Source organism: Euleptes europaea, chromosome 4 (assembly GCF_029931775.1).
Source record: "Euleptes europaea isolate rEulEur1 chromosome 4, rEulEur1.hap1, whole genome shotgun sequence".
In the NCBI taxonomy this organism is placed as follows: domain Eukaryota; kingdom Metazoa; phylum Chordata; class Lepidosauria; order Squamata; family Sphaerodactylidae; genus Euleptes; species Euleptes europaea.
The window spans coordinates 89067616-89138667 of NC_079315.1; the positions used below are offsets into that span (position 1 = coordinate 89067616).

At 42.8% G+C, this 71052-nt stretch overlaps 4 protein-coding genes across 4 annotated transcripts in view; 2 read left to right on the forward strand and 2 right to left on the reverse strand.

The window, feature by feature from the left end:
* Positions 1-6749: 6749 nt before the first annotated feature.
* HEXB (hexosaminidase subunit beta) lies at positions 6750-32084 on the forward strand. The gene is made up of 14 exons (XM_056848032.1): positions 6750-6997; positions 10583-10731; positions 13944-14009; positions 15259-15305; positions 17129-17239; positions 20452-20553; positions 21778-21907; positions 22913-23093; positions 24434-24520; positions 25772-25844; positions 26978-27152; positions 27729-27819; positions 30067-30171; positions 31886-32084. Exons 1-14 carry the CDS (start codon positions 6750-6752, stop codon positions 31947-31949), a joined length of 1629 nt encoding a protein of 542 aa, XP_056704010.1. The 3' UTR covers positions 31950-32084.
* A 2158-nt stretch (positions 32085-34242) lies between these two features.
* Positions 34243-53146, reverse strand: GFM2 (GTP dependent ribosome recycling factor mitochondrial 2). The gene is made up of 21 exons (XM_056849021.1): positions 52962-53146; positions 51907-51982; positions 51513-51600; positions 50733-50778; positions 50375-50472; positions 49372-49497; positions 48610-48698; positions 46697-46785; positions 46153-46213; positions 45823-46008; positions 43691-43771; positions 42846-42994; positions 42273-42413; positions 42103-42202; positions 41434-41623; positions 40436-40512; positions 38625-38763; positions 38317-38502; positions 36434-36549; positions 35873-36055; positions 34243-34372 (listed from the first exon to the last, which is right to left on the reverse strand). The coding sequence occupies exons 1-21, from the start codon at positions 53144-53146 to the stop codon at positions 34244-34246; spliced, it is 2535 nt and encodes an 844-aa protein (XP_056704999.1). The 3' UTR covers position 34243.
* NSA2 (NSA2 ribosome biogenesis factor) lies at positions 53145-59510 on the forward strand. Its single transcript, XM_056849022.1, has 6 exons — positions 53145-53207; positions 55463-55650; positions 55884-56034; positions 57009-57188; positions 57350-57542; positions 59336-59510. The coding sequence occupies exons 1-6, from the start codon at positions 53145-53147 to the stop codon at positions 59401-59403; spliced, it is 843 nt and encodes a 280-aa protein (XP_056705000.1). The 3' UTR covers positions 59404-59510.
* Positions 59511-63877: 4367 nt separating this feature from the next.
* The window catches only part of FAM169A (family with sequence similarity 169 member A), a 14579-nt gene continuing 7404 nt past the window's right edge, over positions 63878-71052 (reverse strand). The window contains exons 6-12 of the mRNA XM_056848416.1: positions 70780-70908; positions 70547-70662; positions 69356-69410; positions 67747-67879; positions 67078-67234; positions 65992-66207; positions 63878-64408 (exon numbers count right to left, since the gene is read on the reverse strand). Of these exons, the coding sequence (XP_056704394.1) occupies positions 63917-64408; positions 65992-66207; positions 67078-67234; positions 67747-67879; positions 69356-69410; positions 70547-70662; positions 70780-70908 (1298 nt within the window). The 3' untranslated portion in view covers positions 63878-63916. The remainder of the gene's footprint in view (positions 64409-65991; positions 66208-67077; positions 67235-67746; positions 67880-69355; positions 69411-70546; positions 70663-70779; positions 70909-71052) is intronic.

Consider the following 71052-nt stretch of genomic DNA (forward strand, 5'->3'; position numbering starts at 1 on the left):
GTTTGATAGAGGGTTGGTAAAAGTCAGCGTCATTGCTTTCAATTAGAGCACATATTTAAGTTGTGCATTTCACACACGGACATTATGGAGCCATGTTTCTGTGCTTGCTTCAGGCACCCTTTCCCCCATTCCAGCATGAGAAGTACATGTTTGTGTTTCCTTCATAGTCACCCTCCACAGGTTCTCTTGAAGCTGATGGAAGAAAGATGGGTGGGCCACAACAAGGCAGCAGTTTGGCACCAGCCACTGTGAGTTTTGCACTTACATCTACTTTCCTGTTCTGTTCCTTCACCACATACGAGAATGAAAGCAAAGACTCAGACCCACCCTGTGCCAATATCAACATCAGGAGTAACAGGGTCATTTTTTCTTTGAGATCTGATCCCCACTAACATCTGCCACGTTTTGACCCTGGCTCTACCTAGGCGCCCAAATGTTGTAAACCACAGCACAGAAGTAGTTCCCTTGACCTGGTGATATGGGGAAGCTGCACCTGCTAAACTGTGTCCTCCACATAGCTGCTAAAAGCACCGGAGACCTGCAAGAAAAAAAGGTCCTCACGAACTATCATTCATACTAGTGTTCAAGTCTTTGTGACTGCATCTCTAGCCATCAATCATATTACTAGTTCTGAGGGTCTCCCATAAAAACCAAAAGTAAAACTAAATTTCTTCTCTCCTTTTAAACATATTTCAGGCTCCCTCTCCAGAGGTACAGAAATGGCACAAATATAAGATAGCTAGGATATAAGCATACCATAAGAAGTCAAATACTTAGACCTATTCCAAAACATCGAATCATATATGAGCCAGTCCTATCAAGACCTAACATCTATCCAATTAAGAAGCAGTACAGTTCTGAGCCAGCATACCCCACCATCATACTATGATGCCTCTGTTTTCATATGTGGATCAGCAATTAAGCCAGAGTTGCTGGTCTTCCAGTAAAAGTTCCTTTTCTTACAGCTGCACTGAGAACTTGTGCCCTTTGAGGTCTTTAACATTATTTTAATGGTTGGTAAGTGAATCAAATAAAATCAGATGAGCTATTGTTTTGTTTCTCTGAAGGTTGCCACTGTATCCATTGTATTGCAAAGAACTAAATTGTAAAAGCTACTTTTTTCTTTGGTGTGACAGCATGGTTAAGGCACCCACTAACAATCTTTTGCCTGAGAGCCCACAAAACCCTAGAAGCAAAGCTTATCTGTACAGCCAGATCCAGCAGAGGCATCCATCAATTTTTGTTAGGGTGACAATACTTAGAGAGCAACAAACAATGTGCTGTGTGATTGACACAATCATTCTGACATGGTCAAGCCATGTGATATAGCAATTCCCTTATAACTGTTTTGTGTTTTGAATAAATATGCCAACTAGATTGTGAGAGGCGATATATATCATGTCCGAGTAAATGCCAGTTCTCTCCCTTGGTGGTTTCATTTTCATAAAAAGGTGCATAATAGTAGAGCAAAGGATGGTTGTCTTTGGCCCACAATTATTTTGAATAATCTGGCCTTACATTGAACCACAAGTCTCATCTGTTACATTGAGGAGAAAAAACTTGACAACCTGACTGCATTATAACCTCGCCCCTATCAAAACACACATACACACACACAGCAAAAAACAATTGTACATCTATTGCATTCAAAATGTTCTAGTTCTTATGCAGATCTTACCAACATTTGGCATTCACATTCTGTGACTGTCTACCGTTATATGTTCAAATTTGTTTATACAAGTACAATAGCTACAAATTATTATATTCATTTCATTCCCCTTTCATCAAAAGGCAGTATACAATAAACAATAAAAATACATTTACATTAGAACTTCAGTTAAAAGTTGATCAAAAGAATAGATAGGACCATACACTGATCTCTATTCCAACTCAAATGTCCTCTGAAAAAGGAACCTCTTTGCCGTCTTTATGAAAGCTTTGAGGGAGAGAGCTGATTTAACTCCCAGGGTAGTGAAAGCATACAGGCTGCCTAAACTCCCGGACTGGACCTGGCAACCCAATATGCAGACACACGACTACTGTTCCAACCGCGCGCCCGCTCCAAACGCTACTGGACGGCTGCTGCGCGCTCCGTTGAAACTGACACAGCTGCTCCTGCGAGCTCCGTGCAGCCAGCAGCCAGGAAACAGAAGCAAGGGCAACCTCCAGCGAACCTGAGAGATTTCATGTTCCTGTGCAAACTCTGTTCCAGCCACAGCCATGTTGTGGAAAGCAGATAGTCAAGTAGTCAGTGCCAACACCCCCCTTTCCCATTGCAACATCAGCAGCTTAATGGGCAATCAGCAGCGATCCTGATATCAGCGATGAGTCGTTCTTCCAGTTATGCAGCAGCAATCCCCAGACATTTGCAGAGAACGCACCCATTGTTCCAGAACGTTAATCACTTCAGCAGAGATCTCCCGGTTCCTCCCGGGTTGCAAAAGCCATTTGAATCAGAATAGATTTCCAAATTCTCACCATCCCCACCCCGGTAGCCACAGATTAATCCTTTGTCACCTTTTGTCACCTGGGAACCTTGGAGGGGTAAACCCCCTCTCTCTGCCCCCAGAAAAGCAGTATATCTGGGGTGCCCCCATACCATAACTTCACCTTAGGTCTTTCCTGGCACCTTTGCCGTTACTCTGTTGGTTGGGTTTTGCGCAGCCTGACCACGCTCCCTCCCGCCTTGCTGGCCAAGTCTACGGGAACCCCTTGCCCCCGCCTTTGCTATTAATTTCTTCTGTCTTAGTCTACATGAACTTGGACAACACCTCTTCAAGGAAGGTAAATATCACCCCATCAACGATCCCTGCCACGTTGGCATCTGTACTTGTACTCCTCTCCTTGAATTTCTTAGATTTTTCTGTATGTGTGTATGCAACACTGATTTGATTGAAAACGACATAAACTCTTTTAATTTGGAATCCATTGCTTCTGTTTTTATTTAAAGGTCACAGTTACCGGCTCTGGTATACAAAGGTTGCTCTATAAATATTGTAGTTTGCCATCTTGCTTGCTAATTCCCCAAGTTAAAGAGCAATTTGGCTAACAGTACGGAGTTCCACAGTCCCAGAACACCCACTAAAAAAGCTGTAGGTCTCAGCTTTTATCACTTCCCTTCCTGCCAGTTCTTGCAAGACAGCTCCATTCAGAGATCTGAACAACAGGGAAGGATAGTTTGGGTGGAGGCAGTCCTTCGGATATGGGTAAGGGTCCAGGCTATTTAGGGCATTAAAAGTTAATATCAGCACCTTAAATTGGCCCTGAAAACAAATTGACAGCCAAGGAAGTTGGAAAAATACCAACTTTAGTATTATCACTTTGACATATCTCTTATATACTATTACTTTGACAAAATAACTCTTATTGCAGTATTTTGAACAAACTGAAGTTTCAAAACTGTCTTCAAGGGCATCTCCAAAATATAGCCTGTTTCAAAACACCTCTTCTAAAGATCTATTTATAATTTACTGCTCAACTACCCCCAGCCAATGTTATTAGCCACAATGGACAAGCCTTACTTTTCCAAGGTTCTTGTCCACATTCTCAGGTATAGTCAACTGAAACCGATCCATATCAACCCGACAAGAAACCTTGAGAACACATATTGTTACCTTCATTGACGTGCAGTCCAAATTAGATCAGTTGCTAGCAATTTCATCCATGAGTTGCTTACCAAACTGGTCACAAGAAGCTCTTAAGAGCTCCACTATTTGCTCCTGGGGGCCAAGAGGCAACAAGCTTTTGCAACCCTAAACAGCATAACGATTGCAGGTGCAACAATGGCAGAGACATATTTTCTTTTTGCTGCCCTCATTGTCTCAGAGTAGGCTCCCAAATTAGTGCTAACCTGTTTTCAGTCAGATTTGGCCCATATTCCCTCCACCTTTGCTCTAATCTTCATCCCTACGGCTTCAACTCTGTCAGTTCTGGCAAGAACCAAGAGATAAACTGAGAATCAGAGAGGGAGAAATTTGTTAATGGCCTGCAGGACTTCAGTATTCTCTAGCTCTTCAACATGTCTGCCAGCCAGAAAATCCCCCAAAATCTCCAGGAAATGTTCTAGGTCCATCCTTCCAAGGATAGGCCATTCTAATATGCTAAAAACATTAACAATGGCTTAAAAATACCCCCAATCCAAAAAGCTCTTTTGGATATGGCCAAGGATTTGAATGACACTTTGTTTCTGAATTTAAAATATTTTCTTTCCCACATTCACCCAAGTATAATCTCAAGGTGGCTATCAATCAAATTAAAACATCAGTAATTATTATAAATCATGTACCTGTACGAGCCAATTAGAACACAAATCTTATAGACCAACTAATGAGAATCTCAGCCAAATAAACAACACACCCATCTTCTAATTTGGATATGCATAGGATATGCATATAGGATATGCAAGGATATGTATAGTACCAAAAGCGTATTATAAAGCTGTTGTGTCCCATACAACTGGAATTAATCACTGAAGGAGTGGGACCTCAGATGCAACACAGGAAAAAACCCAACAAACACTAAGAATTTCTCCCTACAAACATACTTCCTTAAAAGAACTCAACATGACACACAGAAGGGCAAGGATACTATTAACATATTTTTCTAACAGCTTCTAAAGCTGTTGGGCCGGTCACAATTTGACACCCAGACAACAATATGTGAGGCATCCTGCCGCACCCTGAGCAAAGGTCCCCACCATTTCTTAACCACAGTCTTGGGATGCAACCCTGGTCTTTTTTTTTTTTTTTTAAGGAAAAAATGGAAGCATCCAACTGGAAGCATCCAACTAGTCACTGGGGGTGGGGGGGGGGGAGGTAGTTATGAATTTCCTGCATTGTGCAGGGGGTTGGACTAGATGACCCTGGTGGTCCCTTCCAACTCTATGATTCTATGGAAATACAAAAAAAAAGTAGCTAAGTGTCTTCTCCAGCATCAAACAAAATACACAACTCCCCAAAAAGGCTGAGAGCAAAGCAAAATGTGGTAGGCAGTGTATCAAGGTATTATTAATTAAGTACTATAAATTGTACTAATACATTTTAATACATTGTATTTAACATGTATTTTAATTGAGTTGAAATTTAGACTTCCATTATTGTTGTTGTTGCTGTTATTATTATCTTCTTTCCCCGAAGAACAAAGCTGACACCAGCACCCTTTTATCTCTGCAGTTCTGCCCAGCAGTCCACACACGACGTATCCAAGCCCAGGCCATAAGGTTATGAATTTCGTCTCCCCGCTGTCCTTTATTTTATTCGAATCACAGAGTTGGAAGGGACCACCAGGGTCATCTAGTCCAACCCCCTGCCCAATGCAGGAAACTCACAACTACCTCCCCCTCCACACCCCCAGTGACCCCCTACTCCATGCCCAGAAGATGCCCTCCCTCTCACCATCTGCTTAAGGTCATAGAATCAGCATTGCTGACAGGTGGCCATCTAGCTCTCCCCGCTGTTCTTTATTTTATTAGAATCATAGAGTTGGAAGGGACCACCAGGGTCATCTAGTCCAACCCCCCTGCCCAATGCAGGAAACTCACAGCTACCTCCCCCTCCACACCCCCAGTGACCCCCTCCTCCATGCCCAGAAGATGCCCTCCCTCTCACCATCTGCTTAAGGTCCTAGAATCAGCATTGCTGACAGGTGGCCATCTAGCTCTCCCCGCTGTTCTTTAATTTATTCGAAAAACAGAGTTGGAAGGGACCACCAGGGTCATCTAGTCCAACCCCCTGCCCAATGCAGGAAACTCACAACTACCTCCCCCTCCACACCCCCAGTGACCCCCTCCTCCATGCCCAGAAGATGCCCTCCCTCTCACCATCTGCTTAAGGTCCTAGAATCAGCATTGCTGACAGGTGGCCATCTAGCTCTCCCCGCTGTTCTTTAATTTATTCGAAAAACAGAGTTGGAAGGGACCACCAGGGTCATCTAGTCCAACCCCCTGCCCAATGCAGGAAACTCACAACTACCTCCCCCTCCACACCCCCAGTGACCCCCTCCTCCACGCCCAGAAGATGCCCTCCCTCTCACCATCTGCTTAAGGTCCTAGAATCAGCATCGCTGACAGGTGGCCATCTAGCCTCTGCTTTCCGCACCTCCACGGAAGGAGCGCTTTCCACCTCCCGAGGAAGCCTTAAATTAATTTGCTGCGACGTTTCGATCCAGCCTTTCAGCTTTCCCGCTCCCCCCCCCCCCTTGACTTGTTTCCTTTTTTAACATCCAGCCTGATGAAAAGTCCCGGGGAACTGGGCAAGGGGGCCGCACTTTTTTCCAGCCAGGGCGAAAACGCACGGTCGCTTTCGCCTCCTTTCTTCCCTGTTCCAGCCAGGGTTCAGCCAGGATCGAACGCACGAACGTTCTTCCCTGTTCCAGCCAGGATCAAACGCACGAACGTTCTTGGATCGAACGCACGAACGTTCTTCCCTGTTCCAGCCAGGATTCAGCCAGGATCGAACGCACGAACGTTCTTCCCTGGTCCAGCCAGGATTCAGCCAGGATCGAACGCACGAACATGCGTTCGATCCTGGCTGAATCCTGGCTGGAACAGGGAAGACCGTCCGTGCGTTCGATCCTGGCTGAATCCTGGCTAGAACAGGGAAGAAAGGAGGCGAAAGCGACCGTGCGTTTTCGCCCTGGCTGGAAAACCTTCCCCGCCTGGACCGGGAGAAGAAGGCGGCGCCACCCGCGGACCGCCCTCCTCCCCGGCAGGGCTCCGGCAGCCTGCAGAGGCGCAAGAGGGGCGCAGAGGCATGGAGCTGCCGGGGGTCTCGGTGCGGCTGCTGTGGCTCTCGGCGGCGCTGGCCGCCGCCGTCACCGCCGCCTCCTCCTCGCGCCAGCCGCGGAGCGCGTCCCCCTTCGGCCCGGTGTGGCCCTTGCCCCGCTCGATGCGCCTCTCCCCGGACCGGCTGCAGCTCGCCCCGCAGCGCTTCCAGATCGCCCTCGGCCCGGGCTCCTCGGCGGGGCCCCAGTGCTCCTTGCTGCAGGATGCCTTTCGCAGGTGAGCCCCCTTCTCGTTCTCATCCTGGGGAAGTAGAAAAGGGCAAGAGTCCAGTAGCACCTTAAAGACTAACAAGAATATTTTCTGGCAGGGTAGGAGCTTTCGTGAGCTCACAGCTCACTTCTTCAGATACTGCTAGAATGTGAATCCATCTGTCTTTAAATAGAGGAGAGTGAATTCAGACAAGCATTAGTATGTATTGTCTGAATTCACTCTCCTCTACTTAAAGACAGATGGATTCACATTCTAGCAGTATCTGAAGAAGTGAGCTGAAAGCTCATACCCTACCAGAAATATTTTTGTTAGTCTTTAAGGTGCTCCTGGACTCTTGCCCTTTTCTACTACTGCAGACAGGCTAACACGGCTACCCACTGTGAATTATCATCCTGGGGAAGGGGGCCTTCCACCTTCCTCCTTGGGGCAGGGCGGCGAGCAGGGGCGGGCTGGCCATTGGGTCAGCTTGCCCGATGGCAAGTGGAGCCCCTTAAACATTGGACAACATCTTTAAAATGATAGCCTTATAGGTGTGGGTGGGCCCCCTTTGTCTCCTGGCAACCAATATTTTTAGACCCAGTCCGCCACTGGTGGCGAGGACCGGGTGTGCGCTCTCCCCATGGCGCTGGGGTTCGGTGCAAAGGTTTATCAGAAGACGCCGCTTACTGTTGACACAACTTTTGTGTATGTGCGTCTTCCAGTACTGACAATAGAGATGCTATCTTGGTATAGAGATGCTATCTTGCTTTGTTTTGCGGGGGTGAGAAAAAAGGTTTATGTAACTTGGCATTTTTGTTTCCAAAATGTATTGAGAGTGCACAGAGAAGGAAGGTCTTCCCCTGTTTTTGATCCCCCAAGACCTGCTTGGGTACATAGGTAGCTGTGTGCTTGTGTGTGGCAGTGAAATAAAACCAGAGGCCACAGGCACCTTAAAGGCTAACAAAATGTATTCCTGCACGAGCATTTGTGAGTAAAAGCTCATTTCATCAGATGCACAGAAGTGTACATCTATTAGGTCAAATAGAGAAGTATCAACACTCCCATGCATCTGATAAAGTGAGCTCTAACCAGGCTAGCCTGATCTCGTCAGACCTCAGAAGCTAAGCAGGGTCAGCCCTGGTTAGTATTTGGATGGGAGACCATCAAGGAATACCAGGGTTGCTGTGCAGAGGAAGGCACTGGCAAACCACCTCTGTTAGTCTCTTGCCATGAAAACCCCAAAAGGGGTCGCCATAAGTCGGCTGCGCCTTGAAGGCACTTTACACACACTTTACACACACACAACTCATGAAAGCTTGTGCTGGGATAAGTGTTGTGAGTCTTTAGGCAGATCATGAGAAGGAGGGCATCTTGGCCATCTTCTGGGCATAGAGTAGGGGGGACACTGGGGTGTGGGGGGAGGTAGTTGTGAATTTCCTGCAGTGTGCAGGGGATTGGACTAGATGACCCTGTTGGTCCTTTCCAACTCTATGATTCTAGGTGTCACTGGATTCCTGTTTTATTTTGCTGATGGACCTGTCATCTATGACTGCCTTTAATGCTCATACCCTACCAGAAAATATTTTTGTTAGTCTTTAAGGTGCTACTGGACTCTTGCCCTTTTTGTTTAATGCTTTTGTAAAAGTTATCAGTGCTAGTGGCCATTGCTGTATGTGATATGGTGGACTGATAGGAAAACCTGCTTACTGAATCTCTGCATGTGGTTAGTGGTACCAGAACACTGACAAAAGAAAACGTTAGCAACCCCAGATGCAGGAAAAAAATCTACAGCAATCCTCACTAGGGTGCAGTTCACCGAATCATCAGATACCAGAGGAGACTGAGCTCATATAGATGGCTGCTTGATGGGATAAAAGTTCTTTATTAAGTATATAGACAAGAGAATTTTGGCTGAAATACCTTTTGTCATTCTGCAGCACAATGCTTTGATAATTTGCACCTGCCAGTAATTCCCTTTTCCATGTGTATAAAGTGTTGTCAAGTTGCAGCTGCCTTATGGTGACCCTGTAGGGTTTTCAAGGCAAGAGACTAACAGAAGTGGTTTGCCATTGTCTTCCTCCGTATAGCAACCCTCATATTCCTTGATGGTCTCCCATCCAAGGCCAACCCTGCTAAACATCCGAGATCTGATGAGATTAAGCTAGCCTGGGCCATCCAGGTTGGGGCGGGGGCGGGGCTTTCCAAATAACTATGAAAAGTATAGAAGACTTGCTTTCCCCCGGCTACCCTGTGCCTTTGTGATATAAGCACTAGTAGATGGTATGTATCATATTTGTGTGTTACCTAGTTTCCCCAGCCTGTTTGACTGGTAGAAGAATATTCCAGTTTCATGTTTCACTACTGGTAATCTAACCATTTAGCAGGTAAATGTGGAATTCTGTAAATACAGTGCATAGGAATTAAGATTGGTAAAATACTCTGTAATTTCTACAGTCCAAATCTATGAAAATGCATTTTCAGAGGGAAATGTACACTTTTTGATGTTGAAGGTTTTTAACAATGTTTAAAGGACGTGCCAAGCATCGTGAAGTAACTTGTTTTTGCTGCTTGCTCTCTACCTGGTTGCGCAAATAAGTTTGATTCGTCCCGTGATAAGCCCTGAATTTGCTTCAGCCTCTTTGCTTACAAGGTTAAGTAATAAGATGCACGTTGAAATGATCTAAAAGACCACTTCCTCAGGTAAAATCTGAGGTTCTTGACCCTAGGTAGATGATCATGTAAATAATAATAGGGTCATGTGGTCGGTGAAGTTCATTGTTCCAAGGTTGTCTGGTTGGCAGAGTTTAGTGGTCACAATCCAGAGCAGAATTGTGCATGCTGAAGCCTATTGATTAAACATGGCCCACTTTGTGCTGGATTGTGACCAGTCAGACAAGATGGAAGCAAATGCATCCTAAAAATTTGATTACAGAAGATGGATCTTGAGGCAGCAAACAGTGGCTTTCTAACTGACTTCAGGACACTTAGTAATCTCTGGGTGTTGCAGAAAATTCTGCATTGTGTTCTTACAGTGCACAAACAGTTCACATGGAGTGCTAGACATTGTGTGAACGCATAGAGGAAAACACCAACCCTACCTTACGTTTTTGCACTGCCAGAGAAATGCTAGGCATGCTGTCTTTCAGGGAAACATCTTATCAGTTAGTAACATTATCTTTGGAGAATCCCTGATATGATTCAAGAGCTCCCCAGAACATGATTTGAAAAACCACTGGTGTAAACCATCCCATTGAAGAACTACTCACTCAAAATACATGAAAAAGCTTTACTTCTTATTATCTGTCAATTACTAGACAATAAATATGGAAGTCCATCCATTCCTTCTCCATGTCCGTTCACCGTGCATCACAGAAAGAAGCCAGTGACGCCAATTTTAAAACGATAACAATTCCATCTACAAAATTCAGTGGAGAAACTTTCCTAGAAGTAAATGATTAATGCTGTTTCTCAAGATGTGTACAAACCTAGTTAAACATATGCAGAGTCACTCTACTGGCCCGAGCCATTCCTAGGAAACCTTTCCTGTTTGTGGTGACGGTGGAGCGAGAGCATTTTATAAAACCTTTTTTGAGTCTCTTGATTAACTTCTAGGTATTATGAATACCTGTTTGGGTATTCCAAATGGCAGAAACATGATGAAAAATCTTTGGTCGGTACTGAATTAGCTGCACTTCAGGTTATTATTACTTCAGAGGAATCTGACTGTGACAAATATCCGGACATCTCATCAGACGAGGCTTGTGAGTATATAACAGCGTAAACATGTGTGCTCTATTGGAACCTTCCTTCCCCAGGTGACTGTTTGTTACAACATCCTGTGGAGCACCTCTTTCATTTCAAAGTTCTGCTTGCTTGCAAATATTTAAAAGGCTCTGGTTTTGCAAACACACAAATAGTTGATAACAGTTTTTATTAGGCGTGTTGTCGAAGACAATGGCTTGCCTCAGTGATCAAAGAGACCTTGAGTATGACTCATCTAGATTCGTAGCTATGTTAATAGTTAGCAAGAAAGGTTGAAGTGCTAAAAACTTGGTAGTAGATATTTGCATCCGGGGAGTCAGGCTTAATTGCACAGTGCTTGATATGGCATACTCTGTGCAATAATCATGTGTACCCAGCCCTATTGATTATTCTGTTTGGATACATGGAAATATATATGAAGAAGAAGAAGAGTTGGTTTTTATATGCCGATTTTCTCTACCCTTTAAGGAGAATCAAACCAGCTTACAATCTCCTTCCCTTCCTCTCCCCACAACAGACACCCTGTGAGGTAGGTGAGGCTGAGAGAGCTTGGAGAGAACTGTGACTAGCCTAAGGTCACCCAGCTGGCTTCATGTGTAGGAGTGGGGGAAATCACCCCAGTTCACTAGATCAGAGTCTGCCTCTCATGTGGAGGAGTGGGGACTCAAACCTGCTTCTTCAGATTAGAGTGCACTGCTCTTAACCATTACACCACATTGGCTGAACATGTGTAATATGTTGTTTTTGTTTATAACTTGATTTTACACTAATTTTAATGGACATTGTGTGCTTTTACTCTTTGGGTCAAATTATGAGGTTGTTTTTTTTAAAAAAATGGTATGTTATATTGATGGGCAGTGGATACCTTTGACAGCATGCTGTAGAATAAGGCCATTCTCGATAACCGGATTTCCAAGAAATGATACAGGTTCTGTCAAATTAAACATAGTGCCTTTTTATTTTTTCCTTGTGCTCCATGTACAGGTATGTAACATTTGGGGAGGGATGGGATTGGAAAAGGAAGCTGAAGACAAATGCACTGACATGTTGTGCCTAATTGGATAAAACATGAGATTATCCAGAAAAAAAAATGGTAATTAATTCCATTGAAAACCTTAACATTGCAATCCTAAGAACTCTTTCCTGGGAGTAAGCCCCATAGGATAGACATGAGTAGGATTCTGAGTAGACCTGTTTATGATTGCTCTGTATATGCAGCTACATTTCTCTGACTTGAGGTCATTGAGAAGTCTGGACTGTTTTTTTTTTTGTAAGCAGGAGTTAGAGGTAACAGCCACTTTTGGCTTCACTGTCAGCCGCAGGTACACACACTTTTGTTCGGCACATCAACTAGTACTTGTGATTGCCAGCTACTTTTCCCCTGCCCTAAATCCTCTAGGAAGCCAAAAGGGGTGGAGTTTCTCAAGCCATGCTGGGGTTTGAAGCAGGCCGAGCCACTGGGGAATCCTATGTTGTTTCCCTTGCTTCATAGCACGGTTTGAGACAAACCTCCTTCTCTGAATCCTCAGAATCTTGCACTGCTTCTGCCTGCTCCACATTTTGTACGTCTTTTTTTCTTTTGAAGCCCTCTGTGAGTCTGCTGCAAATACCCGGCCGAGAGAAGATTTCTCATCTTTCTCCGGTCTCTGGACTGAGCGGCAGCTGACGTGAATCTCTGGCCCTGTGCCTGCCTGCTCCAGAGCTAACTATGACATGAGAGATCTCAGGGAGGGAAACAGTTGCTGAGGGCCCAGGGTAGTGACGTCTGGTGTCAGGTGTCAGGATTTGTGGAGGCCTGCTGCTTGTGCATTTCTGCGAAACAGCATTAAGGTGCTTCTTCCTTTAAAAAAAAGAGCCAAGGACAAGAATAATGTTTATTGGTTGCAGTCTTGTTAATGGGCAATTCCCTATCTAGGTCTTTTGTGTGCTGATTGCTTTGAATGTTAGCCTTCTTCTAAGACGAAGAAGGAATACAATTTGACTTCCTATTCAGATCGCTTTCTGAAGGATTATTGTGTTTAAGGAAATGTAGGCTTTAATCGGTAATGTCAAACAGGTGTGATAGGCTTTGAAGCAGGAAAAAGACAAGTACATTCTGAAATAACATCTAATTCTGACACAACATGCTTCCACATGTGTTGGGGGCAGGGCGATGTTATTAATTCCAAGTAATTATACAGAACAGGTCCTATACAGCTTGTTACTCAGGAAGCCAAATGCAGTTACCCAGCCCAATGTTTCAGCTTCCTTGAGGCTTTATTATCTTAACTGTTCTTGCTGCCTGTATTGGACTCCAAAAACAAAATGCAGTCAAGCAGATAGCAGGCCACAGTTATGTGGCTGGTGGGCTGTGCTTGGCTTGGCTAGTTGCAAGTAATCTTTCTTCCTAATAAACCTGTACGCCTTGCTTACAGAGAGGCTTTGGTTTCTAGTTATTTTCTTAAGCATCAATCAGTTCTATCACCACAGCTACAATCAGAGTTCTACCACCACGGGTACAATCTTGCATGTAGACTGTACTGATTTCCATTAGCTGTTTGCATTTTGTGACTAGGAGCATGGCTATATCACCGTATGACCCTGACCAGATGGATGGTTCTCAGCACCCATCCTGAAGGTTGGTAGGAGTTTAACACCGACCCTTTTACCAGGTTTCAAAACACATCCTGTTATCTCAGGGGGGACAGCAACCATGTGGGAGATGGGGAGGGGACCAGAAGTGGGTGTCAGTTGGGAGACAGCATTTAAGGGTTAGGGATAGTAAAACCAGGGAGGATTCTCTAGAACAGGGTTCCCCAACACAGTGAACACATGAAGCTGCCTTATACTGAATCAGACCCTTGGTCCATCAAAGTCAGTATTGTCTACTCAGACCAGCAGAGGCTCTCCAGGGTCTCAGGCAGGGGTCTTTCACATCACCTACTTGTCTAGTCCCTTTAACTGGAGATGCTGGGACCTCCTGCATGCCAAGCAGATGCTCTACCACTGAGCTACAGCCCCTCCCACATGCACCTTTCCTGGTGCCCACCAAGTGTTTTTAGAAAATGGGCAGGGCCAGTTTGGGCTTTTGCCCAGCAGGGCTTCTGATCAGCCATGTCTACGTGCAGAACTGTAATCCTGATTCTTTACATTGTTTTTCTTAAACTTATTACTGTATGTTTTTGTAGTTATTGAAAGGCACTTCTACATTAATTGTAATTTTCTTTCAAAGATGAGCTTCACATCAGCGGGCCTGTGGCTGTACTGAAGGCAGGCAAGGTTTGGGGAGCATTAAGAGGTGAGTGCAGAAGAATGCCACTGCATAAGGCCCACAATCCATCTAATTCTGTATCCTGTTTCAAGATGCTTCTAACAGTGCATTCCTAAAAAGAGTTACTCCAGTCTAAGCCCAGTCATTTCAGTGGGCTTAGACTGGAGTAACTCTCCTTAGGAATGCACTGTAAGAAACCATAAGCAGGGCAGGATGACAAAAGTTTTACCTGTTCATAGCAGCTAGTAGTCACCCTACCTATTGAATCATCATTGAAAGATTTGTATCCTATTAATTTGTCTCATCCCCCTTTAAAACTATCTAAGACAGTGGCCACCACCAAGCCTTGTAACAATGGATCCCATAGATTAGTTATGCAATGCCATACTTTCTTTTCTCTGTCCTGAATTCACTGCTAATTACAGTCAGAGTACATGTGATGAGAGATCCATATGTATTCATATGCGTGTTCGTCCCTTCCTGTCTAAATTGAGAAGTGGGGGAGCTTTAAAAAAAAAAATGGATGGAACTAAGCCCTGCCTTTTTTTATTATCCCCTCAGATTGTTGTGCTCTGATGGTTTCAGCACTTCCCACTTGACTCACTTCTAGTGTTGGATCTGTGCTGGAGAAAAATGCTGAAAGTACCAGAGAATGACAAGCTAAGAAGAGGACAGGGTTTTAGCTTGTATTCTGCATTTTCATTATAAATGTCACATATAGTTTGTCAACTTGCCTATGAGTCATCTTTTTTCTAAACTAAGTGTTTTCTTATTTACGAATGCTCTTGGTGCATGATTTTTCGATGCATATAGCTATTTGGCACCCTTGGCAACTTGTGCTCATGGCTGGGGACAGATTGACATGAGTTGTTTGCAATGGGACATGTTCATCCTGGGTACACTCACATTCTGCCTGTGTTGGAAATGAACCCAAATGTTCATTGTGTGAATCAGTCCTAGGTGGTTTGTTTATTAGCAAAAGTATTTAATAGAGGCCATCATGGAAGCAGTGAGAAACCCCTTGTTTTGGGGTATCATCTGAAGCAAGGAGAGGTGTTTCCCCATGAGCCATATGATTACATTCTGTCCCAGCATCAGAATACACATCCATCTGCACAGTTCACGTGCTTCTCTCCTTTAGATGAGGTTCAGATATGGAAAGTAAAAGTCAGCTGTACTTCTCTCACAATGTTCTTGGAATTCCAAAGTGGCTCTTACATGGTTTTGATATTACTTGGCCAATTGTGGGTCACAGTTCATTCTGTTTGACTTTCAGGTTTGGAAACGTTCAGCCAGTTAGTATATGAAGATGACTATGGAAGTGTGAGTATTCTTCTGGATTTCCACCACCATGTTGGATTTTCCTTCTGATTTCGATTTAATGCGCTTTGTGGTGCATCAAAGTTTAGAGACTGCACCCTGTATAACAGAAGGGGGCCACCAGGAACTGCTTAAACCAGCACTTCAGAATCTGCAGTGGCTGATTTGACTAAGGATGGTGCATGGTCACACAGCTTGGCTAGCAGCGTGGCGTTCTGTTTGTCAACTTTCATTTTTAAAAAAGAAATAAGTTTGTGATCAGCTGAGATAAGCTTGAGAAAACAAAGGCACCATAGGTAATGGAAGTCTGGATGGAGTTAAAGCTTCCATTTCAGCTGTGGTTAAATGGCCCTACTAAAGATCATTGCCAGGATGGTGGATTGGACATGAGTCTAACAATCCTCTTTACTAAAGTGAGAGAATTCCTTAGTGTAACAGGCTTGCCAAAGTCTGCACACTGGAATGTTTCATATGCAGTCTATGGATTGCTACAATTCTTGGTGAAGATGTCAGTTTTCATACTCTTCTGCCTTTCTAAAAGCAATTTGCTAGCTTTTTAAAATTCTAAAATAATTGAGGAAGGATTGTAACGACATCTTAGAGGCCATCAATGCCCCCTAACTTTCTTATTAATTTAAATATTTATACCCTGCTTTTCTCTCTAATGTGGACCCAAAACCATTTACAACATCATTGTTCCCTCCTCCATTTTGTCATACAACAACCCTGTAAGGTAGATGTGAAGGTTTTAAATGCCATTTAACACTAAGAGGGAGTATGCTATGTAGTTTGAGAAATGTGGTTTCTATCCCCACTCTCCTCCTGACAGACAGGCCCTTAGTGGCTTCTGAAAGCAGTAATTCCAGGTGAGGCTTAAAATAAACAGAAAAAAAAACTTTAAAAAATTTTCTTGGATAGAACAAAGTTATTCAGTAAATAGGCTTGAAACTATATACATGTATACTACACAGCATTGACGGGGCTCACAAAGGTATGATGTTTCAGAACAAGGTAGAAGCACAGAGAGAAGCTATCAGCCAAGCTTTTCGAACCTGCCAGATTCTAGGTCACAACTCTAACCACTACACCATGCTAGCTCCCTTTAAGGTTGCTAAAGACCATCTGTGTACCAAGTCTGTATACTCCTGCCTTATACTGAATCAGGCTGTTGTTCTATCAAGGTCAGTATTGTCTGCTCTGACATGCAGTGGGTCTCCAGGGTCTCGAGAAGAGGTCTTTAATGTCACCTGTTATCTGATCCTCTTAACTGGAGATGCTGGGGATTGAACCTGGGACCTTCTCCATGCAAAGCAGATGCTCTGCCAGTGAGCCATAGTCTCTCCCCTAAGTACAAGACCTTTGCATTTGGAACTAAGGTTATGTTTGTCTAAACACCTTTTTTTAAAAAAACTAAGGTGTTATTAATTGCAGGACTGTGAAATAGGATGAAGCATGTTCAAATATACTTTTTACAGTTATTTTATAACTAGAATGTATCATGGACTTCTTTGATATTTGGATACATAAGGGCATATATTCAACTATCCACAGACTTTACAGTGATGGACATTCTTGCTTTCTCCTCCTGCTGCTGCCCACTGAGCCCTCTGAAGTTTTGTTCCTGGGGGTCAGCAGACTCTCAGAAGCAGCTTAGGGGACAAAGTGGGAATCTGCATTGGGAATGGAGAACTGGTGGAAATCGCCAATAAATTGATATGCCATTCCATTGGTAGGATATATGCCAGTATGCACTGTTGTTCCTGTGCTTGCTACAGTACCTTACAAAAAAAAAACTTATTACACCTTCTTTCTCTTTGTTTTCATAGTTCTTTGTCAATGCATCTGACATTACTGACTTCCCAAGATTTGCTCATCGAGGAATCTTAATTGATACATCAAGGCATTTTCTACCCTTGAAAAGTATCCTGACCAATTTGGTAAGTTGGCAGTTGAATCAGACTTCTTTTCCCTCTGTAAATTTAACTAAAACTGCCTACTTCCCTTCTGAAAAAGGTCACTTGAGATATTTAATAGATTATTGAGAGCCACATGAAGCTGCCTTATACTGAATTAGACCCTTGGTCCATCAAAGTCAGCATTGTCTACTCAGACTGGCAGTGGCTCTCCGGGGTCTCAGGCAGAGGTCTTTCACATCACCTACTTGCCTAGTCCCTTTAACTGGAGATTCTGGGAATTGAACCTGGGACCTTCTGCATGCCAAGCAGAGGCTCTACCACTGAGCCACAGATGAATTCCCTGCAATATGTCAGGCTCTGATTACCCTCTAGACTAGAATCGTGTGTGTTCATAGCTCCCATTGCTGGCTATGGCTGATGTCACTCGTAAGCAGAGGCTATGGCTGCAGTGGCTAAATTGTATATAACAGATTTTAGCCTAGTTGGTATATTCTATTTCAAACACAGAGCATTAAAAAGTTTGACTGGGGGAGCAGTAATATTATGCAAAGCCAAGTACACTTAAGAATTCCCTCCCTCCAGCAATAAAGGAAGCAAATGTTCTAGCTTTAAATAGTACTACAGGCGCCTTCTTAAATGTTCCAATTTGTAGTAGCAACATAAACGTTCCAACTTGCAATAATAATTAGTCATTTTCTTGAGGGGCTGACAAATTTGTTCTTGTTGGTTTAATAGAAGTCAAGCTCTCTGATGATTGGATTCAGGAATTCTTATCTGCTATTATGACTTAGAACGAAGATTCGAGAACTGTTATTCTGCATGTTGGTAACTACTAGTTAGGATACTATGGGAGCAATCCTAAGCAGGTCTGCTTGGAAGTAAGTCCCATTTTACTCAATAGGGCTTACTCCCAGGAAAGTGTTCTTAAGATTGCAGCCTATGTGCTTTAGACTCAGGCACTACACCTGGTTTGACCGGTGTCACAAATATTGCACAATAAATCAGTTATGAGACATAGGTTTTTGCTGACTTGCTTTTCCACATTCCACATTCTTGTAGGAAGATCTAACAGCACACTGTGTATATGAAGGAACAAGAAATGCTTGATATAGAGGCATTGAAGGCCAGATGGGATGAGATGCTGGAATTCAGTGATCAACTCTCCTATCTCTTTAAATATTTATCAACAGCTTTGGTGGGAGAGTATCAGGACCCCAGTGCTGGAGTTAATCCTTCCATTCCACCTTTGCCTAACATGAGTTGGTCTCCAGGATGATCTTTTTGTTTTTACATTTGCCCTGTCAGGAAAAAAATCTCCTTCAGAGGCTCATTCAGATTAGGATAAAGACACAAAAAGATGGCTTGCGAGGATCCTGGCCCAAGCCTCCCTCTTCATCCCGGTTTACAATAATGTTCTTCTAGTCACATATAGATTGGCCCTCTTTCCCCAAGTTCTCCAGGAACAAGCTCAGTTTCTTTGTCTCCCACCCACCCCCTCTATATGAAAGAAAGGATAGTCTTGTTTTGAGTAGGTTGTAGGTTTTTGTTCTTTTCCACATTTGTGGGATATGTGGTCTATCAATGGAGACAGAGTATATACAGCTCTCAATGAAAAGATTAATGGTAAGGGCTAGGCAAAAAGATAAAGTGAAATAGAAAGGGCTTTCAAAATTGAATTAGTAAAGAATATTGTCCCTTGCAGTATTATCGTGGGTACCACCTAATTGAGCCCTGACCTGGATGGCCTAGGCTTGTCTGATCTCGTCAGATCTCAGAAGCTAAGCAGGGTCAACCCTGGTTAGTATTTGGATGGGAGACCACCAAGGAATACCAGGGTTGCTGTGCAGAGGAAGGCACAGGCAAACCATCTCTGTTAGTCTCCTGCCTTGAAAACCCTACAGGGTCGCCCAAAGTTAGCTGCTGCTTGACAGCACTTTACACACACACATCAACTTATTGACCTTCATGATTACCATAAGAGCTGTTTTTGCAGGAAAGCTTGTGCTGTAGTTGTGCTCTCTGAGACAAATAATAACCATTTTCTTGCAAACTGATTTCCCTTTTTGATTACTGAGAAGTAGCAGTACTCCTACACACACGTAATGGAATTTCTTGAATGGGAGACATCTGTCTGGGGGCACACCCCTATCCTAGATAAACTACAGCATTTAGAAAGGTCACTGAATAATAACTTCGGCATCTGAATGATAACTTTGGCGTCTATTACAATCGCATTCACTGGTTGCTTTTTAAAATGGAATCTTGGATAGTTAGGGAGAGAAGCATCTTGGGCACATTTACTGGAAGCAAATATCATGGGAATCAGTGTTGCCTGTTTATTTTATTTATTATTTCTATTCTGCTTTTCTCCACAGTGGGAACCCAAAGCATCTAAAAATACAGGGGGGAAATGCAACAGAAACTAACAGGAAAAGACAGGGGAGGCTTCTGAGTGCCAAGCAGATCTTCCACCCAGCTCCAGGCTCAGAGCTGAAGGACAAGAGCCCTTCTGCTTATGCCTCTGGGCACACTCAGGCCTTAAGTACCTGGGAGAAGCAGAGGACAGATAGGCCATTTATGCTTGGTAATTAGCAGTGCATTCCAGGCTGAAGTGCCCTGCATGTTTTTTTTTTAGTTTTTCACACTGAACAGTCATTCAGGAAGTGACTGCGAAGCCGGCGCATATCTGCTTCACATATTTTAAGAGCCCCTTTAACACAACCTTTTGTATTTGCTCCGCCCCTGCCTTAAAGAATCCCCTCAAGGAAGCATGCAAAATCGCAGCAGCGTGTTAGCTATGCAAACAGCGGTTGCTAATGGAAGGAACGAAGGAGCACGCAAGTGGGGGGGATGGAATTTCTCCTTTTGTGTCAGGATTTTAAAGGAATTTTAAAGGTCTCGTTTAAAAAAAGAGCTTTGAGCAAGCATCAAAATTGACCCTGCATAAATGGCCATAGACTCAGCCAGATCTTATTCAGCTTCTCCTAGCCAGCTCTTCCTGGCTTCCTCCACTGCATCCATGGAAGTTTCCTTAAGGCCTCCCAGATTCAGGAAATATGTAGGGGTTGGATAAGCAATGCTAAGGTCATTGCCTTACGGCTCTCAAATAACTTCAAAATGTTACTGTTGAAGCCAGGCTTTGTTAAGTGATAGGCAAAAGTCCCTCCTTAATAATACCTTTCTTATGAATGGAGACTGGCAACCCAAACACAATCTTGCTTTCTGTGTTGCAGGATGCCATGGCTTTTAACAAATTCAATGTGTTGCACTGGCATATTGTAGACGACCAGTCCTTTCCTTACCAGAGTGTCACTTTTCCTGAATTGAGTGCTCAGGTGAGTAAATATCATATGGAAGCTCCTGGAAATTCCCTGCCTTAAAAAAAAGAAAAGAACTCTAATATTATACATTTGTTGCTACTTAGAAGACATAATGAGTCGTGGTTGTTAATGTGAAGAGTTTATTGGCTGCTGCTCCTGGATACCTAGAACTACTACAATATCGATGACCTTTTCCAGAATTGCCAGTCATGTGTTGTAGTAGATCAGAACTATTCCAGGGGCACTGCTGTAACAGACCAGATGATCTCTAAGATCCGTACCGATTAATTGGTGAAGAAATCTGGAGATCATATTCATATGTTAAATGGTTAAAGGTTGCAACTCTACAAAAACAAAGAAAATCATTTCCCAGACATTTCAGATTTTACTGCTTCCTTTATGCCCTCCCCCAGTTTCTTTAGTTATTTCTTCAAGTTAAATGACTTCGATTTAAATACTCCAGATAGCATTACTGATTTTCAGTTTTTTTGTGCTTTTCACTATCAGCATTGTATTATGGACTGATGTTGGCTTTAACTTCGGGCCAAGCCTGTTTCAAACAGTTTCTTACTTGCCTTCTGGGCTTGAAACCCTAACTCAGAGGTTCCCAAACTGTGCTCCATGGAACACTTGTTGCTCTGCGAAACATCCGCTAGTGCTCCATGAAGAGATTGGAAAGAAAAATACTACTGTCATTAGGTTTAATATGTAGGTGCTAGGTGAAAATTAGTACTCTGTGACTAATTTCTCTCCTAAAAAATGCTCCATGACTCAAAAGGTTTGGGAACCTCTGCCTTAACTCATTGGGTGGTGTCCACAGGACTTTTAGTTCAGACGGTACCTTCAAAACTGCAGGCTTCCCCCATCCTTGCCTTACTTTCAGCCTGTACTCCTACTAAGTTACCAAGGTAAATGTATGTGACAGTCCATAAGAGTAATAAATAGGGCGTTAAAGTGTTGCTGTTGGAAATTTTAACTATCCAGTGCAATGTGAAGCTCACCCCAAGCCTTGGGCAGTCTCGCTAAGTCAAAGTTGCTTCACCTTTGTGAAGAATAAATAATTTATCCCGTTGTGAGGATCAAAAAGAATTACGAAGTGCTTTGTACGCTGGATTATATTGATCTCTGATGGATGTAAAGTGACTGTGCTCTCAGGTTTCATCTACAATGCATTGATTTCCCCCCCCCCCCTTGGTATCATAATATAAAACAGTTAATACATGCGGACACTTTTCACAGGGGTCCTATTCTTACAATCACATTTACACTCCTACTGATGTCCGTCTGGTGATAGAGTATGCTCGATTACGTGGCATTAGAGTCCTCCCAGAATTTGATACTCCAGGGCACTCACAGTCTTGGGGGAAAGGTAAGATGCATATTATTCTGAAAAAAAATATTGATAGTGCAAAGACAAGAGGAAGTAGTCCGGCAAGACAGTTTTACCAACCAGTATGAAGCAAATTACTAATGGGATGCAAAGGCAGTATTAGTGCAAAGTATAATTTAAATCGCCCTGACCTGGATGGGCCAGGCTAGCCTGATCTCATCAGATCTCATAAGCTAAGAAGGGTCACCCCCGGTTAGTACTTGGATGGGAGACCACCAAGGAATTCCAGGGTAGAGAGGCAGGCAATGGCAAACCAGCTCTGTTAGTATCTTGCCTTGAAAACCCTACTGAGTTGCCATAAGTCTGCTGCGACTTGACGACACTTTATACACACACAGAATTTAAATCCAAAGCAGTACACACTACATGTAACTGAACTTCTTCCAGGTTATGTTTGGTTTGAATTTAAGTACCATATCTGCCAAAGAGCTGGCTTCAACCTGAAATGGATGAGCTTTTAAAATTATTATTGCAATTGTCTGCCTTTGAATTTGGTTGCTAATCGCCTTTTTTGTAGACAAGATACATGCTACAGTAAAATAGATTTGTTCCTCTCATAGCACACTTTGTGCTATGGAGGTTCTGAAAAGTTTTTGGTGTGAAATACAGTATGCTGTATTTCCACTAATGCCAGTGATCAAGGTTAGGAAGCTCAAGGTAATGGAAACAAACTTTCAGTAGCCTTGAATTCGGAACAGAGGTGTTGATCTCTGGCATCAAGCAAATTTAAACCTCTGAGTCACATTTTTCCATGTATGAAACCTGGAAAATGATTATCACCCTGCTGTGTGCATCTTTAAAAGAGTTTGAAAACATTGTTCACATTTGTGATTGTATGGAAAAATATTTAAGGTTTGGAGTTTTTAAAACTTAAGATAGGGAGTATTACTTTGTATGCTTTAAAACTAAGGGAGTATGATTTTGTATGCTTTAAAATTAATGTGCGTCCATTGAGGATATCTTATGTATATTTATTTGTTTAAGGACAGAAAGATATCCTCACACAATGCTACGATGGAGGCCATCCGAGTGGCTCTTATGGACCTGTAAACCCCATTTCGAATACAACTTACGATTTCATGGCTAAATTTTTCAAGGAAATTGGCACAGTGTTTCCTGACGAGTACATCCACTTAGGAGGAGACGAGGTGGACTTCACTTGTTGGTAGTGTGTGACATTTAAAAGTCCAAATTATTACTATGTCTCAAATTTATACCCTGATAGAAATAGTAACAGACTAGGATACACAGAGCCCCTGGAATGTGCACACCCAGACTGTAGCTCTATCCATGCATCAAAGATCATTCCCAATGTTCCTGAGTTTGTGATCTGCACTTAGACAATTTGGAAGCTGTTTTGGGAAGAGGAGCCTGGGCTCAGGTTGGCGAGAACATTTCCACTTCCAGACTTAACGGTAGTCTTTCTCATTTGCTTAGATTTGGAATGAGATCTCTAGGAAAAACTTTGAACGTAAGAGCACAAGAATTAGTGAAATACTAGGACTCAAGGATACTTCACTTTGTCCGAATTGTGCCCAGGAGTGCAGTGTCCTGTCTTAATTATTCTTAAAATCATAGCCCTTATCTCTGGAACATGGTTATTACAATATTGTGAATGTCTAATAATTATACTAGCTTTATTACAACTTACCAGCCATAGCCTCCAGCCTAGCTGTTGCTGGGCACCCAGGACTGGACGTCAGGTTACACTGCATTTGCCACTTCTGGCATTTATATCAGGGAAGGGAAGCCAGAAGCCTATCACAGACCAGCGTGGTGGCACCTTCCCACCATGCTAACAGCTTCCTTCCTTGTTCATACTTGTCATTACAAGAATTGCCACGCTGGATCAAATGGCTAGCCCCTCTAGCGTAGTAACCTAATAGACAGTGGTCAGAAAGGTGTGTATTTGGCAATTTGGGAGCAGGATATGAGTACAATAGCCTTTTTATATCACCTGGTAGTCAGAGATGCAACCTCAGTACTCAGAGACCACATGGTAGCCCGCAGAACTAGTGACCTGCAGAGTATTGAAGTCCACCTGGTGCTTGGCAATCTCCACCACCTCCTTGGGGAGGGGGGGAATGTCCCATGCAGGCAGCAAAAACAGGAGCTTTATCAAACTCCTGTATTACTGTATGTGGATGGTGGTGTTTGGGCTGGTAAACCTCTGATGAGGCTGTCCTCTGTCCTGTGGAAAAGCCAGGGATGCTGACTATAATCTGAATATGCTGCAAAACTGAATACTATAGGCGGATAACATACTGTATGAAATACTACTTTTTGTTGGACTTGCCTAATTTGTTTCAGAGGGTGACCATCATTCATTCATTCATTCTCGCTCGCTCTCAAAATATAGTTTTGGCATGGAGGGGGAGAAAAAGCCTTCTGATTTCTGCCTGCTTTTGCAGATTGTGGGATTCTGGAACTGGTAGCGACACAGAGTTTTACAGTGTGTTGGCATGACTTTTTGCAAGAGATGCAGATATTCTTCTTTGTTTATAGGAAGTCCAACCCTGATGTGAGTGAATTTGTGAGGAAGCAAGGGTTTTGGTATAGCTATGCGAAACTGGAATCCTATTACATTGATAAGTGAGTTTTTTCTTTCTCCTTCAAGATTTCCTATTGCATTCTTTCTCACAGTGTTGCTGCTTACTCAGTTACCATTTCAACAGAGCTGGCAATAAATCTTGAAGGCTAAGAGGAATGAACATCTCTTGTGATTTTAAACGTTAAGCATGATGCTTGCATCTACTCAATACTGTGCTGAACCCTCAGTCTCAAGCGCCCACATAACCCAAAGGCTGTGGCACAGCACAGCTTCGTATGACCTGCGTTTTTGTTTTGGTCCAGGATTAGAAGTATTGGGATCAATTTGTAACAGGATTAAAAAAAAGACTTTGAAAAAGAAGTGCTAACGCAACACATGCAATAACAGTGCGTACACAACGCAGCGTATATATTATGAGCCCTAACACAGGCTGCTCTATGCAAGCATAGTCAACACTGGGTCCAGATAGGGGTTAATAAGAAAATAAAAAATAAAATATAGCAGACTAAGTACTGTAAATAAATAAAGCAGACTAAGTACCGTATTTTTTGCTCCATAAGATGCACTTTTTTGCTCTTCAAAAGTGAAGGGAAATGTCTGTGCGTCTTATGGAGTGAATGTGCATCTTATGGACCCTAGCCCAGTCCATCCGGGACTCCCAGAGCCGGGCAGAGGGACCCCAGCCCCTCCCGCCAGCCGGCTGGGCGCGGCGGAATGACGCGAGCCGGCGTTCCCCGCCCTGACGGCCAGCTGGAGGGGGGCCCTCTTATGGTCAGGTGCGTCTTATGGAGCGAAAAATACGGTACTGGGCGTATGGCGTGGCCTTGGCGGCTGGCAACCCTAGCCCCAATCCGACGGGAAGTCTGAACTGTCCTCCCCGTCGGTAGCAGCCAGCTTGCACAGGGTTTGGGTTGCTGCTGTCAGTGCTGCTGCTCTCCTCCCCGGCCTCTGCTCTTTCCCGCCTTTATTTTCCCATCTGCCCCTGTGGCCCCTCCTCCCAAGCCCTTAAAGGTCCTCCCTGGCTCGCTGCACCCTCTCCCTCCTTCCCCCGTCTGTGGCGGCCATGGGGCGCGCCCCCGCCCGTGCTCACCCACCCGTCAGCTGGGCGGCCTCACCACAACTGATACAGTATGGTGCACAAGACCTCTGTCTCTCAAGTGCTACACAAGATATGCACAGAAAATAAGTACTTTCCTAACCTCTTTTGATGTTCCATACATTATGTTTTTGGAAATTCAGCACCATCCTCAGCCTATAAAAATAATTAACAATAAATTGTGCTTTTCTTCTAGAATGTTGGACATTGTATCCTCCATTAACAAGAAATCCATAGTCTGGCAGGAAGTATTTGATCATGGAGCAGAGGTATGGTCAGATTATCTTATTTGTTTTGCAGTAATCTGAAAGTGTTTTTCATGTGTTAGAGTACCACATCCCAACTATTTGAGATGTGAACTAATCTAGGGCAGGTTTTTATCCAAATGGTAAACAAGCAAACTTACAGTACAAGGAAGAAGTAACTGATCTGTGGATCACAAAATGGAAGACCATAATCTGTGGATCACATAATGGAAGACCACGTAGGCAGCTTTTGTCAGTTGTCGAATTTCTGACTTGTGCATTTCTGAAATTACAGCCGGATCTCTAAGGCACCTGCTTGAGCCAAAACAATATTTAAATGGTTGTCATTGTCTAGGATGTAGTCTGACAGAACAATCGGAAGCTTGTAAAACAGATTTTATCTGTTCCTTTTTATAAAATTGTTATGGTATTTCCCAAATAAAGAATATGGGTTTGCATTCAAAAATTATTTCTAAAAATCGCATGCTTGAACCCAGACAAAACTTTTATGATTATGTTAGCAAAATGGAAGTTGGCTTCAGGTAGCCGGTTCAACTCAGCCTTCCAAGGTCGGTAAAATGGGTACCCAGCTCGCTGGGGGTAAAAGAAAGATGACTGGGGGAGGCACTGGCAAACCACCCTGTAAACAAAGTCTGCCTAGTAAATGTGGTGATGTGACATTACTCCATGGGTTAGTAATGACGTGGCGCTTGCACAGGGGACTACCTTTACTTTTTTAGCAAAATAGGCTATAAATACTCAAAGGACAAGCCTTCCTAACATGGGTGCAATGCTCACATACAGGGATCTTCACTGGCTAAATGCAGCTGTTATTTATCTTAATCTGACTCTGTGTGGAATGGGGGGGGAGGAAGAATCAGTGCGTAATTCCTCTGTCTTTGTCTAGCTCTTCCTCTCTGCTTGAACTTAGAACTTGAGTAATTTGCAGTGTACAGAGTGAAAAGGCTGGAGGGTGGGGAGAGTCTAAAAGAATTTCTACTCCACACACTGTTCTGGTGTGTCATGTGCATGCATACTATGGAGGACAATGGGAGGAAAACAGTGCTCTGCTGAGCTCTGCAAACAGCTGTACTGTTGTGCCTAGAAGGCTTATCTATGTCATCTAAAAATCGTGTCTTTCAATTATTTTGTGTTAGCTACCGCCAGATTCAGTTGTTGAAGTCTGGATGGCAAACTTCTATGAAGAGGAATTAAAAAAAGTAACAAAAGAAGGGCTCCCTGCAATCCTGGCAGCACCTTGGTACCTAGACTACATTAGCTATGGCGAAGACTGGATGAAATACTACAAAGTCGAACCACTCAACTTCTTTGGTTTGTTGAAGTCTCCTTGGGCATGCTCTAATCAAAATTAAACCTGGTTAAATCCTGGTGTGTGTTTTTGTGACATAATAGTTATATGACCTGCTGCTGTACTTTCCAGTTTAAGAAAATAAGCAATCCATTATTTATCCACCGTTAACCTTTCACCCAAGTTGACACTCTGGTTTATTGGTAGAGAGATTGTATCCTAGTTTGTCTTAATTTGGCAAATCACGTTGCATTATTATATCAGTCACAGGAAAGACATTTTCCCTATCTTAATTTCTGTTCTTGCTGGAGGAGAACAGACTATGCCATTCGGTTCATATTAAGAAAATATATTGAGCTACAATATGTAACAATGTAATATGTAATATGTAACTCACCCTCTGTGATCAGTTTGATTTTTTCAGTGCTCTTCAGTATAAGTACAATCATGATCAGATATTAGTTGCAACTCGTACAAATAGGTGTTTTCGAATACCCCTGAGAAACGTCTGGCTACACAATACTTACTTCATTAATGGTGATAATCAGTCATATTAGTCTTGAGAGCTTTCAATATCATTTCTATTCCTTTAAACACAGGGTGTGAGTCACAGAAAAAACTGGTGCTTGGAGGAGAAGCCTGTCTCTGGGGAGAATTTGTAGATGCAACTAATCTCATTCCAAGACTCTGGTATAGTTTTTGCTTATTGGACTTTTTTATCACAAGTTTTCATTTTAATCTAATTTATTTATTAGACTTATAACCTGCCCTCTCCAGCAAGCCGGCTCAGGGCGGATATCATTTAAAAAATACAACAATATAAATATACAGTAAAATCCATAATAAAACCATCAATAAAATTCTAAAAACCTAACATGGTGGCACACAAATCTAAAAGCTGTAGGGGACCATACAAGTGGCAACCCTTTGCTATTTGTTCTTCCCACTAAGGGGAAAAGGGGGGGGGAGGCCAGTAGATGGTATAAATAATATGAGCAAATATAGGCGGCTGTCCTCAATTGTAAGCCTGATGGAAAAGCTCTGTCTTGCAAGCCCTGCGAAAATCTTTCAGATCCCGCAGGGCCCTGATGTTACCAGGCAGAGCATGCCACCAGGCCGGAGCCAGGGCCGAAAAAGCCCTGGCTCTTTTCGAGGACAGCCGCACACTCTTAGGGCCCGGGACCACCAGTAAATTTTCGTCGGATGATCTTGTGATGATTGTGACAGCGTCTTAAGACTGTCTTATCCAACAGTTTGAGATTGCTAGTTTCTCCTTTACACACACACACACACGGAATACTGTCTGAGCATGCCCTTTTGATAATAGCATGCAAAGGACTAAATCAGATTCTTACATCAGTGTCGTAGTAATCAATGGACCTATGACCCAATGACATAACTCAGACCAGTGCAAGATACAAATAAAAGATCCCCTTACACCAAACTGGCTACAGAGTCAGAAGAAGAAGAGTTGGTTTTTATACCCTGCTTTTCTCTACCTGTAAGGAGTCTCAAAGCGGCTTACAATCACCTTCCCTTCCTCTCCCCACAACAGACACCTTGTGAGGTAGGAGGGGCTAAGAGAGTTTGGAGAGGACTGTGACTAGCCCAAGGTCACCCAGCAGGCTTCACGTGGAGGAGTGGGGAAATCGAACTCAGTTCTCCAGATTAGAGTCTGCCGCTCTTAACCATGCTGGCTCAGGAGCACTAGTAGTCTTAAACAAGGGGTCTATCTTTCAAGGATGGAGAGGAAACAAGAAAACAAGCCAGTCTGTCACCTTGGGAACCCTTGTAAGCCTTTGGGGTTGCATTCAGACTAAATTTTCCAGTGGTAGAATGGAACTCTCCTGCCTCCCCCATCCCATCCCCCAATCTCCACGAAAAGCTGCTCTTGGGGAACAGGGCATCTGGAGGAATGACACAAGGAAGGTTTTGCCACATGAAGGGGGAATAAGTGGCAGTTGCTGACTTAGTCTGGATCCATTCCTCTATCTTGAGAGCCAGCGTGGTGTAGTGGTTTGGAGCGGTGGACTCTGATCTGGAGAACCGGGTTTGATTCCCCACTCCTCCACATGAGCGGCGGAGGCTAATCTGGTGAACTGGATTTGTTTCCCCGCTCCTACACATGAAGCCAGCTGGGTGACCTAGGGCTAGTCATACTCCCTCAGCCCCACCTATGTCACAGGGTGTCTGTTGCGGGGAGGGGAAGGGAAGGTGATTGTAAGCCGGTTTGAGTCTCCCTTAAGTGGTAGAGAAAGCTGGCATATAAAAACCAACTCTTCTTGACCCTGCTCCTCTAATTGACACCATTTTCCCCTCAGCTTCCAGGGAGACCTGTTCAAGGAGTTTGAGGCACAACTTCTGTACTTCATGGGAGGACTTCCTTGTGGCTATTTCCCAGGGCACTTTTAAACTACTTCTTGTAACCCAAATATTTTCATTTATATTTTCCACGCAAGCATGTTTCTTGGTTGCTATAACAAATGGGACATGTCTATAATTAAATCATATCACTGCATTCTGGGGGACCATATTTCAAAGCTTCTGGCCATACACATCTCATTGACTTTTGTGCTGTAAAATTATGCTGAGGGTTTTTAAGACTGTTGGCTTGCTTCTATCCACATATGTGTAAAGATTCTAACCAAGATCTCTTTCTTGGAGACAAGATGCCCAGAACTTTCCAGGTGAAGGACTAATTGTTACTGGGTAGAACAGCCATGGTTGTTAACCAAGCCCTGTTCACAGACCATAATTTGAACAATGCACAACTGTTGTAAGAGCTCACCTCAAAAAGGCACATAGTTGCTCCTGGTTTCACCCAGAAAATGTTTGATAAGGAATCAGATTCAGTTTTAAAAGACTGAGTGTAAACTTTGTATTCTTCATATTTTATATTTTTAAAGTTCTTTCTTGCCCACCATCTTATAACTCCAGGCCTCGTGCAAGTGCTGTTGGTGAGAGACTCTGGAGTAGCAAGAATGTGACTGATGCTGACGATGCTTACAGCAGACTAGTTGAACATCGTTGTCGCATGCTTAGGTAAGAAATTGGGTAACTAAATATATTGTCATTCAATACAGCAGTATATATATCTTCTACCAGGCCTTAACAGGTACTGGGTCTCTTTTGAGGAAATAATCTGTGCTTTCCAGTATTTTTTTAGGGTGCACCTTGAGGTGATGAGCCCCTTACTAAGCAGAAGTATCACTAGGACCGGTTATTAGAAGCCACCCTTAGCTTGAAGGTTGGATGGAGAGTAACATCCAAGATGCTATGCTTGCCCCCCCTCCCCCATCAGTTGACAATTCCAGCTTCTCAGTATTGTGCTTGGTCCAAGCAAATAGTACAGTATTTGGTAAAGCTTCTTTAGAGATGTAGCAAAACAACAGAACTCTGCATCTGACTTGAATCGGTGGGGTATACTTTAATTGTAAATTGCTTAGGACGTATTTGTAGGGTGGGGGAATTATTTAATTCCCATCAGCATTTTCTGTTCATGAAACCTAAGAGGCCCTTTCCAGATGGCAACTTGTATGGGGCAAAGTAAAAACAAATCTACATGTAAGAACTGCTCTGTCCTCCAATACTGTCCTCCAAAAATACTACTGAGCCTTAGACTTCCGCTGAGAATTATACACACGTTCTCCAGTAGTATGGCACAGAGCTGTTCAATGAGGCAGGCAGACAAGCAGGTCAGCTGCCCTCCAGCAGAGCTCACTTCCAACAGCTTGACCTGAGGACGATATCAACTATCCAAAGCCCAACAGCCTGAAGCATCAAGCTGGCTGACTGGAGAGGCGGAAGTGAGGGGCACACGTGTCAAGGGATTGGTGGCTGAGGGGGGAGGAGCTTGCCCACTAGGTGATACCAGTTAACTGAGTATTCTGGATAATCAAGTGCCAGATAACAAAGCTTTCACTCTGTCTGCTTCTAATTCCTACCCCCTCACCCCCATGTCTGTTTAAGCCAGGGGTGAAAAACCTTTTTCCTGCCAAGGGCCATTTGCTCATTTATAACATCATTCAGGGGCCATAACCAGGTGTAGATCTCCCGGCGCGGGAGGGGGAGAGGCTAGAGTTGCTAGGTCTCCAGCCACCACCTGGAGGTTGGCAACCACAGGGGAGGCCATGCAGAGAAGGCCTGGAGGACACTCCCGCTCCCCCCCTCCCAGGCGGGAGGGCAGCCAGCGGTGGGCCCTGAGCAAACGAGGCGCCAGGGGGGCACAGCCGATCCTTAGAGAAGGAAGGAAGGAGGAAAACAGGAAATGGGGGTGGGGGAGGACGGAAGGAGACAGACAAAGAAAGAGACGAGGGAGAGAGGGGGAGAAAGGAGTGTGACAGAAAAAGAGGAAGAGAGAAAAGCCTTCCCCCACACACACACCCGCCGGCCCCACGCAACCGGGCCCCAGGCTCCCCACCTCCCCCAACACACACACACGGCTGCACACGCAGCCCTGCGCGACCGGGCCCCAGCCTCCACGCTCTCCCACCCCGAGTCCACAAAAGGCTCCTGCGGGCATGCTCCGTCGCCGAGAGCCACCGGCCTCTCCCCCCCCTCGCCACTTGACAGAAAGGGAAAGGTTTTAAACCTTTCCACGCATCACTAAGAAACCAAAAACATAATTCAACAGACTACTTTCACCATAACTTGGCAACTGTGGGTAAAAAGCAAAGCCTTTGATACTTGTGTCAATACCACAGTTAGGCAAGTCAATAATCCTGTTCTCTCAAAATCCATCTTTTCTCTTATACAGGCGTGGGATAGCAGCTCAGCCTTTGTATGTTGGATTCTGTCGCCATGAAGTGAGAAATCCCTAACAACCTATAGGATGTGAGATTACTAGCAGTGCCTTTTGGATCAGGAAACTTGCACATCCTGTCAAACATTTGTACTGGAGCCAACTTCAAAATGCTGGAATTTTACATAGAATTAAATTTTGCACATGTTTGACAGGGAAACTCTTCTCATTAGATAATTTTAAAATAAATGCCAATGTGTTTATTTAAACCAGTAGTGTTTTTTTTAATGAAATGTAACTACTGCTATCCTGGTATAGTTATACAGAATAATATATTCTTTCTTTAATAAACAAAACACTTCCATAAAAACACATTGCTGTTCTGCAACACAGAAGTTGTACCTTTCAATAATATAAAGCATTTACATTCTTTCAATTGTCATCTCATTTCCCCTCCACCCTACACTATCTCTTCTTACCCAGCTAGCCCCAATCACATCTATCCTACCCCCTTTTTCTGTTCTCTCCCCCATCAGCTTCTTCTCTCCTCCTTCTGCTTCTTTCACTCCCATCTTTGACTTTTTTCAGTCCCCACCCATGCCTTGACTGACAGGATCCAGGGCTTAGAAGGCTCAGCAATATTATAGTTGCCCGCAACCTCACAAATGGCCACATTCTCAGAATGTAGTCTCAAGATCTCAATGGACATTAATCTCTTAAAGCTACAGATACTACTTCTAATTTGGAGATTTTTTTAAAAAGCAGGAGGGGGATTTTAAGATTTCAGATTTTTCAGCAAATATGGGGCCTCCCTTGAGTTTGTACAAAAATTATCCTGTGTGGATTTTTTGATCCACACTCTACAGCCAGGTATATATATATATATAAGACAACTGGGAGGCACCTCACTTTCCCCTGTATCCCCCTACCCCTGGCAACTCCCATATCGTCTCCCCTTTCCCTGCCTCATTCTCTCCTCCTCAGCCATTCAGTTACCTACCTTGTATCTACCTCCCATCTTCAGCTATATTTATTATTTATTTACTTTATTTATACCCCACCTTTCTCCACAGTGGGGACCAAAGCAGCTCACATTATTCTACTCTCCTTTTTTATCTGCACAACAGTCCTGTGAGGTAGGTTAAGCCGAAAATATATGACTGGTATCAAGTCATCCAGAGGTTGCTGCCAAGCCTAGGATTGTCAACCCCCAGGTGGGACCTGGAGATTTTTCAGAATTGCAACTGAACTCCAGATGACACAGATCTGTCCCCCTGTAGAAAATGGCTGCTTTGGAGGGTGGGCTCTGTGTCATTATATCCATCTAAGGCCTCTATCTCCCCAAACCTGCCCTCCTCAGACTCCACCACAAAATCCCCAGGAGCCTCCCAACCTGGAGCTGGCAACCCTTGCCTCAAAGGCCAAAATAGTCCTGGAAAGGGCCCTCCCCCTCCCCCTGCTTTTTACTGACTGACAGATCGAAACCTGGAATTTCTGTGGTTGCCTACCAAAGCCACTGAGCAAATCTGTTGCTTAAAGCTACAGGTGCTTCTTTTATCATTTTGGAGCTTTTTTTACCCCCCACTGTATTATTTTTTTAAAAGACATCACATTTTTCTGAAAACCTGGGGCATTTTTCAGGTTTGTAGAAAGATCTGTCTTGCCCATCCACAGCTCAAATCACCCGATTTAAGTATCCTCAGAATTGTCCAAGTTTGCTATGAGTATGTAGATAATGGCTGAAAAAGCACTATGGCCATGTGGAAGACTTGGGTGTATGGGTGTGCGTAGTCTGTTTGAGACAGGAGGAAGTATTCTGGCCTAGTCTGTCCCACAGGTTAAGAATTTGAAGTTGTCTGATCAGTGGGTACGGTTTCCTATAGAAAAGGTGAGATCTCATTTAAACTCTGTTGCAACCCATACAGAACAATTTACACATGCTCAGTTAGCATGGCAGTACAAGTCTGTAAGAGTTACTGATTTCTGGCGTGCAACCCAACCAGGCTAACCAGCCCGGTTTAAACAAGCCCCTGCAAGGTTGTTCAGAGCAGCTCTTTGCCTCGTAGCCTCATGCCTAAATTGGGCCTCAGTAAAGTACAAACATATGTTTGTATTTTTCAGGTACCTGTGTGGAGCAATAAATGACAGAAGCTGTCTGCAGTCTGTTGGCTATGTTTCTGGTTTTACTATTCCAATGAAAGCATATGAAGATACCTCTTGTATAAGTGCTTGCCCATTCCAGTTTGTTTTGTCTTCACACTTTAAGACCAATGAATACATGCCAGCACAGTTAGGGCCATATACCTTTCACTGTGGCAAATCACCAGATCTCAGCTACTTCACAGCCTGGAGCAAGTCTATTCATATTTCAAGTTATGCCAATCCCATCCTCTTGTTAAGCAGAGCAGTTTGCTCCTGTAGGCTCATTGCTTGATAGCTTGCCAATTCCAGAGTAAATGTCCCAGAGCCAGATGTTAATGTGCGCAAAACTGTCGCATATCCCTAGGACAAACCAAAGCATAGATTAGTGACAAAGCTGTAAAACATACTTAAGCAGTTTGCTGTAGGTGACTAGGTTGGGAAGAAACTCATTAGCAACACTATAGTACAGCTTCCATACAGGTATACCTTTTTAAAACATGTAACATTAAACTCAATTGTAGATATGAAAAAAGGTAGACTACTAGAATCTCTGAAGTAATGTTTAAAGGGAGGGATCACAGCACAGTGGCAGAGCTTTACACACAAGGTTAAAAAGGTAAAGGTCCCCTGTGCAAGCACCGGGTCATTACTGACCCATGGGGTGATGTCACATCCAGACGTTTACTAGGCAGACTTTGGTTGCAAATTCAGCAGGGGATCAAATACTTTTTTCCCTCACTGTAGGTTTAATGGTTAAGTTTTTTCATGTGATTCCTTACTACGGTTAACGATCCTAACAACAGAGCTGTGGAGCACTCCTTGGCAGGAAGGGGAAACATTCTATGCCTCCCCCAACACATGACAGCACAAAACCTCAGTCTTATAATGGAGAGGGAATGCAGGACATTTTAGCTGGATAAAATGGTACTTTCTGCCTTTTGGCAGCTGAGCTACTCTGCGAACTATACATCCAGAGAAGGAATCCTGCCCCCAGCCCTTTCCGGTTTCAGATCTCGGACAAGTCCTGTTTATGGAGAAGAGAGGCTTGCATCTTTAAGATACGAGTGGAGGGGCTGTGGTTCAATGGTGAGCACCTGCTTTGCATGCTATCACAGCTTCAATCCCTGGCAGAGGGTGTTGAGAAAGACCTTCTGCTTAAGCCAGTGGAGAGTCACTTTCACAGGAGAACACATGAAGCTGCCTTATACTGAATCAGACCCTTGGTCCATCAAAGTCAGTATTGTCTACTCAGGCAGTGGCTTGCCAGGGTCTCAAGCAGACGTCTTTCACATCACCTCCTTGCCTAGTCCCTTTAACTGGAGATGCCAGGGATCAAACCTGGGACCTTCTGCATGCCAAGCAGATGCTCTACCACTGAGCCACAGCCCCTCCCCTAGATACAGAGCTAAATGTTCCAGGGAACTAGCTCCATATCAGGCATCTTCTGCTATCGATCGGTGCCTTCCATAAAGCCCTCCCCGTCTCAAGATTAGGGAAGAGAAGAAAGCAGCAATGTGGTCAAGCCTGCCAGCATAACAGTCCCTGTGCAAACTGTCTTTCTGCTCATGAAACAAAGTGGAGAACTCCTATGAAGCTTCTCAACCCTGTCATAGAAGCAGAGTTGCTTCCCAGAAGCTCAAGAAGGATTTCCTGCCAAGTGCTGTAATGAAAAAGAACACTCTGTACCTCCCCAAAAGACATACACCCTTGCAAAAGCTACTTAAGCAATTTAATGACTGTAAATGTCTGTTTCATTCGGACAAGGTGCAAAAATATGCCCTGAAGCAGGTGCAATTAAAAGGCACTTAGAGCTGTACTTTTAGCTTTAGTTTTGGCCAGCTTGCATTCGCGCACACACACCATCATTTCTGCTAGCGGAACGGATGCAATCACGACTTTGTTATCTTGACGACTCTGAATGTCTTGAATGCTGCCTCTTCGTTGTGCCAGGTCCCCTAGCACTGCACCAAGATGGCTCTCGCCCACTGTTATTTCCAGGTTCATGAGAGGTTCCAGCATTTGCTTATTAGCTTTTTTCAGAGCCTTAAAAAAAAAGGGGGGAAAAGGACAGGCAACGTTCACTTCTTCAGCACAAGCATCAACATAACTAAATCATAACTATGCATAACTATGAGCTCATAATGCTTTTGCTTGCTATGCAAAACAGGACAGTCATACTCTATAAGTACATTAAGTAACCCAATGGACTATCAACCACACTAAAGGGAAATTAATTAAGAAAAAAGAATATTGAATTTTTTAAAATCATAACATGAGCAATGATCCAGAAAATGCCAAAAGATGTCCTTAACCCGGTACCAATAAGGCAGAGGGCTCCCCACAAATAAACAAAACTAAAGAAGGATTTAGAAAGCATAGGTAAAAATGCCCTAGACAAATCTACAGCACTCCCCTTTATACCTTTTGCATGCACCGAGAAACACAAGCAGAAACCATTGTCAAGGAGGTGTCTGCATTTGCAGCCATGGAAAGCACTGTCACAGTCACATCTTGAACTGGAAAGCCCAGAAGTGGCCCTAAACATATAAAATTAAACACTGCATTAGCATCTCGTACTGAGCCATGAAGACAGCGTATTTTCTTTTTACCTTCTGTATTAAAGTGACTGCTATTTAACATTATTTACAACTGATGGCATGCTATTCTAACCTAGCTGATGTTGCAGATAATTTATTCTGGGATGCAAGAGAGTTTCAAATGCGTTCAAAAGGGGTGTACTGTCTTGCAGGGTGTGCCCGTATTTGGAGACAATCACATAGTACTCCAGTGACTACAGAATGATTTATGAGGAAACAGCAGAATCCCTTGGGGAAAGTAGTTAGTCTGGTCCAGTTCCTTACACAAATCAGTTTTGATTGTTTTTCAGCAATGAAATACACATTTGAATCATGATTTAACATCAGTCATCATTTTTTGATAAAAAAAATTTAAGGGGAGTGCACAAATTCACAAACGACCGGGCTAATAATAATGGCTACTAATCATGATGGGTATCTACTCCACTCCAGTACCAGAGGTTGTACGCCTCTTTAAATCAGTTGCTGGGGAGCACAGGTAGGATGATGCTGTTGCAGACTTCCTGTTTATGGACTTCCTAGAGGTCAGCTACTATGTCAACAGAATGCTGGACTTGATGGGCCTTTGGTCTGATCCAGCATGGTTCTTCTTATGTTCTTATTGAACTTATTGTATAGCACCAACAAGCAAATGAGATAAATCAGCCCATGCATTACAGTAATTAAGGGAATTTTCAGATTCTGGCTCTACCCAAGTGTCAGCTGAACTTGAAGTTGGCAAATAATGTTCATATACTTCACAGTACACTAAACTTGGTGGAATTAATACATCCTAGTCTGTATCATTGAGGCCCATCAGAACCCACCCAACCAGCATCGGGAAACCTTCTGCCCCTTAGAATTTGAACAGGAGATAACCACTGGCTTGATGTATTGGACAAGCAGATAGGGAGCAGCTTTGTCTTTATTTAAAAAAGTGTATGGTGCATTTAGGAATGTTCTCTTTTTTTAATTTACAAGAAAACATTTCCACATAATGATGGGAGGAGAGGTGGCTAAAAAAACATATATGCCAAAAAAAACATATCCACAGTCCTGCCCACTAAGTCACTTACATCACTGCTCTATGAAAACATTAAATATATCTTCAATTAGATTTGTCATCGGATTACAGGCATTCATTACACCAAAACAAATCTTCACAACTTGCTTCATATCATATTAAAATACCACTTATTCATTACAGCATTTGATACATTTTATTTTCTCTTCGTTATGCTCCACCTTGCCCTGACCTGGATGGCCCAGGCTAGCCTGATTTCATCAGATCTCAGAAGCTAAGCAGGGTCAACCCTGGTTAGTATTTGGATGGGAGACCACCAAGGAAGTCCAGGGTTGCTGTGCAGAGGAAGGCACTGGCAAACCACCTCTGTTAGTCTCTTGCCATGAAAACTCCAAAAAGGGGTCGCCATAAGTCGGCTGTGACTTGACGGCACTTTACACACACACACACACACACATGCCCCATCTTTCTCCCCAATGGGGATGCAAAATGGCATACATCGTTTTCTCTCCTCACAGTAATCCTGTGAGGTAGGCTAGGCCAAAAATGTCTGACTGGCTCACAGTCACCAAAACAAGCTTCCATGGCAAAGCAGGGACTGAAACCTGGGTTTCCCAGTTACCAGTCCAATACTAACCATTACACTACAGTGTATGTATTTTAATTCTACTGAAGTGAATACCAAAAACTGAAGCGACTTTTACCTTGAACATATGAGGAATGGATTCCATTCTCTACAGCTTCACGAAGTTCTGGCTGAAGTGAATTGCAGGTATTTTCAGCATACTCAATGACCGGTGCTGTTGCTGACCCCTCTCCCTCCCAGGGGCTCAGGCCTAATTCTACAGTCACTTGGTGTCGCTTTTCTCCTATAATTCTGTCCAGCATATCTGTGAATGTATTTAACACCAAGAATGATATCAAACATCCTGATTCAGAAAGTGAACTTGGAAAACTACATAGCCATTTTTCAAATACTTCAGCTGTAGAGTCAGGATTTTAGATCTCTTACCTGTAGCTTGGACTGCGTTTTGAATGGTTTCTCTGTAAGCTATCTGAAGAGGTCCCAGGTAGGTCTCGAGTCCATATTCACGTTTGATTCGGTCATGAATGATCTCAATGTGCAGCTCTCCCATGCCACAAAGGACAGTCTGTCAAAAAACATGAATGCAACATGAAAGCATCCTTAACCGAATTGAAACATCGGAAGTAGTGGGAAAGCCTTTACAGATTCTCCAAGTATGTTCACTTCCAAAAGAAAGCACTGATAAGAGACAGACCTCTTTGTACTGCAGTACAGTGGTAAGCAAGCTGTATTTGGCAGTGTTTTCAATCTACAATGGACAGCACTAGTAATTTATCTCAACAGCTGGAAACAGCTTGCTAAATTAGTGTAACATGTATTAACATGCAAATACAGGGGAAGGGCCATTGCTCAACAGCTAGATCACGTGAATCAAATCCAACTAGCTTTTTTGCTGGTGAAAAAGGAACGAGGTATCCTCTGACCATTCAAAAAGGCTATGCTGAGAAACATGGGACCTGCATGTGCACAACCCATGTGGGATGAGGGTTGCAGTATGTAAGAAACTGGGTGAGATGGAGTTAAAAATGTGGCTGGATCCAACCCATGCTTTGCATGCAGAAGGTCTCAGGTTCAATGCCCAAACCCTATGTTTTGCATGCAGAAGGTCTCAGGTTCAATGCCCAAATCTCCAGCTCAGGAATCCTACTAGGAAAGACCTCTGCCTAAGACCCGGGAAAGCCATTGCCAGTCAGAGTAGACAGTATTAAGCTAGATGGACTAACTCAGTTTAAGGTCACTTCTGAGGCTCCAGCTTAAGCATTTATATTTATTTGCAGTTCTGAAGTTAAAATGCAAAATGGAGCTAGGGGCAGATGGGGGCGGGTTCTCTACAAACCTCAAGTCAGTCCCAGGTTTGCAGAAAAATCTGCTGCCAGCAGCCACTGCTCAACTTGGCCAGACTTTTCCCAGGGAGAGGTTGCCAGGGGAGGAAAGAAGGGAAAGCTGAAAACAGGGGCATGGATACAGGTGGGTTGGCTGGTGTACAGGAAGGAGAGAAGGAAGCAGGAAAAGGGGGAAAGCCATGGGAGCTGCCAGGAAAGGAAAGGAAGAAAGTGGAGTAGGAAGATACTGGGGAACACGGGATGCCCCCCACAAGTCCTTGTGAATCTCCTGCTTGTTGTTTCATAATCCAGAACAGGATACAATGCAAGTAAAATGTCTAGTTCAAGTGTATTTACAGAACATAAGCAAGTCAAAAAATCTGGCAGTATTCATATGGCATCATTCCTTTTTGCCTTATAGTTACTTCTCAAGCAAATAAACAGGTAATGGAGCAATAAGTGTGCGGCTAACAGGTGCAAAATCACAGAACAATGAAGGTGCAGCATTCTTATCACCTCTATTTGATACAATCAAATTTCCTACAATCCACCATGCAAAGCTGCTTTTCCTATTTTCCAGAGTTATTTGACCAAACAAACAAATATTTCTAGGGGCACATTAAAAATGCAAACTGGTTTTAAGCTATTTTATGGCTTCCCACACAAATGGTGTCTTAGCTTTACGAGAATGCCAAGAATTCTGTTAGAAATCTAGTAGCCATTGAGAAAATTACAATTCCCAGGATCTCCTGAAGGAATGCAACTGCAGTACAACCAAGTCTGTAATTTAGATACAGCCTAAGAAATCGCCATGGTTGTTGCAATACGCTTAGTTTATAGATATGTTTTTCCTTAAAATACCACAGTGAAACAGGGACATTGAAATATGGAGAGAATTGTAACGATGCACCTTACTTGTCCAGTATCAGCATCTATCTTGACTCTCAGGCTGGGATCCTCACGCTGCAGGCAAGCCAAGGCATTGTCCAGATCTGAAGCAAAACATCAAACTATGTTAAAGATCGTATTTGATTTTAGCTTTCACACACGCTGAACAGAGCACTTTCAATCCGCGTTCAATGTGCTTAGCAACTGGATTTTGCTGTGCAAACCGGCAAAATCCACTTGTAAACGATCACAAAAGTGGATTGAAAATGCGTTAGTATGCGTGAAGGCATCTAAGAGACAGCTGTAAATACAAGTAGTCTTGGGAGGCGTGGGAGAAATACGTCCCAAATAAAAGATGCTATGTCAGCTATTATTTCTTCCCCTCCCCCAAAAATACAAAAATCAATGAAAGGTTGGAGAAGAAACACACTAGGCTGGTCAGGACAAAAAGCCAGGGTTAATACTACCAAACACTTGCAAACACTGATGCTGCATTAGCTGGGCTAGAATGAGGTATGCTGGGCAGAACCACTGCTGAAGAACCTTTTTAGAATCTACTCATTTCTATACTGTTACATTAAAAGTATCTGCTTTCTAATCAAAGAGGAAGAAAAGGTCTACAATGCAAGGACAGGCAAAGAGTTTAAAAAACTGAGAGGACTAATCTAGCCAGGACTGAAATAGCTAAAAGTTTTGTTCTTTTCCCAATGCCCTCCCCCTTTGAACAGCATGACATATTACAAACTATTTTTGCTGCTCCCCTCAATACAAGTGCCCTTTGTTAGAACAATAGGTGATCATTGGATCCAAACCCCAGAATCCAAACCATTTTCTTTCAGCCTAGAGTTCAAAAACGTTTCTAAACTGGCATCTTCCCATGGGGGAAATGTTTCCAGATGGGAACACTGGGCATTTATAGTTTTCATGGTGACATGACGCACTGTTGAGAAACTCCACTGAAAACCTGGACTCCCTAGGATTGTGAGCGAAGGACAGTATCAGCTGTTTTAGCAATCGCATTATACCTGGTTGTCTGGCCATGGACGGAGGCTCTATTGTACAAAAGAAGACCGGCTCTGGGATCTCGACACCTGCCAAGAGAAGACTCTCAACTCCATGGGTTCGACCACAGTTTGACCCCACATCTTTCCCAGCTTTCTGGGCTGCAGCCATCGCAGAGGCCTTTGATGAAACAATGGTGTCTCCAGTGGCACTCTAATGCAAGCCAACAGAAAATGACATACTGTACTGTCAACATATAATTGGTGTTTATCATTCCAAAGCACTGCAAATTGACCAATTAGTGAAGGCTGTCTCTTCGTAGTTAAAAGGGAAGCCAATCTGAGGACAGCAATTAGAGTTTTTTGTATTATGCCACTTTTTTCCTTTTGTAGTATTTGATAAAGGGTCACATTTAAAAACAAGGAGGAAACAAAAATAAAACCACCTTCAGCACAAAAAATAAGCTGCATTCCCCGTAGTTATAACTGGAGAAACACACAAGAGGATTTTCGGATGGATTTGATGAAATACATGCACTGTAAAAGACAGGAAAATTACTGGATACATCCCCTACAACACAAGGGGAAATTATGTTAAATAGATAACGATCAGCAAAACATCGACCATCTCCCCGGATGAATGCTTTCCACGTAATGCTACAAACAGTTAGGATTCGCATTTTTTTCTGTCACCTTTTTCAACCCAACGGTCAGGGCAATGTTGCCAGCTGTCAGCGAAGAGATTTCTATCTGCTGATCAGCGAAAGGTAGCAGCAGGCGGCTCATTCTCTCTCTGCAAAGGAAGACACAGGTCAGACACGAATATTGAGGCCTACCCATCCTCCCTCACTCTGTTTACTCACATGCAGCTTTTGTTAATATTGTAGACAGCTGACTGAGGCTTCATTGTGCCTGAGTAAATGCGCACAAATACCAACGGCCCACGCTGTTTGTCATGGAGAACTTTAAATGCTAGAGCACACAGGTCGTCCCTATACCATTGCCTGAAAAAAATTAAAATCAGAAAATTAATTGTACATAAGGGAAAAGGTATAAATAGTATTTCAGTTCAGGATGCTGTTTTTACTAATCACTCCAATGCTAAAATGAACAGGAACTGTGAATACATATTAATTGGCATTAGTCTAATTAGGCTGAAACAAAGAAAACAATGGATAGCAATTATAACTAGAGGACCTCTCCCTGCCTCCCACCTCAAAGGGAGATCAGCACAGGACTTAAAGGCAGACCTCTTGCCCTCCTCCAAGTTGGTCGTCAGAGACATAAAGTGTGCTACACTCAAGCCACCGCTGTAAATACCCTAATCAGCTCTCCTCTCATGCCCAATCAACAAGTTCTTCATGCTCCCCAGTAAAATGTTAAGAAAAGCTACGAAATGAAACTGTTACCAAGATATGCCATCTTCTCATACTCACAAAAAGTCATAACTGCGCTCATCTGGAGCAGGCAAGTACATGGTAATGGCATCCAATAATGGCTGGACACCTTTATTTTTCAGCGCACTCCCACAAATCACAGGCACTGCTTTCTGAGCCAGGGTTACTCTTCGAACAGCAGAATGTAGCTGCAGAAGACCAAGAGCATTCACATTTTGGACAGAGACCTACTATCATTCAATTATGCCCTTAATGGAGCAAACCTGAAACAGGTCTACTCAGAATCTTACTCAAGTCTGCTCAATGGGACTTACTCTCAGGATGGTACAATTAAGAGTACAAGGTATTCTCTTTATCTTGATTATACGTTTGTCCTGAATCCCAAAATCTATTATTTTAAAAAGGCTAAATCAAGTAAGTTCCATACTTACTTCATCACAGTCAGCTACACTCCCTAATGAAAAGATAATCAATCATGGCTTGTAAAAAAAATGACAACTTACACCAGATTGTTTTCAGTAAACTACAGCAAGAAAAGCATTTTTTTAAAAATCTTCTCCCCTTCTTCCCTGAAAAGCCACTGCTGAGGGTCAAAGGAACCTTCCAGAGAAGTATGCTATGCACAGTGGGATTGGAGGGGGGTGCAAGAACAAGGCTATTTCCTATATATTTTTCCTAGACGTTTTGAAAGTCTTTCTGTCGTCTGTAGCTGTTTATTACTATGTGATATTTTGACGTGTTTAGATTCTATAGGAATTTTTGCTAATTGCCTTGAATGTTTATATAACCGAAAGATGGGCTATGAACATTTTAAAGCACTCCGCTAAAGACAACAAAAACAAGGTTCTGCAATACCCATAAAATGAATCTCCCAAGCCACATACCTTATCAGCTGGCACTGAATCAAAATTCTCACTGAACTCTCCAAGGACCAGTTCCGCAAATTCATCATCCAGATCTGCGACCTTGAAAGAGAAAGGATTACTGGCATGACTAAGGCCCAAAAATATCTGTTTAACTAATTAACGCATCAGCAGGCAACAGAGGCTTTTATAAATCTCTCCAGCTACCACGTCAAGATTATGTTACCAAGTGAAAACATGAACTCCCACAGCTGCTAGCCAAAAAGCAATTTCATTTTTAAGTCATCTTAATGATTCATCAGACAGAATGATTCATCTTAAACAAGAGACTTGCACATGCATAAAGCTACAGCGACAGTACACATCAAAACACTTCACTTTCATCATTGTTTATACTGGCCAAACACTGGTAGCCATTTCCCAAAGCCAGCAATGCTGCTCAAGAAGTCTACCACTTAGGTACATGATTTTGCGCCAGCAGGTTCTGAAGACGTTCACTGAACCAATACTGCTTGTACCAAGCAAAAAGTCTTTATCACTACAGAAACTAGCTTTATGTTTGATGCACAGCTATCTTCCCATTTTAGTTTATGCTGTGTATTAGAATAAGTTTATTTTTGCAGCACTGCTTACTGAGTTTGGAATTTCACTCAAAAGTGATATCTAGCGTACCTGATTTTGAGATAAATGTTTAATGTTTCTAAGGGTTTGCTTTTAAGATAAACCCAAGGTGTCAAAAGTTGTTTTTATTCAAGGGTAACAGGTTGGTCAAGAACAAAACCACAAAGTGCTAGAGTGTGACGTCTCACAACCCCAGGGTAATGTGCTACCACCAGTCCCCCAAACTAGCCCGCCAGCCAGAGGCCAAGGGACTCCGTTTCCAGCCCTCCCAGGTCTAAAACAAAAAGTCAGCCCTGCAGGGTAGGACATTTGCGAGTTCCAAAAAACAATTACTCTGGCAGCTGTAGCCAATAGGGCTGAAATACTGGATTGAGGTTAAAGCTCCCAAACTCCAGACCACAAAATATAATTAATAAGGTTTATTAAAGGAATGTACCGAGATATACAATACAGGAGCAGTGAACAGTAAGGATAAAATAATAAAAGCTAAACATCTAACCTAAGCATTTTTACCAGCATTGGCTCTCTTAAGTCCAGATGTTACCTGATCAGACTGAGTCCAAACAGTTTCAAAGTCCAAGGCAGGTGTTCTGGCCAACAAGGCCCACCTGGTGACCCAAAGGCAGATGTAATCCAGATAAAGGGCACAAACCAGAATGAAAGATCTTCCTTTATGCCAAACAACCTGCACTGACATGATTCTACTTGACCAATCAAATGTGTTGCTAAACAGGTAACCTTAACCAATCAATTGTGTTGCTAACAGAGGTCCTAACCAATCAGGTGTGTGGCCAGCATAAGACCACGCACTCTGCAGCTGCACAGAGCCTAAATAGGCAAGGCACTTTCTCCTACCCAGGGGTCCTTACACTAATGAGATGACGTGTGTAGGGGAAACTCCCTCCCTGGGCTCTTGACCTTGAAGCCTTTAACCCCAGTGACCTCACCAACACCTGCGTAAGCACCCATTGTATCTTGCTTGTATGATTTTTGTAGAGAATGAACCAATGTTTTTGAAAAGATAAGAGGTTGGTAAGCAAGCCAGTCTCTTGACACAAAGTTTCAGATTTGGCCACAGAATTAGCAATTATTATTTAGCAAAGTGAAAGTTGGTTTTCATGAGGCACAGAAACAATGCACACTAAGTTTTCACACATCTTGTAGAGATGGGCATACACCACAGAGGAAAAAGAACTCTGCTGAGTTGTTCAGTACTACCTAATAAAGGGAATGGCAGAAGCCTGCTTTGAACAACAGGGATCGGAGGGGTGCGGCAGTAATTTAATGGTGATAGTGTGAGGCCAAGGCAAAGCCACAACCTGTGTACTCTAGTCCTTTGCACTGGAAAACTCAAGACTAAAACTAAAAGATTTTACCTGTCAACTTGTATTTAACTTCATAGATAAAGGGCTATATTTATCAGCATTCGTTACAAAGCGTCTCATTGTCTTTGAAGTTGTAACTAGCGCATAAAAGCAGAGCATTTTTAATTCACAGTACAAATGCTTTATGTATTTACTTTAGAACTTTACTTGTTCTATTAAGGCAGTTCTTGCATCAATGGTATCCTTTAACAAGTCAGGACTGTCCACTTCTTTCAAGGGTTTCCGCTCAAAGTTCTTTCCATCATCCAATCCAGTTGCAGATTTCCAAATAACTTGTTCCTTGGTCACAATGTCAGCTACTCCTCTAAAGGTCTTGGCTTCCCCAATTGGCAACTGTACAGAGGGGTTTAAAAAAAAAAGGAAGAAAGAAAGAAACTAAGTATGGTAGCCTGAAAAAAACACCCAGCTTAGTCAAACAGTGCAATAAGTCAAACAGTGCAAATATAGCCCTTTGAATGTTAATGCTTCTTACACAACCTGTAAAAGCAAAGGCGTGGTCTTCAGCTTCTGTTCAATGCTCTCAACAGCATATCTGAAACTAAAACAAATTATTCCTCTATCAGCGAGAAAAACGTTTGCCTGGTTATCTCTTACCATCACCTCCCTTCCCCCAAAAGCCACAAGAGCATAGACACATAGGAAACTAAAAAGAAAAAGAAAAAAAAAGACAATGTGGCCATGATTCCCCAGGCAACCCAGATAGGTTTTTTAAAAAATGGTCTAAGTAAACTATGCACTGTACACATTGTTAGTTAAGTTAGGATTAAAGAAAACCACATGAATGACCCTAATGACTTTTGTCAAGCTATCATGTCTGGGGTGCCTGGAGGCAACTCTTATTTACCTCAAGCATCCAGGAGAGGTGCTATTTGCAAGCCTGTTCTTAAAATAATTTAAACAATTCTTCAGCAGCCACTAAATCATAAGAATCTCTGGTAATTAACAACCACGCTTACATTCTACAATGTAACAGCTTTTCCTTGTATCACTGGGCCCTGAAAAGGAACAGCTGTCTTCATACCTGGCTCCAGGTTTGTCCATCTTGTTTAAAAAACAAATTCGTGGTATGTGGTGCTTGTCCGCTTGTCTCCACACTGTCAGAGACTGTGCCTAAACAAAGATGGAAAGTGTCATTTTCACTTACTAGCATCTGTGGTCTCTTAATGCCCACTAAAAATTTACAACTCACAATGTTTTAAGCACAGCACAAGATGCAGAAGTGAGAGAGATCCTAAGCAGAAAGCTTACAATACAGATGTTCAGGAGGGAGCACTGACTCCAGCCGCTCCTCTCTAGCCCAATAAGGACCTCAATAAGTGGGTGAGTGCATTAAAGGAACCATAGATGCACATGAAGGGGTTGCAGCACCTTTCTATTAGGAAAAGGCTAAATCATGTTAGTTTTGATTTTTTTAAAAAACAAATAAGGAACAGGCACAAAAGCAGTGTATTAAACACACTAAGTAAATACTCTAGTCATTATACTTTATTGGAGTCATAGAATCATAGAGTTGGAAGGGACCACCAGGATCATCTAGTCCACTGGTTCCCAACCAGGGGTCCATGGACCCCCAGGGGTCCACGAGAACTAAATTAAGGTCCATGAAACAAAGTTATAAACCCATAATAAATTAATATTTTCCAATTAAAAGTTCTCTATTATAAAATATATATATTCAAATATTATTCTAAGTTTAATGTTTAACTAACAGTTATGATTAAAGTTTATTTTCAAATTCTCGGAATTTTTATTTTGAACCTTGGGGTCCCTGCACCGAACAGAAAAGTCCTAGTGGTCCCTGGTCAAAAAAAGGTTGGGAACCACTGATCTAGTCCAATCCCCTGCACAATGCAGGAAATTCACAACTACCTCCCCCCCCACGCCCCCAGTGACCCCCCTACTCCATGTCCAGAAGATGGCAAAAAAAAAAAAAAAAAACCCTCCATGATCCCTGGCCAATCACGTTCATTTTCATTAAGTTCTTAAGAGACAAAAAGTTCTACTTCACCTAACAAAATTGATTTGAGGAACTGACCACCATGAGACAACAATGGCAAACTGCTTAGATGGTTTTTAAAAGGAATTAGAAAAACTCGCGATCTTTCAGCACAATCCATCAAAATGGCTGCACGAAAGCTCTGTTTTAGGAATGCACCTGCACCCCTAAATAGCAGATACCGGCCACTGACAAGAAGGGACTGATCATCTCCTTCGTGGCCACTTGAAAAATTCAGGATGAATTTCATTGGCTGCTGCAGGACACAAGGCCGGACCTAATGGACAATTTGATCTGGCAACACAATGCTTATGCAATCGTGCAGAGGATGCTGTTTCGGACCTTCATTGTGAACATTCCCTCCTGTATCTATGCAGCCCAGGAGCCTGCCGAAACAAGGGCTACTTTGACACATGATAGCTTATAACTGACCAGTCCCCAAACCCTCCACTTCTTTCTTTCATAAAAATTTTTTCGCTACATGGGATCCAGGCGCTAAACATAAACACGCAGCTCGAAACATGGAGCAGACACTGACTGGTAGAAATTGGGATTTTTTAACACCCTACCAAGGAGCCCCGTGGCGCAGAGTGTTAAGCTGCAGTACTGCAGTCAAAAGCTCTGCTCATGACCTGAGTTCGATCCCGATGGAAGTTGGTTTCAGGTAGCCGGCTCAAGGTTGACTTAGCCTTCCATCCTTCCGAGGTTGGTGAAATGAGTACCCAGCTTGCTGGTGGTAAAGGGAAGATGACTGGGGAAGGCACTGGCAAACCACCCCATAATCACGGTCTGCCTAGTAAACGTCGGGATGTGACATCACCCCATGGGTCAGGAATGACCCGGTGCTTGCACAGGGGACCTTTACCTTTTATGTAAACAGTATTAACACAAAGGTGTAGTCTATGTCAAGCCAACACATGCTACAAATTCATTTTTACCTCTACACCAGCTGAGGCATCAAATACAGCCACTGCTCCATCCAGCACTCTTAGAGAACGTTCCACTTCCAATGTAAAGTCCACATGACCTAAAATTCAGTTTACAGAGAACAGCAGTAAAGGACAAAATACTTGGAATAGCTTAATGAAACTACATGGACTACCTTACATTAACAAATGAATCAAATATCTAATTCAAGAAAAGACAATCCTTGCTGGGTTTAGACCATTATATTATGAAAGAGATTTTAGTTACAGCAGGTTTATTTCAACCAAAGGAGGACTTGTTCCCAAACGGAAGGATCCAGCAGGAATTTCTCCTGCAGAAGAGATTTCTTCTCTTGTACAACTCCTGTTCACATGAACACACAAACACATGAACCTGCCTTATAATGAATCAGACCCTTGGTCCATCAAAGTCAGTACTGTCTGCTCTCTAGGGCAGTGGCTCTCCAGGGTCTCAGGCAGAGGTCTTTCACACTTTAACTGGAGATGCTAGGGATTGAACCTAGGACCTTCTGCATGCCAAGCAAATGCTCTACCACTGAGCCACGCCCCTCCTCACTGTTCATCTGAACAGTGCTCATATAGGTGAGATTCCTAGTGGATAAGGCCCAATGCATAAATCTATTAATTTAGAGGGGGAGTTTTTTTCAGGTCACATCAACATTTTAAACCCATGTATGTTTTTTCAATACCATTTTTCAACTACTATTTCCTTTGCCACAAAAGGTCAAGAATTATAAGATCAAAATAATGTACCTGGTGTATCTATTAGGTTGATTCTGTGGCCTGCCCAATCAAAAGTCACAGCAGCTGACTGAATGGTGATACCACGCTCTCGTTCCTGTGCCATGAAATCTGTTACTGTGTCTCCATCATCAACATCTGGTCAACAGGAAGATCATAAACCATCTCAGTTTGGTCAAAGAAACTTTATATTTGTTATAGCAAAATAGAATAAAACACATCATGCTACAAAGCACTGTAACAAAATACCTAAGGCCCTGATCCTAGCTAAGGTCAAAATGTGCGGTGAACTGGAAAGGATGCCAATATACCAGTCTCACACTGGTGCTAGGAGGGCAGTCTCCCTCTTGCACCAACCCAGCTACAGGACCCATCCCTTGCAATAGTGGAAGGAACGTGTGAAATGCTTGGTTCAACTGTACGTGTGCAACTGCATGGCACGACACAACCCTCAAGGGAGCAGAGGCCAGAGCATGGCAACAAGAGAATGGAAGGGCAAGTTTACTCAGAATTTTATTCTCAATACCAGCAAGGGTGAACTTTAAAAACGTAACCACTCAAAACATAATCACTAATAATGATGCACAGCGCAACACAACCTACTACACATAAAACCACCTGCACACACGTGGGCAGGAAAAATCCAAACAACTTAAAAGCTTCCTCCAGAACAGAGCCATGAACCATCATTCCCCCAGCCCACACTCTGTACCCGTTCCCTGTATCAAATATGGGTCAGGGTAGCAAAAGGCCTCAATGGGAAAGCAACAGCAAACAAACCACCAGCCAAGCACCACTGCAAAGGGGCCCTAGCAGCAAAAAGACGTGATGAGAAACGGTCATGTTAAATATAGGATGCTTCCCTATCATGCAAAAGTAAAGAGGCAGCCGTCTTAGATGAGGCATATTCTTACGATCTAAAACGCATTTTCTTGAATTGATAATTTTAAATTTCACTCACATTTTGGTAACCATTTTAGTAACACTTAACAAAACTAAACACTCCAATACTAACCTCCAAAGCTTCTTATGTATCCTGAATAATATAACATCCTTTCAGTGGTGGTTGTTTTTCCTGCATCTATGTGAGCCATGATGCCAATATTACGGATTCTGTGAGAGAAAGATCAAAGGCTGTTCAACTAGCTTAAGCATTTTTAAAGCTGAATTGTTCCTACAATTAGTAATATAAAGTACTCAGTGTTTCTAGTAACAATTATGTGAATTGCCGTATTTTAGGCTAAGACACACTTGTCTAAAACCATTGCAAATATTGCCTATTGTCCCTTCATGTGTACACAGAGCAGATAACATCAATCTTACAACCAAGACCTATCAGTATACTCTACAGAAAGAAAACAAATATTACTTACTTAGACACAGGTGGAGTAATGATAGACCGTAAAGATTTTACCTCACCTGTTTAAAAAAAGCCACAATTTACAACTCTGTAATGATTCAAATGAATGAAACATGATCATTTCTGCAACACATATAGGTCCCAGGTTAAAATCCTCTTGTGTAGTTGCCTACTACTGAAATCAATTATTTATTTTTTCCCTAAATAGAAACATGTTTCCCTTATTACATACCATTCCTTGTATACACAGATCAGAAAGAGCAATTAACGGGATTTCCCCCACACACACACAAATAACCGCACCTAGTAGATTGAATAAATGTGTCTTAAAAATGCAACAGGATATTTGGCTGAGATTAATAATCCTAAAAATCCCCTAAAAGCCTAGTTCGCTACCAACTTTTGTACAATTTCAACACCAATTCAATTCAAGGAACAGTGTCACGCCACATCAGAAAAAAGAAACTGGAAGAACTCTTCAAACGCATTTACGAATTTAATTATTTTCTGCTCCACTACCACCAGTTACAAAACAACTTATTTTGTATTTTATAGCTTACTTTTAATATTGTCGTAAAATTAATTATAAGTACCTTAAGCAGGATTCTGAAGAGGCAGAACAGAAATAACCCTATTAAATAAACAAATAATCCAGGGCTCTATTTTCAAGCGCATCCTTAAAACAAGGATAAGGAACAATAATATGCAGAAGAATGCTTGAATAGTGTCTTTCATTGCGTTCTCTACAACTGTACAGCATTTATACAAGCTGCAGAGTATAAAAAACATTTACCTGGTGTAGAACTGTAATTCCTCTGAAGATATAGGGGAAATCTCAACTTTTTTACACATAGAGTTCTTGCTTTTTGGCAGAACATGCACTTTAAATGAAAGGAGAATGATCAGAATCAGATAAAATTTTGATTATCTGGTAATGATAAGCTTTGTAAATTTCAATAACGAATTCCGTTTCAAAGTGTAAACACTAAGCTTTTCTAAGCAGAGAGAGCAACTGAGATTAGCTATCCTAAACACACCCCAAAGATTCAGCCTAGCTCCACAAAACCTATTTCATTAATCTCCGCAAAGGTAAATCATATTAAAAACAGCCCAGTTTCACATGCGAGGCATCAATTAACCCAGTAAATTGCTAAAGTTCTGAAATGAACACCTGAACACCGACTCACCTGACTGTGTACGTACACCCTTTTGAGGGCATTCAGCAACAGTTTTCTCTCATTTCGCAGCATATTGACAACTTGCCTTAAAAAAACAAAACACCACACGTCATACAAGAAGGAGTGCGCTTAAACAGCCTGAAGATTTCCCGTTAAAGCCAATAGCTAACGTCCATTGATCCCCGCACCGACTTAGGCAAAACCTTTAGTTTAAAAACTCGACCTATTTTGCTCCAAAATTACTATACAGCAGCGAGTACATCGCCTCCCTCAAGCGGGGAAACCCACTCCGCTGTCCACTTCGGTACCGGGAGAAACGAAAGGGGAGCCCAAAAGCGCGGCCTTGGCTCGTACTACAACTTCCGGTATCTTCAGGCTCTCAGCATGGGAAAACACGCTGCTTCCGTCGGGGGGTGTAACCTTTGTTGCCTTCCTTCCCTGCCTTGGAAAGCGGTGTGTGTGTGTTAAGTGCCGTCAAGTCGCCTCCGACTCATGGCGCCCCTATGAATGAAAGTCCTCCAAAATGTCCTGTCTTTGACAGCCTTGCAAATTGAGGGCTGTGGCTTCCTTATTGAGTCCACCCATCTCTTGCTGGGTCTTCCTCGCTATAGCTCAGCCTTTAAGGTGCTACTGGACTCTTGCTCTTTTCTACTAGCCTTGCTCAGGTCTTGCAAATTGAGGGCTGTGGCTGCCTTTATTGAGTCCGTCCATCTCTTGTTGGGCCTTCCTCTTTTCCTGCTGCCCTCCACTTTTCCTAGCATGGTTGTCTTTTCCAGCGACTCTTGTCGTCTCATGACGTGACCAAAATACGACAGCGGAAAGCGGTAGCTCAACGGTAAGGGACATTTCGACCAAAAACTTCAGCAGTTACTGAACAACGTTAGCGCTTAAATGTTTCCTCAGGAGTGCGGCCCACGGAGGGAGAGACGCGCTGCTCTGGGGAGGCGCCAGACGCTCGGGGGGCCCTCGCTAGGCGGCGGAACGAGAGGAGGCGGAAGCGGTTGTCACCGGGGCCTCTTTTGCAGACGGACTTTCCTTTTCCTCGCGAGACCGGCGGCCTTTACGGAGCGGGGCCCTGCACCTCGGTCGTCATGGTGAGTGGGGAGGCGAGCGGGGTGAGGGAGGGCCGGTCGGGCTCCGCAGCTCCTCGAGGGACCCCGCCGAGGTCCTGCTCCGGAGGGCTGGTGGCCACGAGTCTCCCTTCCTCGGTCTGGGAACCAGGGGCCGAGCAGAGTGGAAGAGTACACATGGCCCGGCCTGGCAGTGGGGCCGACTGCTACACAGCCAGCGTGGTGTCGCGGCTAAGAGCGGTGGGAGGCTGATCTGGGGAGCCGGGTTTGATCCCCCACTCCTCCACGTGAGCGGCGGAGGCTAATCTGGCGAACTGGGTTGGTTTCCCCCCTCCTCCACACGAAGCCAGCTGGGTGACCTTGGGCTAGTCACAGCTCTCTCAGCCCCACCTACCTCACAGGGTGTCTGTTGTGGGGAAGGGACGGCGACTGTAAGCCGGTTTGAGTCTCCCTTAAGTGGTAGAGAAAGTCAGCATATAAAAACCAACCCTCCTTCTTCTGGTTACTGTGACATGGCTTATTTGCAATGGGTAGCGTGTTAATCAGTCTGTAGGTAGAGAAATGTTGGTCATGTCATGAGACGACAAGAATCACTGGAAAAGACAGTCATGCTAGGGAAAGTGGAGGGCAGCAGGAAAAGAGGAAGACCCAACAAGGGATGGATTGACTCAATAAAGGAAGCCACGGCCTTCAATTTGCAAGATCTGAACAAGGCTGTCAAAGATAGGACATTTTGGAGGACTTTCATTCATAGGGTTGCCATGAGTCGGAAGCGACTTGATGGCACTTAACACACACACACACAGGTATAGAAAAGAGCAAGAGTCCAGTAGCACCTTAAAGACTAACCATGCTTCTGTCAGGGTATGAGCTTTTGTGAGCCACAGCCCATACCCTGCCAGAAATTTTGTTAGTCTTTAAGGTGCTACTGGACTCTTGCTCTTTTCAATGGCTTATTTACATGACTATAGGCATAACATCTTGTTCTTTCACGTGACTCACGAGGTTGTTTGTATGAGATACGACCATGTAGCAGGCTGAATGGTATCGATTCAAGAGAAAGGGTGTATGAAACTGAGCTGCCTGATGAGAGTTCTCTCGAAAGGAGCAGACTTACAAAGTATGTGTGGGCCGTTTGTGTTGGTTTCTCACCCACTACCTTTGAATGCAACATCTTATTTGGTCATTTTAGTTATTTCTGTTCCACTCTCTTCACCAAAAATGTTTGAGGTGTCTCACAGATAATTAAATCGAGGTAATGAATTTAAAAATGCCAGGATCTAACAATCACATATTAAAATAACAGCAGCAAGGTAAACATGAGCTAAATACACAGATTTTATATCTCTACCATGGAGCTCAAAGCAGTGTACTTAGTGCTTGCACCATTTTGTCCTCATAACACCCTTGGCTAATAAAGAATAACTGACTGGTCCAAGTGAGCTTAGTGACCTGAGTGGTGATTTGAACTCCAGTTGCCCTAGTTTGAATTCTCCCTCGTCTGATACTTGTAATTACTACACAACATGGTTTATGCTAAAATGATAGCAATAACTTTAACAGTACAGTTACTCTGATGACACAGCATTGATTACAATGGGCTTAGTCAGACCAACTGCATTAGATTGCGCTGTAGCAGCCTCAGAATAATCTTGCGTTGTCAGAGGAGGGAGAGGCAGTTTCCACTATGGTCATTACAGGCTTACTGCAGCATCAACAATTGCATTGGGGGTAGGAGTTGTTCATATCTACAACTCCCCTGGCCTCCAACAGCTGCTGATGGCCATGGGCCTCATAAGACTCAAATATAAGGTGGGACCGGAGAAGAATGTACTGTCCCTTTAATAGAGGCTGAGCGTGTTGAAATGAGTAGTTGAAACTTTTGATGACGTGGAGGTAAATAACATCCCATTAATCCTCTATTAAAGGGCCTTTTGGCAACCGAGCTCAAATACCATAATGGGGAAGTAAGCAGAAGAACTGTAGTGAAATCTTTAAGATGGAGATGTTTTAATTGTTCTCCGATTTTGCTATGTAAACTTCTCCGATAACTTTTTGTTGAAGGCAATACATAATCATTGTAAACAGATACATATTAGGCTACCTCCCAATGCAGCATCCTATGTAAGTCCTATTTAACTCTGTAAGGCTTACTTCTGACTATACGTTTTTTGCAACTGGGCTGATTATCTTTTATGCTTAGTGTGAATCTTTGATACCAGCTAGCTTCAGATCTTGATACATCCAGAATATTGAAATTATTTAGCCTCATGTTTTGATTAATAAGGTAGGTTTTTTTATTGAACATTTTCTGAAAAAGTATGCCAATTTAATTGAAGACATGAACCCCTCCAATGTATTTTAATCAAAGTATGAAAAGCATACTTGTCTGTGATTTATTTCAGCTTTCAGAAAACATTCCTTTGACAAAATATGCCGCTACTTCTATTCATGTCTCTCATTTTACAAACTTCTGATCTTTGTTGACTTAACAGCCGCAGAACGAATACATAGAGTTACATCGTAAGCGCTATGGTTATCGCTTGGATTACCATGAGAGAAAAAGGAAGAAAGAGGGCCGTGAGGCTCATGAGCGCTCAAAGAAAGCCAAGAAAATGATTGGTCTGAAGGCCAAGCTTTACCATAAACAGCGCCATGCAGAGAAGATACAGATGAAAAAGACGTGAGTAATTGATTCTGTCTCAGAGTATTCTTGCAGCGCAGACTTGGCCCCCACTGGAGTGTAAACTGTTAATTGTGTCAATTAAATTCTGATTCGTTTGTATTATTTCAGTAGAGACTGTGAGTAATTTAAGATTTATTTGGTGCTGTTGAAACTGTTCTCAGTGGTCTTTTATCTCTGGTTTAGTTTTTTTCCACTAATGCATTTCAGATTTAATTTATTTTTTCTTCTAGCATTAAGATGCATGAAAAGAGAAATACCAAGCAAAAGAATGATGAGAAAACTCCAGAAGGAGCTGTGCCAGCATACCTGCTAGACAGAGAAGGCCAATCCCGAGCTAAAGTTCTTTCCAACATGATTAAACAGAAGCGGAAAGAGAAAGCAGTAAGTAATAATAGGAATGTTCCAGTTATGGCTACTTTGCATTTTTAAATGCCCTTTTAAAATACTGAATTGCAGAAATGGCTTTGGTGTTTAGTTAGAGCATTAAGTAGTCTAGGGCTGTTTACCTCTTATGACTGGGTAACACCCTGGAAATACAATGAGAAAGAGGAGGGAATCGTGTGGCTTGTCAGGAAGAGTAGACAAAGATATGGCTGGTACAGTGTATATCTGTTAAATGAACTCTGCATAGCCTCTTAACCTAAAATAGTAATCTCTTATGAGAATCTCCCTTAGGGTTTGTGTAGTAAAGCATTGGTGTAAGTTCTTCCAAAAATATCAGGTAAGACAATCTAATACCTTGACCAATCTGCCCAGGAGCATGCAACTCCTTTCTTCTGAGTTCTCTGAGAATTGCTAAGAACTCGAAGAAGAAAAAGGAGATTCTCTTATGTTGTGCTTGTGTTTTAGAGTGAACGGAAGTTTGTCTTTTCTAAGGCTCAGTGTGGCAAAGGACCATTTTGTATGGGGCAGTGAGCAAGCAGCATGGACCGTGTTTGTGTCTGCTCCAAAAGCAGCTGAGCATGAAAAATACCAACCATCCTCCCAAGTTCACTGGCAAGCACAAATTACTGCCTACTGAAAAAAGCCAAATACATAGACCTGTGGACAACCGCAGGGCCGGCCCCGGTTAGTGTTTGGATGGGCAACTTCCAAGAAACACCAGGGTCGTGACACAGAGGCGAGCAATGGCAAACCACCTCCGAACCCTATTGGGTTGCCATAAGTCAGCTGTGACTTGATGGCACAAATAAAAATGGACAGCTGCATTGCCTGCTGTTTTGCTAATGAAGCTATTCTTTTTTGAACTGGATTTCTAAAGCCATTTCAAAACCGTCATGTTTCTGTTGAGTAAAACTATGTTTTCATCCTCCTCCACCCCCACTAATATATTTTTTACTGGGGTTGTTTTGTAGGGAAAATGGGAGGTTCCTATACCAAAAGTCCGTGCTCAGGGAGAGACGGAAGTTCTTAAAGTGATTCGGACTGGAAAGAGAAAGAAGAAGGCATGGAAGAGAATGGTCACAAAAGTGTGTTTTGTTGGGGATGGCTTCACACGGAAACCTCCAAAATATGAACGATTCATTCGGCCAATGGTAAACACTTTCATAGTTTTGTTCATCGCTGCCTAACTTGTTAGCCCCTTCAGTAAAGTTTTCACACTAATTACATGTAATTTGTAATTAATGGACTAAGATTAATCAGTATAAGTAGTCATATGAATAAAAAATTAACTGATCTGTTCAACACATAACAGGGTTTGCGGTTCAAGAAGGCCCATGTGACCCATCCTGAACTCAAAGCAACTTTTTGTCTACCTATACTTGGTGTAAAAAAGAATCCTTCTTCACCTCTGTATACATCTCTGGGAGTAATTACAAAAGGTACCGTCATCGAGGTGAACGTTAGTGAACTTGGTCTTGTGACACAAGGAGGCAAAGTAGTTTGGGGTGAGTATCCAAATACCAATTAAGAAGTATAAGTAGAACTGAATAGTAGGCAGATGTCAGATAACTCAGGCAATTTACTGGACACTATGCACCCAGAAATGCTGTTTTCAGGATTTACTACCATTCTGACACTCATGTTTGTAGACAGTGTATTGCAAAAATGGCCACAATTCACAGCGTTTCTCTTTTGTTTCAGGCAATAGTCTACCACCTTCCTTCTTGGAACAGATAACAGCACAATCCTATGCCCTGTTAGATGGTCATAATAATCCATTGATTGCAGGGTACCTTGTATGAGGGGATCAGAGATTATTTGTCCTGCACAAATAATCCCTTGTCCTCCCTTCTCTAGAAAATGGCCAAAAGTAGTACATATTTAACTTTTCCTATTACAGTCTCTCTGGTTTAAGTTTTAGTATACTTTTTTTAGTCCTTCAAGTAGTCATGGAGAAATTAATTTCTCCAAAACGTAGCTCAATATGGTCTGTTCTGCTCTTGGAAAGCCTTGTGTTGCTTGTTGTTTTTGAAGCTACATCAGGGGTCCCCGACATGGCACCCACTGATACCTTTCCTGGCATCCGCCTAGTGTCTTTAGAAAGTGGGTGGGGTTGGGTGAGCAATCTGAGATCCAATTGGCTGTGCACAAGTCTCTTCACTGTGTGACTGAGGGTAAGCTGTGTGTATGCAAGAAAATATTTTTAAACAAATATGTTCATTTTAAAAGGTGTTCTGTTAAGCAGAGCTTTTGCCTGAAACACTGAAGAGTTCCTATTACAGTTATGCATTACCTTACATTTTGTGGCTGGTTCCACTCTTCCCAGCAATTGCTGCCCCTTTGTGGCTTCGCCAACCGCCCTGTGTCAGAATTCCAAAGGTGCCCACAGGCTCAAAAAGGTTGGGGACCCCTGAGCTACATCACACAGGCTGATGAGAATGGAAAATGTTTCTGTTGGATTTTTTAAAGTTACCTACCAGTGGATTTTCTTGTAAACTACTTTGGTAGAAGGCAATGATACAGCTTGAAAGCTATACTGGACCCTGCTTTTATCCAGTATGTGAACAGGCTCTTTGATGTGTTGTCTGCTAACTCTGTCTGAACTTGGTTAGGGATCTCTGTTCAGGAGACTGTCATCTGGATTAGAGCATCAAAATAAATCTTTTAATAGTCCTTTAAAAGATAATCATTCTAGGTTGTGATTCAAAACAGCATTATCAAGACCCTGCTATTGAAGATGTAAGTAGGTTAGTTCTGGTCAATAGTACAGTGCTATTCTAAGTAGAGCTGCACCCTCTGAAGTTTGGTGAGGTTAATGGACTTCGCTGCCCTATACCTCCCACCTCTAAGAGCAGTTTTGCTCCCTAGTTACCTTGAGATTTAGCCCTCCTTTTTCTTGGGCTGACTTTCAACCATTATGAGCTTGACTTCGTGTGAATTGGCAAATCTAAAGATAGTGAAGTTTGAGGCTAGTTGGCATAAGACATGATTCCTGTACCTTGTTAGCAGTTTCTTAGAAGCAGCACTGGCTTAATTTTTCCTTCATCTCAAACTGTCACATGTAATGACTGGAACACATCAAGGCCTTCTCCCCCAGTGGAAACACTGGAGGTTTTTCAATCCATTTACCAGCGCCATTCTAAATGGTGTCATCCATATCTACAGAAAAAATATATCTACTGCTTCTGTAGCCACTGGCTAGGCAGTATGTTCATTGGCTGTTGCCAGTTACAGTAACCTATGTACAGTTTGTAGTTCTTTTGGTTGAATGTCTTAAGTATAACTTTTTTTTTTTCAGGAAAATATGCACAAGTGACCAACAATCCAGAAAATGATGGGTGCATTAATGCACTTTTGCTTGTATAGGCGGCACACAGAACTCCACTAACTTTTCCAAGCAGATGGGTGCCTCAAAATATGGACAGATTAAGAGCTTGCTTTGTCACATCAGCACCAGAAGAACTTAAAGTTTGTATGCTGTTTTGTTCACTGTACATTACCAGTAATAAAAGGAGCCAACTTTGACCAAAGGTTATTTCATCCTGATCAATGTAGGCACCTGACTAGAAGAGATTGATGAAATCTGTTATTTCTAGAAGCCAGAAATGAGCTGTGGCTGATCAGAATGGAGGGGCATTCTGGGCCTAGTATAGTTTATCATGTAATTCTAAAAATGGGATTGGCCCCAGAGCAAGTGAAAGACCATTCTGCATCCACATCCAACATTTTAAAAACCTAAAGGTTTTTTCTTCATGCCTTAGCCCCAAAGTGGCTATCATTACTTGTGCATATTTTGTCATGCTTAGATGCACTTACCTTGTGCAAATGAGTATGGCACTGATGTATGCCATATTCAAAGGAGTATGAAGTATATAGCACTTTAGCTGTGGTCTACCTTGCATTTTCTTGCTGCCAATTGTCTTATTATATTAGCCCTACGTTTAGAGCCCTGTGGTGCAGAGGGGTATCTGCAGTACTGCAGTCAAAAGCTCTGCTCATGACCTGAGTTCAATCCTGATGGAAGTCAATTTCAATTAGCCGGCTCAAGGTTGACTCAGCCTTCCATCCTTTTGATATCGGTAAAATTAGTACCCAGCTTGCAGGGGGTAAAGTGTAGATGACTGGGGAAGGCAATGGCAAGCCACCCCATAAACATAGTCTGCCTATAAACATTGGGATGTGATGACACCCCATGGGTCAGTAATGACCTGGTGCTCGCACAGGGGACTACCTTTACCTTTTAATTTAGAAGAAGAGTTGGTTTTTATATGCCGACTTTCTCTGCCACTTAAAGGAGATTCAAACCGGCTTACAATCACCTTCCCCATAACAGACACCCTGTGAGGTAGGTGGACCTGAGAGCATGACTCGCCCAGGGTCACCCAGCTGGCTTCGTGTGTAGGAGTGGGGAAACAAATCCAGTTCATCAGATTAGCCTCCGCTACTCATGCGGAGTGGGGAATCAAACCCGGTTCTCCAGATCAGACTCCACCTCTCCAAACCACTACTCTTAAGCACTACACCACGCTGGCTCTCAATACAGGACATTGCATATTTGTAATTAACTTTATGATCATGGTCCCAAACAGGGTCTTTTACAACTCAGTGCAATGACAGTGTTTTATAGAAAGGACTGCCTTTCAGTGTGACTTTTTGTTTTGCTCTTCTGGCCAGTGGGGCTTACAGGTTTACAGGAGTGGCTCACTTAAGACATTGAAAATAAAAAAACCAAAGAATGAACTGTGGCCAAGATCACTGAAAAATGTCTGAATACAACTGGAGCAAAATCTGTTTGTGCGTTTGGCCTTGATGGAACATCCAAAGGAAGATGACTGCTTACCCTGCCCAGCTGTATTTACAAATCTGTCTGGTCTCCTTTGCACTGCTTAGAACCAAGGCTGACAAGTGTAAGATTAGCCCAAGGCCACATGTATTGCATAGTTCCCCTAGGTGGTTTGTGAAACCTACATGTATATCCCATATTGATATTTGTGAAGATGGTTGAAATTGGAAAGAGCAGACTTTTAAACAGACTAAAACCAGGTGAATATTACCAAAAAAAACCCTTTAATGACTATTTTGAAACAAGATATGCTAAAAAGGGACAAACTGTAAAACACACGAGTAAAGCATTAGTGTAGGACAGCATCACAGTAAGAGATTCATAAACAGTACCACAAGTCTACAAAAGACATCAGGGTTGTGACAATTGTTAAACTGAAGACCGAACCAATATTGAAAGTGGAGCCGAAATCTGAACTACTTATTGCTCATGTTTGTACAGCAGTAAATGGTAGTACTAGTGCCCATGATCCTAGAAAGATTTCTGTGGTAATACAAAGAATTGCAATAAAATGTTTTATTCCTGGGACAAGAGGAAGTCTTGACATATTTCATGCTATCATGCTAGTGAAACAAGTTGTGCATGAAATAAAACCTTTGGAAAAAAGGAATGAGATGTAACTACATCTTGACATCATTTGAAAAACAACATCTAACAACACAGCTGGAACTCAGCTCATACAATTAATCTTCAGATCTTGTCCCATCAAAAAACAGAGGTAATACTACACTTTAGTATTTGTCACATTTGATGACATTTTATGGCCAAGTAGAACTTTTGTCTATTAACATATCAAGTGCTGAAGAATAATGGTTGCTTAAAGTTCTAGCACAGTACTGCCATTTCTTGCTTAAGTCCAAGTAATTTAAGATTAGAAGCATGTTAGCAAGTGCTTTATTTTTTGTTAATGCACACACAACACTACCATAAAGTGCTAGTAGGTAGCAACAACTGTACTTAATGGAGTGTTTCTGGAACATTTATTGAGGAAAGACCCTATGGGGGGATTTATAATTAACCATGCAGGCCTTAACTATGATCAATGTTGACTTTAAACTCAGACTTCACTGAGGGTCAATTTATCAGTCAATCTTTTAGATACAGCACAATTTTCAGGCACATTTTAATGATTCAGAACATAATATACTGGACTTTTAAGACCAGGGAACATTTTCAGGTTTGCTTACATAAAGAACCGGCAAAACATATCCACAGTAATGAATCCAGTTCATACAAACAGCTGCACTCCTGAAGCCACTTAATGTTAAGAGTAGACTTCCCTAAGACATGAACACTCTTGTACTTACAGTGAAGTTCAACTGTCACAGCTGAAACAAATGTTTGAAATCAGGTGCTGGTATACCATTTTGAATTTCAGAATAGGAAACAAAAGTTAATTGACTTCACTAACAAAGTTATATAGCCTTCAGTGCAGCAAGACATTTGAGGGAAAGACAGATTTAAGCACACAAAACCATGTAATTAGTCACCAATCCAGAAGTAGTCACAGGAATACAGATTTGAGTCATTTCACAAAATGTAGTTAGATTCACAGATCAAGAATCTTTAGGTCCCATGAAACATATTCTTTTTAAAGCTTAACCCATACATCTAACATTCACATCCTATACTTGTTAAAACACTGTACACAGGGTATTTTAAATCTAACCCCGATCATCCTCAAAAATTCCCATCCTAATGATATAGCAAAAACTAGACAATTCTTAATTTATCAAGGCATTTATTTTAAGAAAAAAATCTTAATACTACAAGAAAGAGACAAGCCATAGGTATTTATAATTGGATTTCATGTGCTTCATAGAAAGTATTCAATGAGTGTTAGAAATGCTGAAATTTCTCTTGAATATATTTTGTTATAAACTCAGTTTTGCATCCACACTCCTAATCCACAACATACGAATGTACATTGAGAAGGGAAGTGTAACACCCTAGAAATCCAGATCCATCTTGGCAATTCCATACATTTCAAATCCAAAGCTTCTAACACACTTTTTAAAATAATAAACAGCACAGTATTCAAGAAGACAAGTGTTAAAAAAGCAGTGTCTTGTTAACAGGGGCTATTAGAAAATACCCAGAAAGAAAGCCCATTTTTAGCAGATTTAAACAAATCACTGAAAGCTATGCAAGTGAACCTTTATTAATATACACTAAAAAAAATTACCTCAGTTTAAGACATTCTTTATGAACCTTCCTAATTATAAAAGGGGAAACAGTACAAATCTTATGTTGTCTGTACATTTACTACCATTTTTAAATTATGCTAGAGCTTCATTTGTGGAAATAAATACCAGCTTTCTTCGCTAAGATTTCAGTTTAACTAGTCCATAACTGGGAGCATATACCGCTGGTTTAATTAACAAAGTCAGATGAAATATCTTGATGAGAAAAGATACTAACACCTAAATACAAATACTGTCAGATATTTTGAATGATCTTATAACCAAAAAGATTTTAATTTACTGTGAAATATTATTTCTGAAAAGAGTACAATTAGAGAATCTGTTCCTGGTAAATTATTATTACACACCTAGGTGTTTGATTAATCCTTCCATGGAATGTAATCAGTCTAAGGGGGCATTAACCGAAAAATGTCTAGAGTTAAGAGAACCACTGAAGTGCGTGGCACATAGCTCATATTAAATGATGGATACCATTCAATCTTCTGGTTATTATAAAGAAACAAAACAGTTCACAACTGAGAGCCACATCAGATAGCTGAGTGACTAGAATGCCAGATGAAATGTATTGGGCCTCTCTAATAAGGGTGATACAGAAGTATTATGTCTACCAAACTACTATGCTAAGTAAGTTATTATACTTTATTGTTTATCAGGACTGGCCATTTACTTCAAATACTTAACTGGTGTCGGTAGTGGTTTAAACGGGGGGGAGGGTGACGTCCAGTGAAAATGTATGCATTCTATAGTTCACTACAGTTTTATTTTAAATAACCGATTTAAAAAAATTACACACACAGTAATTGTTCCAGCTGTGACAACAATGGCTCACGGTTTAAATTAGCTTCCCTTTTTTCTTGGGTGGTCCTTTGTACCCTTTGGCCTTTCTTCGTAAGGTCCGCCTGTCTATTATGGGAACTTCCACTTCCACTTCCTCAGAACTGCTGTCTGCCGCTCTCTCCGACGCTGGCTCGGCCGACTCCTCAGACTGTTCGTCCATCTGATTCTTTTGCCCCTCTGTGTGTTGCTGGTATGCAATATCCTCCAGTTCAACCATCATTAAGGACCCCTGACCCAGAGCAACAGGGGCCTCTGGCGAGTCAGACCCTCCTTCACTTTGCTCTTCCAGGGAAGAGGTGGTATTGGGAGACACATTCTCAGAAACGTTATCTTCTGAAGCTTCGGTTGCTACAGAGTTTGAAAGGCCGTTATTAGAGGGCTCTTCTTTTTGTGATGATGCAACAATATCTGCATTATGGACAGCAGCCCTTTTCCTATGTGCTTGTTCCTCTTCTAGTGGTACTTCTGAATCTGCCATACTTTCAACCTGAGGGAAGAAAAACACATCCTTTGTTGTGTTTTAGGTGACACTTTTTAATCTGCAAAACACCTTGTTCGACTTTCTTTAGTACATTTTGCATCAAATGCTTTTTCTCCAAGGAGCTCAGGATGGCATACATTGTTCTGTTCTTCCTCCGCTTTATCCTCATAACAAACCTGTGGAGTAGGTTAGGCTGAGAACGAGTAACTAGCCCAAAGGGACCCAGTGAGTTTCCTGGCAGAGTGGCAATTCTCACCTGGTCTCCTGCACTCTAGTCCAATACTCTAATCACTGCACTCATGCTGGTTCTTTTTACAGTGACCAACACAGGCCAATATTATTAGTTTAACACAAGGCTAAAAAGTGACAACTTCCCACAGCTATCAGCCAATGCAAAGGCCCCATAATCGGCGCTCTCAAAATTATCTTGTTTTAAAGCAGATTGAAGAAATAATGAAGCAGAGAGAATGGCGTAGGTGCCAACCTCCTTTTCTGCTTGAGGAAGGTATGGATGAAGCTGCCTTATACCGAGTCCAACCATCAATCTATCATTGTCTGCTTTAACTGGCAGCAGCTCCCCGGATCTCAGGTAGGGGTTTTTCATATTACGCATTACCTGGGTTTTTTTTAAGTGGAGATGCTGAGAACTGGACTTGGGTCCTTTTGCATGCAGAGCAGATGCTCTACGGCTGAACCATGGTTCATCCCATAGAAGAACTGGAGGGATTGATAATCCCCACCCCACAATTACATGGCAGATTTCCACTTCCCTTCCCATCAACACACACACACCCCGAGCAGAATTTTAGGATCCATGGCAATCTGCAGTTGGAAGCTGATACGCTCACATACAACTTCAAGATTGAATAGAAAGGGGCTTCATAGGGAATCTCTCTCTGGCCCATACAGCAATGTTAAACCCTCACACAATATCTATGCCATTTCCTCTGACCTAGGGCAATAATCTGATGTGCAATTTTATGAATAAATCCCACTGAATTCAATGTGGACTACTTCTGAGTAAACAAGCACGCTGTAAAAAAAAAGCTACACTAAACATACAGATGCAGAAACGTCTATTCTGGTCCAGAGGACAAGAACGCAATAGCCCTCTCCTGCAGCTGCCCCCCCCCCAACACCAAGTACAGACCTAGTGCCTAAACAGGGAGGGGCTCCATCTAGCTATCAAGGTTATTAGCTGTCGCTAGACTTACCCTTCATGAATTTGTCTAATCCCCATTTAAAATAATCTAAATAGTAGTCACCACTATATTAGGCATGCAAAGGTACTGCTGACATAAGTATCTGTCACTCCCATGTTCTCCCTATGGGAATTCTCCAAAGATTTTATATAAGAAATGGGAGGGGGAAGAGGCTGGAATACCTGTCCACCTCTGTAACAGTATATTGCAGAAACTGAAATGCTACTGCAGATTTTGATTGAATCAACGTAAGGCTCTTTTCCTGCACAACAAAAGGGGACAGTGCTTTCTGCCTTCTTTCCAGTGCTACTCATAAGAAAATGTTATCTCCACAAGAAAATGAGTCAACAGAATAGGAAAGACATTGTTTTTCTACATTTCCCTCACCTTATCTGACATATTGTCCTCACTGCCTTCAGGAGATTTCTCTGAAGAGTCAAGAATTAACGGGACTAGTAAAGTTAAAGTTGCTTCTTCTGAACTATCCGACAGCAGCTTTGATTCCCCGTCCACAGCTTCGTTCACCGTTTCCCCTTCGGTCACCAATGAAACCTTGATGGCATGCTCTGTTAGCTCTCCGTTGAGCGGCTCTACATCCGATTCCTACAATGACATTCATACGTCAGAGTATTCATCCATCATAGCCACCACTACGTCTTCATTCGCTAACATTTTATTCAGCAGTAACAATGGATACAAATCTAGTTCAAACAAATGTTTTTCTGTTTCCTCACCCCTGCACAGGGTGGGAAACAGTATATAAATTATCAAAGTATTGGGACTCATCTTTTCCAAATCCAAGGATTACACTTCCTCATACACACATGAACACATGAAGCTGCCTTGTACCGAATGAGACTCTTGGTCCATCAAAGTCAGTATTGTTTACTCAGACTGGCAGCAGCTCTCCAGGGTCTCAGGTGGAGGTCTTCCACATCACCTACTTGCCCTAGTCCCTTTAACTGGAGATGCCGGGGATTGAACCTGGGACCTTCTGCATGCCAAGCAGATGCTCTACCACTGAGCTACAGCCCCTCCCCAGAGCAGAACAATCAGAGACTCCAACAGTCCCATCTTGACAAGAGGACTGGGTCCAAGCTCCTGCAAACTCTCCAAGCTGCCCCTTTGTATGCCCCCCAAACCACTGCTATGGGTCAGGGGAACATCCAAAATATACCATGCAGCATATGGGGGGGGGGAGCAGATGAAATTCTCCCTCTTAACCTTGAACAAACTTTTGTTCCTTTCTCAAAAGGTGGAGCAATTTTGCTCCACCCCACTCCCCTGCCCCCTCCTGCAGTCCTCAGTAACTTGTGGCACATTATTCAGAAAGGTCCCCCAACCCTCAGCAGCTGTTGGGGAGAGCCACTGGGAGGCTGCTGGAAGAAGGGGAAGATGGGAGAATCTGCTTCTACATACTGTTTCCCTTTGCAGGAGTCTGGATCCAATTTAGAATCTTCAACCAAAATGTACCTCTTTCTCATCTGGTTTCTCAGACAACTGTTGCACTTCTTGTACTGGTTGCCTTTTATTTTCAGTTATCTCCTCCGGTTCATGTTCAGCTACATTTTCTTCTATCTCTTCTATCAACTCTTCTGAGCTTTCAGACATACGAGCAGCAGGTTCCAGTCTGTGCACAAGGAACAAAGTAAGTGTATCGGTCAAGAACTATGTAATACTGAAACGTGTGCTCTTGCAGCGCATTCCTGACTTGTGCCTTGCTTCAGATTTCTGCAATCCTACCCCTAATACATTGCTTATTAGAGGTCTCCTCATCCTAACGATCGTACAGACTTACATTGTGTAATCCGACTTGAGCCTCAGTGAGAAAGATGGATTATAAATAACACTGACCACATAAAATAATTTTGACAGAGTGCAAACGTATGCACATTTTACCATTTATTGGTAATCTGGGCTTTTCACCAGTGAGTAAAGAAACGGCACATGCTGGTTTTATTGAATTATATTGCTATTTAAAGTCAAATTACACAACGTAGCAGGCTTATTTCCTGGATGGCATCTACAAGTATGCAAACCCAATGCTCTTCCTTTGTATAAACCGTTCCTAAAACCACTAAGCAGCACAAGACCCATTCTAGGACACCTCTGATGCAACTGAAAAGTTCCCCTACAGCATACCTGTTTTCCGATGCTTCAGAAACATTTCCATCTTCACCATCAGCAACATCAGATTCTTGGATCCTTTTCCCCAACTTGGGACGTTTCAGATGATTGTTTCGAGATCGAGTAGAAAGTGGCACAGCATTAAGTTCTAAAGGGTAGCGTGGAAACAGGCACAGCACGTTTTAGACACAAATAAATATATCAGGGTGCCTGGGGGCGGGGGGAGAAGCCTAGGCCCAGAACTGCCCTAAAAACTTGATGTCTAAGCATTTAAAAGATTTTTGTCACAGCTCCTCCTAAACTCTGGTATAGACCACAGTTTCTTCTTCAGTGACATCAACTCACACTTCAAACATGCATTGTATATATGTCTGCAGCTCCCTCATCCTCTGAAATGCTCCAGGAACAGCAACATAACTGGTAGGGTGTGAGTTACACCTGTGACAACTACATGTAGATATGAAGAAGACTTGATTATTTTCCCCGCTTTTCTCTACCTTTAGAAGAGTTGGTTTTTTATATGCCGACTTTCTCTACCACTTAAGGGAGACTTAACCCGGCTTACAATCACCTTCCCTTCCCCTCCCCACAACAGACACCCTGTGAGGTAGGTGAGGCTGAGAGAGTGGGTCTGGCCCAAGGTCACCCAGCTGGCTTTGTGTGGAGGAGTGGAGAAACAAATCCAATTCACCAGATTAGCCTCTGCCGCTCATGTAGAGGAGTGGGGAATCAAACCCAGTTCTCCAGATCAGATTCTACCGCTCCAAACCACTACACCATGCTGGCTCTGCTTTGAGTATCTTTAAGGAGACTCAAAGCAGCTGACAATCAGCTTACAATCGCCTTCCCTTCCCCTTCCCACAACAGGCACCTTGTGAGGTAGGTGGGGCTGAGAGAGTTCTGAGAGATCTGTGACTGGCCCAAGGTCACCCAGCAGGCTTCATGTGGAGGAGTGGGGAATCAAAGCCAGTTCTCCAGATCACAGTCCGCCACTCTTAACCACTACACCATGCTGGCAACCCCCAGCACAAGTGCTGAACAGGGACCCCAGGCCATTTTGCTTGGCACACAGGGGCTGTTCTCTGCCCAAGCAACTGAGGCAAGCACTTGAGATACTGGCATCACTGGGACCGCTTGCACAGAAGGCAACAGGCGTGACTTATACCCATCCTCACCCTCCTAGATACATGCAGTTACCAATCAAGTTGAAGGCAAACCACTGAAGTGCTGACATCACCACCGGGGCTCAGCACGCTCCCAGCATTATCTAGCCAAATACAGCCTTCTATCCTGCTTTTTGTCTGGTGACACACCAACGAAAGGTGTCGCATTTGTTTTCAACTCTCAAGTCAAAACGGTTGGCCTCTCCCTGACCGAGGCAGCCTGGGTTCCTCAGCCTAGGGAATGAGGAGGTTTTAACTTCAGGGACTGTACTAAGTTTATTCTGACTTTTCTCTTGAAAAGAAAAAGACTTTCTAAAGTGCCATTCTTGTCCCCTTCCCCAATCTTTGGTTTCTGTGAAAACCATGACTCGGCATAATCTCGGAGTGCAGAAGCTATAATTATTGAAGCAAAAACAGACTGAGAAAGATTTAACAGAAGAGGTGCTGGGTAGAGATTTTACCTTCCGAAGTGCCTTCACATCCATCTACGCTGTCTTTGTTTTTATGAGAGTCCACCTGTACAAGAGAAAAACACTGAAGTATGGAAAACTAACTGCATAACCAAGGCTGGAACTTTAGAGTTCTATCACTACTACGCCCTGTTTTTCTGATACACAATTGTTTTATTTCTCATTCTTTAATTATATATTACGTCAGAATATTGAAGATGAAGTGAAATTCATTTCCTTTAAATGAAAAGAAGCGATCTTTTTCTTGTGTAGGAAGAGTGGTTTCTATGTTGTTTCCCAGCATCAAGAGAGCCCCCACCATGAGTTGAAATCATCAGGATTGTGGCACTTCCCCCATTACCACAGCATGCCACAAAGGAGGAATCCCCAATCCACCCACAAGGAGAGTAAAATCACTCCAGGTACCATCCCCAATCTGGCAACTGAGGCTGGCTTCACCATAGGCCAGGCCTTACCAAGAGAATGCTTGCTTTCCACAAAAGTATAAGCTGGGTAGTTCTGAGTAAAACTTTGTCTTCCAATGCATGCTTTTGGGTGCTGTTGCTTCTAAACTAGGGGTCCCCACACGGTGCCCATGGGCTCCAATGGCACCCGCCAACACTTCCTGCTGCCCACCAAGTGTTTTTAGCAAGTGGCCAGGCCAGGTAGGGATTGTGCTCAGCAAGGCCTCTGATTGGCCACTGGAGATTTAATTGGCCGTACCGATTTTTTAAAATGTTGCTTTGCCAGCAGCTGCCACCACAGCACAAGGATCTGTATTGTGTGACTGAAGATAAGCAGTGGCAGCCATTTAACGGCTGGCTCTACCTCCTGCAGCTGTGCCCACCACTCTGGGTCAGAATTCTAAAGGTGCCTGCAGGCTCAAAAAGGTTGGGGACCCCGTTTTAAATACTTGTAGCACTTTGCGTGCGCTTTGCAAATTCAATCCCTAAAACGCATTTGTGTAATTACAGAAAGGAATTGTTTTAAGAAGTCTACAGTGGTGAGAAGAAGGTGGGAAAGTGTCAAGCAAGCAAAATCACTTCCTTAATGGGTTCCTTGTTTTTCTCTTCTCAGAAGTTACAAAAACAAACTTAATAGAGCGGGCTGGTCAAACAGACCGTATCAATAAACTAAACTAAAACTTAACGGAGAAACACGTGAGGCGTTTTAAGAGTACACAAAGTCATATTGTATACCTACACTTAGCTGTGTATCACTGGGATCAGATGCTAGTTCATTTGAGGTGTTGAAGTCCACGGCAGATTGCAAAAAACTTTCCTCTGCCTGAGAACTGCTGCTTTCCTTCTGCAAGTCTCCTGCTCCCAGAAAAATTCAGAGAAAAGCAAACAGCTGTATACATGTCTTTTATTGTGGCAACATAAATTAAATAGTATTGGTACAGATTTTCCAAGTCATGCCCACAACCACCTTACCTATGTATTTGAGAGTTTCTCTCTGCAATATACTAGCGACAAGTGTTCTCTGATGCCAGTGGCCCACTCCTTCAACTTCCCACAGAAGATCATGATCTCCTGGGTACTTTTCAAAGTACTTCTGACAAGCTGGGAAAAAGAGAATAGGTTTCAACTTTTACAAGATGCTTTGTGTGCGTTAAGTGCCATCAAGTCACTTCTGACTCATGGCGACCCTATGAATCAATGTCCTCCAAAATGTCCTATCTTTGACAGCCTTGCTCAGATCTTGCA

What these genes read in the sequence shown, in the direction of transcription:
- NSA2 (XM_056849022.1), top strand. Translation starts at nt 53,145, where the DNA reads ATGGCCCGGCCTGGCAGTGGGGCCGACTGCTACACAGCCAGCGTGGTG. An exon ending in AGAAGCGGAAAGAGAAAGCA is followed by an intron (nt 56,035 to 57,008) that starts GTAAGTAATAAT and finishes GTTGTTTTGTAG; the next exon opens with GGAAAATGGGAGGTTCCTAT. An exon ending in AGGAGGCAAAGTAGTTTGGG is followed by an intron (nt 57,543 to 59,335) that starts GTGAGTATCCAA and finishes TTTTTTTTTCAG; the next exon opens with GAAAATATGCACAAGTGACC.
- GFM2 (XM_056849021.1), bottom strand. Translation starts at nt 53,146, where the DNA reads ATGTGTACTCTTCCACTCTGCTCGGCCCCTGGTTCCCAGACCGAGGAA. An exon ending in ATGGACAAACCTGGAGCCAG is followed by an intron (nt 46,214 to 46,696) that starts GTATGAAGACAG and finishes AATTTGTTTTAG; the next exon opens with TTTCAGATATGCTGTTGAGA. An exon ending in ATTCAGTGCCAGCTGATAAG is followed by an intron (nt 42,995 to 43,690) that starts GTATGTGGCTTG and finishes GGTCTTCTGCAG; the next exon opens with CTACATTCTGCTGTTCGAAG.
- HEXB (XM_056848032.1), top strand. Translation starts at nt 6,750, where the DNA reads ATGGAGCTGCCGGGGGTCTCGGTGCGGCTGCTGTGGCTCTCGGCGGCG. An exon ending in AAAGTATCCTGACCAATTTG is followed by an intron (nt 17,240 to 20,451) that starts GTAAGTTGGCAG and finishes TCTGTGTTGCAG; the next exon opens with GATGCCATGGCTTTTAACAA. An exon ending in GAATCCTATTACATTGATAA is followed by an intron (nt 24,521 to 25,771) that starts GTGAGTTTTTTC and finishes CTTTTCTTCTAG; the next exon opens with AATGTTGGACATTGTATCCT.